The sequence below is a fragment of the Polyodon spathula genome, chromosome 26 (assembly GCF_017654505.1).
Source record: "Polyodon spathula isolate WHYD16114869_AA chromosome 26, ASM1765450v1, whole genome shotgun sequence".
NCBI lineage: Eukaryota > Metazoa > Chordata > Actinopteri > Acipenseriformes > Polyodontidae > Polyodon > Polyodon spathula.
Window position 1 is genome coordinate 2,380,264 of NC_054559.1, and position 62,787 is coordinate 2,443,050.

At 39.7% G+C, this 62,787-nt stretch overlaps 1 protein-coding gene across 4 annotated transcripts; it reads right to left on the reverse strand.

Moving 5' to 3' along the window:
- Positions 1–2,233: 2,233 nt before the first annotated feature.
- On the reverse strand, positions 2,234–33,052 carry LOC121300758 (ELAV-like protein 1). Of its 4 annotated transcripts, none has more exons than XM_041229550.1 (7): positions 32,908–33,052; positions 30,193–30,252; positions 9,704–9,881; positions 7,951–8,054; positions 7,707–7,860; positions 4,668–4,893; positions 2,234–3,508 (listed from the first exon to the last, which is right to left on the reverse strand). In XM_041229550.1, exons 2-7 carry the CDS (start codon positions 30,226–30,228, stop codon positions 3,184–3,186), a joined length of 1,023 nt encoding a protein of 340 aa, XP_041085484.1. In that variant the 5' UTR covers positions 30,229–30,252; positions 32,908–33,052; the 3' UTR covers positions 2,234–3,183. The 4 variants fall into 4 exon arrangements, with proteins under 4 accessions (XP_041085484.1, XP_041085482.1, XP_041085485.1 ...); XM_041229548.1 differs by having other exon boundaries at positions 9,662–9,881; XM_041229551.1 differs by lacking the exon at positions 30,193–30,252 and having other exon boundaries at positions 9,662–9,881.
- Positions 33,053–62,787: the final 29,735 nt, after the last annotated feature.

Sequence of the window (62,787 nt, forward strand, 5' to 3'; positions counted from 1 at the left end):
AGTGTCTGACTCTTTATTTAAAATAATGTTAGACAGTACATTTTGAACAGAAAAAAATTATACCTAAAAATAAATATTTATTCAAAACAAACCAATAAAAGATCAAGAAACACACTGAAACTAAAATTTACAAAATGTATAACCATATACAATATGGGTAAAATAAATAAAGCCTTCTGGTCCATACTCGGCCTGTAACCAACACAGTGCCAAGTCCTTTTGTTTACTTTATAAATTAAGGCTAGAAAAAGAGAAGAGTGATTTACTATACTAAATCCAGTTTCAAAATTGTAAAAAAAAAAAAAAATAAATACATTTTTTTGTAATTTTCCTCACCCTTACCCACAGTTGTGACAATGTGGGAAGGTCTAGAACAATCATCGCTCATCTCAAAGCTTCCAGGAATCTGCAAATACTGCACCTGTTAAAATATATCAATTCAAGATAAGAGCTTAACAATAAAAAAGTGTGTGTTTGGCTGGAAACAAGTTTAATATATAGGGGTGTGAAGAATTTGTATATGGGTGGATTTGACTCGTTACTATATATTGGCAAATCACACATCGGTGTAAAATGTGTTAAATTTAACAAACGTCAAGTTGTGGTCTTGTACCCTTTTGATGTAACCATATCCTCTACCAGTTGATTAATATTTTTATAGCTTAGCTTCAGAACAGACTGGAGGGAAACTTGTATAGGGAACTACTAAACACTTTTTTAAAAAAAGACACACTATTAAAATCTTCTAAGCTGAGCTCCAAATCTCTAATTGCATAATGACCTTGTGATACAAACTATTAAGAATTTCTTGAAGTAAGACTTTGGTTCTGAAGGGGGTTTCAGTGAACTTAACAGCTTCCTCGAACACAACGTTAAACTCACCGATGTTTAATCTGGGCTTTCCACAGATTGAAAAAAATAAATAAATAAATAAGAAAAAGCCAAAACAAGTAAATTCAGTTAATTCTCAACTTTTTATGTAAAGTATGACCAAAGCGTCATTTACCTCCTGCCTCATGAAGCGTTGTGAAGTTTCAGGATGTTAACCGTTGGTTTTGTTAAAATGACTGATCAGAACCAGCCAGAACCAAGCAGTTACTCTACCCTCACCTCTGTACCTCAATGTGTAGACAATCTTACTTCAAAACTGTTTTGCTGTCCATCTCAATGCCCTACTTCTAAATGTATTCACTTTTTATATATTTGACTAAAATCTCTCAACTCCATCCATTAGCTGCTTTATTACAAAGCTTGCCTTTAATATTTATGTAACTACTACAATGCTCTTTAGCCATTATCAAAATTAGTTGTAGACACACCAAATACAAAATGTAAAAACAATTAGAATTAAGCAAGTATGGGTGTAGAGTTAAATAGAACATTGGTTGTCAAGATTATGGTTTATACTACTAAATCTGGCATTTCAAATGTGAGTGTCTGGTTAGCCTATAAAAGTCGATGGCATAATCTATGCCAATACTGGAAACTGGTCAATTATTTTTAATTACTGTGTAAAACATGCTGATGCACTTTTTACTAAAAAGACAGCAACTGGTTGGTGGCTTAGTGCCTTAGACTTTACTTAATTTGCAGTAACGTTACTTTACTAAAAACAAAAAGCAACAATATTTGGTCCCTCTGAAGACAGACTCCTAAATAAAAAAAGAGCTCACACTTAATAAAATAAGCCAGGGTGGAAAAAAAATCAACTAAAATGGCATAAGTATCAGTTTGTTCAAGACATTAGTTGTGAAAATACATGCTTTGGCTAGACTAAACTTTCTGGAGAGTGTTGATCTTTCCTTTAACTGGACTGACCTACTGCCGATGGCAAGACCAATGTTGGTAAAATGACTCAGTTTGAAATGTTGGCCTTTAAGAAGTACCTACCAAAAGTAAAAAAAACAAAACAAATTAAAGAAAAGAAAGAAAAAGGTTAAATAAATGTAAAACAAAACCAAATGAAACAAAAACAAAATTTCAGCAAAACAAAATCAAATTTAATGGTAAATGCAAAAGTAAAACAATAATCAAACAAAACAAAGGAAACACAAAAAAGCAAAAGAAAATTAACATAACAACCAAAATGTCTCAAGGCAGTTTTCCAGAAACTTGGGATTAGTTTTAAATCTATTTTAAAACAAAGATTTTAAATGCTACCAAACTGCATGAAAAAAGCTTAAGTACAGTTCTCAAGAGAGAATAGATTACATATAAAGCCCTATTTAAAACAAAATAAAATGGAACCAGCTACAAGGGATGCAAGAAAACTTGAATGCTCAAATTCTGGTAGCTGAAATTCTGTCATTAGTGATTTCTCTCGTTTTTAAATTCAAGTGATTCTTTCATCATTGTTTGTGAGATAAAACTTCCTTTATCTTGGTTAAAACTCACCCTGCAGTTGTGTTCAGGTTTCATTAACTCAAGTTCCTCTGAACTCTTTGGTCCTTCCCTAAAAGTAGCTGGTCTAACAAGGTCCCTTTCAAAACGGAACTTTAAAACTATTTATTTTGCCTCTTGCTGGCTGTTCAATACATCTCCTGCAATGAATATGCCACATCTTACTAGGTTTGTTGAATATGGTTCCAGCATGCTATGCCTATACAAGAACTCCGATTCACTTATGGGTGGGAAAGTTTACCTTCTTATTAGTCTTTTCATAGATTTGCAATACTCTGCCAAACAAATTTAAGCGATTGACAAAACAAAACAAAACAAAAAAAAAACACAACAAAAAAAAGCTAAGGTATCTTGCATTCTGTATGGTTAATCTTAACTACATAAAACTAAAGCGGACAGCATCTTAAAAGCAATGTGACCTTAGTGTAGAGAACCAGAGACTTATAAAGACAGTGCATGCTGTGATTTTTGTTTTACCATGCATATGGCACATACTTTAGTGACATTACCAAGAAACTTCTGTACTCTTAGCATTGCAGACATACAAATTAATTCAGAAACTCAGAATTGGTCAATAGATTGTGGGATATCTCAAAAAACATTTGAACACGTTAGTTGCATCCCAGAGTATCAATCTTCCTACACTTTCCTATACAGACTAGGACAAAAAAAAACACTTGTGAAAATTGGCGCCGAATGGATATTACACTAACAAAAAGAAAAATTTGCCTTTTCAACTGTGTCAACTTAGTTATTTTATAGAAAACACGTGAGTGCAAGAAATTACTTGTGAGACTTGCTGGTTTTGAATGAGACCTGTAAGATCTTGTCCCCAAGGCGATAGCCATTGAGGCTTGCGATGGCCATAGCAGCCTCTTCGTAGTTTGTCATGGTCACAAAACCGAAACCTTTACATTTATTGGTGTTAAAATCTCGGATCACTTTGACGTTGGTGACTGCGCCAAAGGGGCCAAACATCTGCCAGAGGATTCCTTCATCTGCGTCCTGGCCCAGATTGTAGACGAAGATGCACCAGCCCGACGTGGAGTTTCCGGGAACATTTACTCCAGACAGACCGCTCATGTGATCCACACTCATGGGAGAGAACCTGAAGGAAGAAGCAGCAGCTTAGCCAGGCATACAGTTCTTTTTATTAGTAAGAGTTAATTAGACAACACTGCTAATGGAACTAAAGAATCATAGAAAACAGTACACCAAATGCTTCAATGATACAGCCAGGGAAAGTTGTTTCCTCCAATTAGCCTGACCCGTGGCACTACCACATCAACTGGCCCTTACGTTTGCTTGTTTTGTTCCTGTCTGTCACTGGCCTTTCAAGCAACCTCTCAGCCGCACAACAGCAGCAGAGCAATCTGTGCAATCAAACATTAAAACCCAATTTTTAAATGTACTAACCGTTTAAAACAATTTGAGAAGATAACAAAAACAGAAAAAAAGTTAGAGTTCCTCTTGTCAATTTGATGGCAAGACACATCTATAAACTAGTAGGAACATTAAAAGGGAAAAGGATTAGGTATACAGGCTTGGTATAATGTAATCCAATCCAAAACATGTTTTATTCCATTTAATTAACAACTTCAAATTTCTTCAAAGCAATACAAGTATTGGCAAAACTCTAGTAAATATGTGCGAAATGTGGCAAAATGTTGTTTGTGTCATTTGTTTCCCTCCAAGCTAAATGGGTTAAGTGATTTATTCAATTTATTTTCACACGCACCGTTTAAAATATTTTGTTTAAAGCAATGCTAAGCGACATCAGTACTGCATCTCCAGCCAAGCCCCACCCAGTGTTCGCTGTATTTTTCACATACCTCTCAATAGACGTGCATACTGATAAATCCTCTCCTGATCACTGGTTTTTATCACCAAGCTCCTCAATAATGCGATCCAAGTCATTATTTTATTACTGTAACATCACAAAAAGCTCTGCAAATGTCTGTGATATTCTTTGAGCGCTGGACGGTGAAGCAGCTACCTCCTTTGTTTATGTCTGCTTGTCTGTATGGTACAGCTCTTAGGGCTATTGCTCACACGCCCCCTTTTTATTCAGTTTCATTCGGCTCCTATCTGTCTCATGCAGCCACTGAATGGTTTTCTCTGCTTTTTCCGAAGAAAAAACAACTAGAAACTTGTTCTTTACGTCTTTTCGGTTATGTCGGACCTGGTCCGACATTGGACCCCAAACGGTTAAAAGCAATTGCAAATGTCTGTTGTGTTTGTCATTACTCTCTTGAAATACTACTCACCGAAATCTCTGGGCCTGGTGATGTACTGGCCCTCCAAAGCGTCGTGACTGTGAATGGTAAAGCTGCGAGAGCAATGCTGTGTTCTTGGTCTGGTTGGGGTTCGCAGCGTATTTGACTGTGATGGGCTCTGCGGCACCTGGTGGCTTCTGACCATTCAAGTCTTTGATTGCGTCCTCAGCTTCTGACCTTTTGTCAAAGCGAATAAAGGCAACTCCCCTTGACAAACCTAAGAGAAAAACAAATTTAGGGTTAAGAGTTTCTGGTCTGTATGGTTCTAGGAGCTAGGACACATACCAAGCAGACCCACTTCGATCCATTCCACTGTGTGTCATTATGTTTTCAAAGTCTATTGGCAATAATGGTTTATTTATCCATTTTGTGCAAAATAACATATGTAGCTACGTTCCAGGTAGCCGCACGCCAGTCACCACAAGCAAAATGATTTTCCTGTGTGGCTCAATTTCCACCAAGTTCGCCACGGTCACGAAGGCTTTGAAAAATGTACTTCTGTAAGACTGCCAGCATGATTACTTTGAATGTGTGCTGGTAGATCAATCAATACAGATTGTTTTGTTTCATTTCACCCAATGAAAGCCGCTTCGCTTACTAACATAACGTATGCACCAGCATGGTTTGGTGGGACAGTGGTTCTAATTAGAAACAGAAATATGACCGTGATAGCAAACAGCGACCGTGACTATCTTTAAAATATGCCGAAATATAGTTTTGAAATAACAGAATGGTTCCAATAAGATTCGCAAGAGGAACAATTAAGAGTAAACACATTTTATTATTTTAAAAAGGAGGATTCGTCTCACTAGGATTTACTGAGTTTTAATGTCAGAATTGGTGCAATATTACTGTCAGTAGTCACAGGTGAAAAAAAAACACCACTCATGGCTGTACAATCCTATTTAATATTACAAGCTTGTGTAAACTAGCGCTGCAGCTGGTCAGGGAGGTATTTAAATTAACATACACAGCACTGTCTACTGGCAGTTTCGGTTTACCGTTTTGCAGTGGAAAGAACCACGACACTGTCAAAATAATGTTAATTAAGAAAATCTGCAAGCACTATCATGTGGGACTAAGTTTGGCTAGGATTAAATGGGAATCAGAGTTATAGTGCACTTTAAATATACTGTTGTGTGTAAGTAAAGGGTAGGGTCTGGCATTTAAATTTCTATGTGTTTTCAAATAAAACACACTGTCTTGCTGGAACTATGTTTATAACCAGTTTATACTTAAATAAATTAAATGTCCACAAAAACCATGTAGTAAAATTGAACTTTAGTACTTTATTCAGAACTTTCCTATGGTGTCCCATTTTGTGAAAATTACAAAATGATGCAGACACTTTTTTTTTTAAACTTATTTTAGTCAAAACTTGAATGCTCAAACTTCTAAGGGTAAAATACGTTACAGCAAATGTCAGCACAAACTAAAGAGAAAAAACTGAAATATGTTGATTGCTTAAGTATTCAGACCTGTCAACTCAATATTTGGTGGAAGCACCTTTGGCAGCAATTGCAGCCATAAGTCTTTTTGGGTAAGTATCTACCAACTTTGCACACTGGCTTGGTGCAAATTATGTCCTTTCTTCTGGCAGATTTGCTCAAGCTCTCTCAAGTTGCTTGGGGATCACTTATGGACAGCATTAAGTCTTTCCACAGATTCTCAATATGATTCAAGTCAATCCTAACAAGCTTTCTAGTCCCTGCTGAGGAGAAGCATCCCCAGAGCATGATGTTGCCACCACTATGCTTGACTGTAGGGATGGTGTTGACCGAGAGATGTGCTGTGTTGGGACTGCGCCAAATGTAACGTTTGGCATTTAGACCAAAAAGTTCCAATTTGGTCACGTCTGACCACAACACCTCTGGGCTAGCCCACTCCATGCGGGCTAGTAATGGCTTCCTTCTTGCCACCCTGCCATACAGGCTACTTTTATGAAGTGTTCTGGATATTGTTGACTGATGCACATTTACTCCCACCTCAGCCATTGAACTCTGTAGCTCTTTCAAACTGGTCTCACAGTGGCATTCCTCACCAGTTTCCTCCTTGCCCAGCTGCTCAGTTTGGAGGGACGGCCTGATCTAGGCAGTGTCTGGGTCGTACAATGCACCTTTCATTTCTTGATGATTGAGTTGCTCACAGGGATATTCAGAGACTTTGATATGTACTCTTCCGATCTGTGCTTTTCAAAGTCTTTATCCCTGACTTGCTTTGAAAGCTCCTTGATCTTCATGGTTGAGTCTTTGCTTGAAATTCACTACCTGATCAAGGAACCTCAGAGACAGGTGTTTTAATTCTGAAATCATGAGAACCACTAATATTGCACACAGACTGAGGCCATCAATTAATTGTGTGGCTCGTTAAGGTCATTCTGTGCACCTGAATTTAGGTTTGCCACAGCAAAGGATTTGAATACTTATGCAATCACAACATTTCCATTTTTATTTCATATTAATTATCTATTACTTCTTTCTTTTTGTTCTTGCTTTAAATGTGTGGATTAGGTTGTGTATATAACACACTAATTCCTACTTCAAAGTGTCATGACTGCAAGGTTTAAAGCAACAAAATGTGAAAACTGTGAGAGGGGCTGAATATTTTTGCAAGGCACTGTATATTATGAATTCTACCAGTGACAGTATGTTGTATATGTGTCGTTTAGGCTTGCATTGGAAGCTGAAAATCTCAACCAGAGGTATATTATTTGTGTTTATGGAAACCTGTGGTCAGTGTGGTGTTTTGGGGAGAGGGCTGTTGACAGTCAATATGTTTATTGTATTGTGTACATTAAAACAACAGTTGTATGGTTCTCTAATATTCTTTGGTGTGGTTCTCTAATATTCTTTGGTGTGAAAAAGCCAGGTTACTTGGGCCACAGTGGCTAACTAAATGAAAGTCTTACAGGGAACATAGTGTAGGTGTATTTTTGTATAATCACTTCCACAAAAATACAACTGGTAGGAGTACAAGCAGTGCCACAGGTTTAGACCCTGGAAATGGGACAATTCTTCTGGAAGAGCATACCTGAGGCCTGATCGACAAGGACACGAGAGTTGATTATGCGTCCATATCTCGTGAACATATCTTCTACATCTTTCTGCGTCATTGTCTTCGGCAGCCCGCTAATATAAAGATTTGCATCCTTAATGGTGTCAGAGCTTGGCCGAGCATAAGAAACCTACATTAAAAAAAAAATTAAGTTCCCACTGCTGTAAATTTACACAGATGTGACCAGTGCACAGTATCAACTTATACTACATCTACTTACCTTGATTGTTTTAGACTGTAGTCTCAGCCCATTGAGTGTACTGATTGCCCTTTCTGCATCACTAGGGTTTACATAATTAACAAAACCATACCCTAAACTGTGGCCTACAAAAAGAAAAGAATGTTGGTTATTGTTTCATATTTCTGAAAGTTTGCAGTTAGTAAACTTTATAAAAGCATGCTTCTTTAAGCAGACAAAGTAAATGCATACAAGGTTTTGCTCACAACATGGGACTAATGCCGCAGCTAAACAATGAAGTCACTAAGAACAGAATACTGTACAGACACAGAAGCTCAGTACCATTTACAATAACCTAATTTATAAATGACATCCTTCCAAGACTTGTGGATTAAAAATAAAACAACTTTCAAACCCATATCTAATAACTTTGATTCTTTAGAACATTTGCAAGGAACTTGTTTAGTTACTTCTCTGAAATTATTTCAGAAGTACATGGCATTCAATCCAATACCAACCCATCTCAATATTTACAAAAAACTGCTTAGAAATAACTGACTATACATGGCGCTTAGACAACGTATTGAACATATGGAAATACATATAGGGGATTTAGGGAGGTCACTATAAACAGGCATTCAAAATAAAAAAATCACCACAGTGATTCATGCTTTGATTTACCCCCCCCCCCCCCCAAAAAAAAGCACCACAATTCAAAAACAATCTTGAAGTCACTGCCTGTACTGAAGGGAACACACAGTAGATTAGTCATGCTTTTGATTGAAAGCTATCAGATCAAACAACATTTTTGTATTCACACATCATAAATAAACTAGGGTGTTATTTTTTTTAGCCCAGGAATGTGCGCCAGGAGAACGACTTTTCTTCTAAACATCAGTGTGCTCCTGCTCCCTGCTGCAATACTGGCGCTTTGATTGAAATGAGTGGCATGTTGAGGGAACAGAAAACCAGCATTGCTGCAGGAGGGAGTGCGATCTGGATACACTGTGATCTCTACAAAATATTTTCTACTGGAGAACACTTGAGTAAATTTGGAGAAATGTACTACCTAGTTTATTTATGATCTATGATGTGTGATTGAAGCTGGAAAAAAAGTCAGAAACATGTTTAAAAAAACAGCATATAAAACAGAACATGCAGCAAAGAATGCAATGCATTGCTTGTAAACTTTGCAGTGTGTTTTGTAACTCACGCTACTACCCATCCCACTAAATTGTCCACCATCACCAACTCAATTATCATGGACTTATTTATTGCCAATTTACATGCATTAAGGCTATAAAGATTTAAATGGTTAATTGAAAGTCTCAATCTTAAGCCATAGCATTTCAATAGTATTTAACTGAAAATGTCTGGTACATTGGGCATTTTTTGTGGGTTCACATTTTTTTCAAAAGTTTAATCATTGTAATTGAACACCCCTTGTCAAATGTCGTTTTAAATGCGATTAACAATCAAGATGATTATAAATACCAAATCACTGATTAACACGTAGATTAACATTGATCCTTGTAAAGGATCGAGTACAAAACATATCAATTACACAGGATTTAGCCTCAGATTCACGCCCTTTGTTACATGCCACCATTAAACTCAGAAGAGTACAATTTATCCAAGATGCATTGGTTAGTTCCAGTGTTCCTACAAGTTCAGATGAAAAAGAACATTCATCACATTCCTCACTACAATATTTTCATAATAATAATAAGTCTTAAAAATGTTTTGGACTCACTGTTGTCTCCCTGATAAGGGCCTTGTGTAGAAAGCGCTTTACCTGCCACTTTGTCGCGGATGAGTTTGGCAGACTCCACCTCCCCAATGCTGCTGAACAGGCTGCGCAGCTCATCCTGGGTCATGTTCTGGGGGAGGTAGTTGACAATCAGGTTTGTTTTGGCATCCTTTGCCTCATCAGCCATGTGGTCTTCGTAACCGTTAGACATGTCATAAACTTCCTGAAAACACATGGCAGAGGGAGGGTACCATCAGCGATTTAACTTCACTCTAAAATCAGTAGACCACCAGCATCTATTCTCCCATTCAATATCGTGTAAAGTATGTCAAACTACTTTCACAATTTAGATGCAAACTAAATTAAGACCGACACTTTGATATCCTAACTGAATTTGAAGTGCTCTAGTTATATGTAACGTCACACAAACAGACTCAATATATCATATTTCAACTGGCTAGAGGTGCAGCAATTAATTGGTGCATAGGTTTTTGACAGTTTGTACTTATGTAGTTATTCACTTCTATAAGTACGAATAAGACAGGTAGCCAGGATACATACATCTGGCCTCTCACGTGTCACATCAGTTAATATTTTAATGAATATTTCTGATTTAATTTAAGCTAACAATTATTATTTTTTTTAATTTTTTTTAAAGGAAGAATGACAGATTGGTAATTTTTGGGATAAAGGGCGGACGAAAAAAACGATGGTTTGGCAATTTATTGGATTTCATGCAGGTAGTATAAGTTAACATTAATGTTAATTAAGAAGCCTATTTCAGATCGAAATGACTTTCGTTAAAGAATAGTGAGTGTTACTGTTAAAGTCCTGAAATCTATTTATTTATTTATTTTTTTTTATCAAGTGTTCTCATTTGAACGCATGTTGCACCTTGCTGTTTCACTACTATGCACAGCAGTGTTTTTACTTATTGAGGGATCTTCTGATAAAAATCCTGTTTGTTCTCGATTTTGAAAAATAAAACGTTAATGCATTGACTGTCGATAAATGCACATGTAATGATCGATTAACCACCCAGCTGCTTATTCTGTTATTTCCAATTGGAGCGCAAGCGATTCCAAATGTTTCATTCCCAGAATAGGTGAGAATAGGTGTGCAGGGGGTTATATGTGCCTCTGCAAGTTTCAAATCGTTTCGATGTGCTACACTAAATCAATAGGCAAAATATATGCTACTATAGTCTGCAGTTTTGTTTTTTGCTTACTGCAGTCCCTAGGAAATTCACCGACAGACCAGCCTATCCATAGGTAAGCAGTAAAGAAAGAATGGCCGCATTTGCAGAGCAATAAATGGATGCCTGCTACAGAGAATGAGGTGAGGGTATTTATTTCTTTGTTGATGTTACAACAGGTTGTAAGGAAACCTTGTCAGGATTGGTACTGGTCAAAACAACCGATTTATTCTGCTGATGAAGTACAATACTTCAGACAATACAGCAATACACACCAAAACTGTGGAAGACAGAAAGCAAGTTTACAATATCAACAATATGGTGTGTGATGTGGTAGACTTACTTTCCAATTACCCTGCATATGGTGCGATTGAAAATTTGCGACGCAAGTTTTTTTGATGTATGTATTTGATGGACGTTAGCACTGATGAAGCTTTGTCTTCTTTAGAAAAAAATTCTAAAATGTAATATGTCTGCACATTGACTTTTTGCCACACTTATTAGAATACTGCAAAGTAAAAAAACATTGTACTTATATAATGCTGCCATTGAGGAAAAAATGGTTGTTAGTTATATTGTTACAATGGTAAACAAATTGTTTATACAAGTTCAATGTACAATTGAAAAATTTATTTTCACAATGACATTAAGTGTGTTTTCAAAAATAAAGCAAAATTGTTTTGAAACTGTTCAAATTGCTTATTTAAAAAAAAAGACCAAAAATTAAAAATCTGCACTAAAAAAAAAAAAAGCACAATGACATGAATTTCCAAAATAAATGGCCACCTGGGCGGTTAAGAAATGAGGTTCCAACTGCACAATTCAAAATTGAATAAGCTATTAATAAAAAGGAGTAAAAATGTAAGTGTGATTAACAGACGGGTTGTCGGACAGAGATAGAAAGCCTCCATATACCAGACTATGACACCCTTAATGAGCTAATAAAAGAACCTGGAACAATAATCATTCATTGTCAAAAGACCAATTGTGATGAGTCAAAGGGGTTTCGGTCTGCAATTCAGCCTCCCAACAGTAGAAGGCATCAAACCAACTCGGGATTTCCCTTACCAAGGTCTTGTGACCATGACAAAAGTCATCTTTTTAAGGGGCGGCACCTTGGTGAGGGGCGGAAGTACGAGTATGTAAATTCCAGCCACTGGAGTCAAGTGAAATTAAGGATACCTGTCAGTTTGGGATTGGTGATCCACTGACTACCGGGGCGGGGTTTGCATACTAAAGGGAACGTGCTACTGTGTTCGGGGTTGGTCCTAAGGAATAGAGGCGGGGAGAAAAAGGCTGGAGGAGTACTTGGTTGTTGTGGACTGTGTCACGAACGGGGGCTTTACTAACTGGTTCTTTTCTGTTTTTATTCCTTTTCTTTTATTTTTGGATTAAAGCAGAACGCGACGAGGACTAAGAGGCTCCCGTTCCTTTGTTTTTGATTACTCCCGCACTCCCTCCCTCACATCCTTTTTTATTATTTTTCTTTTTTTTCCTCGTGTAATATTAAATAAAATTTTAATTGTTACACGTAAATCACTGTCTGGAAAATCCATTTGTACTCACACGCCTCACACCAATGTCTATTATGTACAATTACTTGTTGCTGATCAAATACCAATGTCTTCAGTGCAACACTACTTAGCTGGTATAGCTAAGCAAAAACCAAGGAATGGTTACATGCAAGTTCAGATCATTAGGACGTTTAAGTGTCCAAAAGAAGAATGGAAATGCCGAGATGTACAAAAACTGCCAATAATTTACCTCTTCAGCCCATGACACAAAGCAGCTTTCAGGCAACTAGATGTAGGGTCCATTTTACAGCAACTGTCCCCAATGAACTGTGGGCTTAAGAGACTTAATTTAGGATATGTTCTTGTTTGAAATCAACAAGAGGAATCTGATGTTAAGACTTAAGAGAAAATCCTAGCCCAGAATCTAAAAACATGCTGTATAAAATTTACATCCCACCATATAACTGAAACAGAAAATTATATAAGCAATAACACGAGAAGGCCCAAGTGCGATCATCAGTACAAACTGCAGAAACACGAGGGAGCTTCAATGGTGCAGGGAATTACATTTACTGTCACAACAAAAAAAAAAAAAAAAAAAAAAAAAAAAAAAAAAAAAGAGAAATGGGCTTGGTGGCTAGTTAATTGCAAGCCCTGCAACAGGAGACAGCCGAAGTGACACGCTGGTACAATGAAATCACATTGGCAGTCTGAGCAAAGCCGGCAGAAGGTCATACGCACTTATCTGCATGTAGATGGTTCATATTAAACATCCCTTCATTTTAATCTATTAACAAAAACAATTAAATTACAACAAGACTTACCTGCTTGACTCAGACCGCTCTCACTAGGGATACACTGCAGCTTCATGCTTAGTGTGGGTGTCCAGGACAGACAAATTTAGATAGACAAGTGCTTCATGATAAATACATTTTAACGTCTTGTACAATGAAAGCAGACGCTTTCTGTAGGTGTGTGCTGGCATCTACGCAGTGGTACAGCAGGTAAAGATCATAGAGATACTGGAAAACCGCAAAAGCCACTTCTGCAATGTTACATACTGTAGCAACATACCTCAAGTCAACCAATCAACTTACAATTTAACAGTCCACAAATACAGGTTATCACTCAACCTCAAACGTCATTATGAAACAAAAACAATTTTTCATCTGAATAACCTCCTAGATCAGACTGGAGGAGAAACGAGCTAGCCTCTTTTAGAAGCACGGCTCGCAGGTCTGCAGACGCTCCTTTCTGCGTTCAGTAAGAAGCTGATGCAACGACTCAAGCTAGTTTTGAATGGCTGGAATATCGTCAAACGTCCTTATTCACATGAATGAAATTTTTTTATAAAAATTGGAGTGTTGGTGCAGACTAGAGAATGCATGTTTAAATGTTATAGTGCAGGTCTAAAATGTATATTATTTACATATATTACATTTCGTCATGAGCAGGTACTATAATCCCTTTCAAAATATAACGTGCATTTGTCAACCACAAAGCTCAAGTATTTATAAAAACACAGCAGTCAAATGTATTTTATTTTTTTTAAAACTGAGCATTCAGGGGCCCAGAGCAAGCACCTTGCAAATAAACTGGGTTTTATAAAACTTTTGCAGGGCTGCGACATCGGCGATTTTCACCAGAAACCTCCGACTGCCAGACAGCAACCTTAAGTATCAATTTTCATCACAAATCCTGTTTTAGGACATACCATGGCACTCACACTACTAGCTCACGGTGGAACTGTACACTTTTGAAATGATTTCTCAGGTAATTCTGATGACAATATGAAATTGTCTCTATCCCCCCCACCCACCACACCACAGGCTGAAACTGAGGTATAACAGAAACTGAGGCAAGGTCAAGTTGTAAAAACAAACACGTTTTATTTGTTAAATACAATCAATCATATACCAAAAGTACTGCTGTATTCAGTACAATAGCATTACTGGGCAGATTGGCTTCGGTTTAAACTCGTGACAATGCTGTGCAGCAATTGTGGATAACACTTATTAAACAATTAAATGTGTAAAATACATTAAACAACACACAAACAGCGTTCTCTAAGGCTAAAATGCACGCATTTTTCACAGCAACTGACAACAACCATTGCAATCAGTTTACCAACTTTCGCACGTTATCATAAATATCAAATCTAATCAAGACTCCAGCCTCTCTAGGTAAACCTATTTATTTTGAGAGATTTCTTAATCATTAACAATTATATTTGTGTCAGTCTTGCAGCCGATTCTCTGATTTCCCTGCGTAAAAATGCACGTCACATTAGTGCAGAGCTCGCTCAGGCACCAGTGAATCTACTGTTGGTACAGGGTGGGCGAAGCAGGGGTCTGGCGATTCTCCATGCTGCTCATGAACTTTACAGTTTTTAACTTGTCATGCAAATGAATACTAAAATCAGTGAAGCACAAACTTCCTGCATTATTTAGAAGTATAAATACTCCGGTAAACAAACAAAAATTGCAATACTCACACTGACAGTTTTTATTTTTTTTCCCCCTTTTAAAAAACATCCATTTCAGAAATCAAGTGTTTTGAAACTGGTAAAAAATGTAAAAATCGGCACATTAGTCGAAAATACACATTTAACTCTACAGTAATTGAAGATGACATACCATGTCCATTATTTTTTTTTGCAAGTTTATTCATGCGACTTCACTCCATGTCTCTGCTGAAACTCAACATTGCAGCTGCACCATTGGGGGAAAAAAAAAGAGCATTGTTTCAGTAAGACAGAGCTAAAAGAAAATCGGATTATGTATATGACGGGGCAACAGCATTCTTCAAATTTTGCTATAATTCATGTGATCATGTACGAGTCAGTACCATTAAATATCATAATGCCAGTCGTAAACACAAAGACTAAGAAAGCAAATAAGGTAGCAACAATGGCAAAGCACTGCATTCTATGTTGAAAAACTAAGAGCTAAGGTACTGCGCTCAAGCCAGAGCTTTCCCGAAGCAAGCTAAATTAATTGCGTATTTCATTATTGTTTAGTTTATTTCTTTCCACGCTACCTGCCTTTAACCAAGCTAGAATTAGCAATTTTAAAACATGGACATTACTTAATTGAATTATACTTTCTGAAGGCAAAGAAATTAACTCAAAACTATTTTTCTAGCTATACAATCCTTAAAGGAAATTGATCTACTCTGGAAAGGATGTAGTCACTACACTACACACCGTTGGTTTCATAGACATTCATTCTTTCTTTAAATCTTGCAAATAACACTGCAGAATAAGGAAAGGGGATTAAACTGTAAAATAATTGAAATGTCTTGATTAGTTAAGTATTCACCCCGAGTCAATACTTGGTAGAACCACCTTTGGCAGCAATTAGTCTTTTGAGGCAAGTATCTTCCAAGTTTGCACATCTGGATCGTGCAATATTCGCCCATTCTTGGCAAAATTGTTCAAGCTCTGTTAAGTTGGATGGGGATCTTTGGTGGACAGCAATCTTCAAGTTTTGCCACAGATTTACAATCAGATTCAAGTCCAGGCTTTGACTGGGCCACTCTAGGACATTCACTTTCTTGTTTTTAAGCCACTCCAATGTCGCTTTGGCTGTGTGCTTGGGGTCATTGTCCCGCTGAAAGGTGAATCTCTGTTCCAGTCTTAGGTCTTTTGCAGACTGAAGCAGGTTTTCCTAAAGGATTTGCCTGTAGTTAGCTCCATCCATTTTGTCCTCTACCCTAACAAGCTTCCCTGTCCACCACCACGTTTCACAGTAGGGATGGTGTTACCTGGGTGATGTGCTGTGTTGGGTTTGCGCCAGACATAACACTTTGCATTCAGGCCAAATAGTTCAATTTTTTCTTTTTTCAGAAATGGCTTCTTTCTTGCCACTCTTCCATACAGGCCAGACTTGTGGAGTACCTGAGCTATTATTGACACATGAACAGTTTCTCCCATCACAGCCATGGAACGCTGTAGGTCTTTCAGAGTTGTCATTGGCCTCTTGGTGGCTTCTCAGACCAATCAGACCCTCATATCTGGCTGCTCAGTTTGGGAGGACGGCCTGCTCTAAGCAGATTCTGGGTGTTGCCGTATACCTTCCACTTTTTAGTGATCGACTTGACTGTGCTCCAAGGAATATTCAATGCCTTTGAAATCTTTTTATACCCCACCCCTGATCTGAGCCTTTCCACAACTTTATCCCAGAGTTGTTTTGAAAGCTCCTTGGTCTTCATGGTAGTATCTTTGCTTTGAATGCACTACCCAACTGTACAGAGACAGGTGTATTTAATCTGAAATCATGTGAACCACTTTTATTGCACACAAATGGGCTCCATTTAATTCCATCGGTGAATACTTATCCAATGAAGACTTTTCACGCTTTTATTTTTCAATCGATTTGTTTTTTCACCCCCCCCCCCCCAGGTTATAACACAACAAACTGAAAACATCCCAGGGGGGTGAATACTTCCTATAGGCACTGTATACCATCTATTACAGCAACAAGAGTGATTGAAAAAAACAAAAAAAGAATTGTAGTAACATTTATTCAATTTACTTGTTTTAAAAATGACCAACATTTATGTTCACATGCCATATTTAACTATTAATGCGTTGAAATAAAGTGGGAACAAACTGAATTGGTCATTTTTGAAAAACTGAATTTGGTATTCCCAAGAATGTAACAATTAGTAGCCCTACAGATGGTTACAACTGAAGGCAGTGCAGATGCCAGTGTTTTATGCAGTAGTATAAAGCAATTTTACGCAGGGCACCAGTTAAGCATGCAGGCTATTTTTATGATAACAGCCAACAGTGCTGCATAGGATTAGAGGATGATTCAAAATCAGAGGCAGAGCCACAATGTCTTGTTTAAAGTAAATTGTAAAGTTGAGATAATTGTGTTGGAGTATTGTACAATGCAAGAAAAATATATTAAAAAGGGTTAATGTAGGGGTGAAGGTTTTTCACTAATAACGTACCCTTTCTCAGTCAAAACAGCAAATTTCTCAGTATCTAAAAAGCTTAGAGGCAACGCTGCACACAAACGTGATAAATATAATGGACCACTCAAGTGACAAAAATAGTGACATGCGCCACCGTCTCATTTCTAGATAAAACCTGAACGAAACCCACCAGACCCCCAAACCACGGCAACAAAAAACTTCTCATTTTGTCTCAGCTACAGTTCACCACAGCAAGAACAAAGCTTTGCTGCAGTAGCCACCGCCATGTTATTATTACCTGCCCCACATGTTAAAAAAATGAGGTAAATGCAGCCGATTATCAGACATGCCCCCTAATAAACACCAATGAAAGTGTCAAGGTAGCGAGGGTCTTAGCTGGCTACATACATTTTGGCCAAAGCCCTTTTTCAGCTGTGTAGATAGAAAAATAAACAAACACAGATCAGTAAACTTTCTTTAAATACGTTTACTGCAGGTTTTTTCTACGCAGCTGAACTTTCCGTATATACAGTGGCTCTCAAAAGTATTCACCCCCTTGGACTTTTCCCACATTTTTTGTGTTACAACATGGAATCAAAATGGATTTAAATTAGGAGTTTTTGTCACTGATCAACACAAAAAAAAAATTCCATAATGTCAAAGTGAAAAATAAAACCTACAAATTGTTCTAAATTAATTACAAATATAAAACAGAAAATAATTTATAGCAAATACTTACCCCCTTTGCTATGACACACCTAAATAAGCTCGGGTGCAACCAATTGTCTTTAGGAGTCCACCTGTGTGCAATCAAGGTGTTTCACACGATTTCAGATTAAATACATCTGTTTCTGGGAGGTCCCACAGTTGGTTAGTACATTTCCTAACAAAAACTACATCATGAAGACGAAGGGACATTCAAAGCAAATCTGGAATAAGGTTCTTCAAAAGCACCAATCAGGGGTAGGATATAACAACATTTCCAAGGCATTGCATATCCCCTGGAGCACAGTAAAGTCCATTAAGAAATTGAGAGAATGTCAAAACTGTGAATCTGTCTAGAACAGGCTATCATCAAAAACTGCATATCCGGACGAGAAAAGCACTAGTCAGGGAGGCCACCAAGAGGCTTTTGGCAACTATAAAGGAGTTACAGTCTTCCACAGCTAAGCTGGGAGACACTGTGCATACGGCAACAACAGCCTGGGTGTTTCACAAAACTGGCCTTATGGGAGAGTGGCAAAAAGAAAGCCATTGTTGGGGGGGGGGGGGGGGAAATTCACATCAAATCTCGGCTAGTTTACCAGAAGGCATGTGGGAAACTCTAAAACCAAGTGGAAAAAGATTCTATGGTCTGATGAGACCAAAATAGAGCTTTTCGGCCTCAATGCTAAACACTGTTTGGCGCAAGCCTAACACCGCACATCATCCCGAGAATACCCTCCCTATCGTGAAGCGTGGTGGTGGCAGCATCATGCTATGGGGATGCTTCTCTGCATCAGGGCCTGGAAAGCTTGTGAAGATAAGAGAGCAAAATGGATGCAGCAAAGTACAGAGAAATCCTGCTGAAGTCTGCAAAAGACCTGGGACTTTGGGAAAAGATTCATCTTCCAGCAGGACAATGACCCCAAACTTACAGCCAAAGCCACACTGGAGTGGCTTAAAAACAAAAAGGTCAATGTCCTGGAGTGGCCCAGTCAAGCCCAGACCTCAATCCAATTGAGAATATGTGGAAAGAGTTGAAAATTGCTGTTCACCAAAGGTCCCCATCCAACTTGACGGAGCTTGAGCAATTTTGCAAGAAGAATGGGCAAAAATTGCAGTGTCCAGATATGCAAAGCTGGCAGAGACTTATCCATATAGACTCATGACTGCAATTCCTGCCAAAGGTGTCTACCAAATATTGTCTCAAGGGGGTGAATACTTATGCAATCAATTATTTTCTGTTTTGTATTTGTAATTAATTTAGAACAATTTGTGGATTTTATATTTCACTTTGACATTAAAGACTTTGTGTTGATCAGTGGTAAAAACTCCTAATTAAATCCATTATGCTTCCATGTTGTAACACAATAAAATGTGGAAAAGTCCAAGGGGGGGTTAATACTTTTGAGAGCCACTGTACATCTAGATCTTCAAAAGTACAGCCTGTCAAGTCTACGCAGCTCAAGCTCCGTCGACAGTGAGGTATTTTGGTTTTCCTTAATTCATTCTGCTCACTTTCAGCTACTATTCTTTGCTCCTCCACAACATAGAACTAGAACTTCCACAAACTTGCCAAATTGAACAGATTTGTGTTGAACAACCACTTCAATAACTATCAAAAAAAAAAAAAAAAAAAAAAAGAAAGCTTTCCTTTGCAACACTGCCACTGTGTTCTTACCTAATCACTCACTGTGCCTTAACCCATGCAGTCCTATTGTCAGACCAGGTCTGACATTACAATTTTCCCTTTCCGGTCCAATGTCGGACCCCCTCTGACATCAAAGAGTCGTCAAGCACAGGTCTCTAGTCATTCTTTCTCCAGAAAAAGCCGAGAAAACCTTCCAATGGCTGAGTGAGATGACAGAAAAGGGGCGGACCTGAACAATACACAGAGGCCCTGCACCACAGACCTAACAGATGTTATAGTAATTAAATAATGACTTGGATCGCATTAGAGGAGTTTGGTGATAAAACGAGTGATCAGGAGAGGATTTCAGTATGCACTACTATGAAGAGGTATTGGGAGGAATGGTAGTTCCTCATACAAGTTAAAAAAAAACTTGTTGGAAACTACCGTGAGTCTCTATACAGATCCAAGAGTTTTGCCATTTTATTTATGTTTTAAAACCGCACATATCGCACCAAAAACAAAAAAATAAAACGTTGTTTGAACTTGCAACATGACGTCATTGAGCACACAGCCTTAGACCACTGCGCTGTTGTTGAAATGCTTTAATTTTTTAAGCTTACAAGCCTGACCAGCTTTTGCTGAAAACCTGAAGGTTCTGCTCTATTCTAGAAATGCTCTATTTCCTGTTTGAAAATATCTAGGTTTCCTGTTTGGTAGATATCACAGAATGGAATTGTACACAAGAGTGGCATGTAGCTTCCTTGTCCAAATCTCTGATCTATTGTAGTTCCTCTTATTTAAATATGAATAAAGAAATAATTTATTGGGTAGAAATAAATGATTTAAATGCATAGAGGAAAAAATATATTTTTTAATAAATGTAGAAATTAAATGTTCCTTCTGACATCCCACCTATCAATCCACTGGAATACCAAATGGAGGACTACGCACCTAAGTGGAAAGAAGTAGAGCAAGCTGTGAAAAAAGCAAGTGCATCACCATCTCCAGGGCCTAATGGAGTTCCATACAGAGTGTACAAGAGTGCTTCTGGAGTTCTACAAATCCTGTGGAAATTGACTGAAGTGGCATAGGAAAAACAGGTTGTACCAAGAGCATGGCGCCGAGCAGGTGGAGTCTTTATACCAAAAGAAAAGGATTCTACAAGCATCGGTCAGTTTTGTCCTATTTCCCTATTAAAAACGTAGAAGGCAAGATTTTCTTTAGCATTATTGCGCAGAGATTGTCAACCTACCTATAAAAGAACTGCTTCATTGACACTTCAGTACAAAACGCAGGCATTCCAGGTTTCCCAGGATGCTTAGAACACATCAGTGTAATCTGGCAACAAATTCAATCATGAAAAAGGACACCTGACAGAAGGGTATCTTCATCATCAGATGGAAAACAACATAAATGGATGGAGATGAAAATGGATCACATTAGTTTACTGCAAAGCTACGCTTATTTGGTGGTTATCTTGGAGAGAGCCGAGTTCAAATCAGCATGAAGTTCAACAACTACTCTCATGTAATGGAAATCTCATCATCTTATAAATAAATGAATAAATAGCAACCCAGAAAAATGTCACATTAATTGATCTGGCTGAAGTTTTTATCCAGAGCATCTGACATTTGTATTTTTTATTATATATATATATATATATATATATATATATATATATATATATATATATATATATATATATTATAGAATAATATAACTAAATAAATAAATTGTTATACAACAAGACATTAGTGCTTCTTCACTTGTAGCATAAGAACATAAAAAAGTTTACAAACAAGAGGAGGCCATTTGGCCCATCTTGCTCATTTGGTTGTTAGTAGCTTATTGATCCCAGAATCTCATCAAGCAGCTTCTTGAAGGATCCCAGGGTGTCAGCTTCAACAACACAGCATATGTGGAGTAGTGGTTAGAGCACTGTGCTCTTGACTGGAAGGTCGCGAGTTCCATCCCAGGTGGGGGACACGAAATTCTTTTTCAAAAAAAAAAAAAAAAAAAAAAAAAAAAAAAAAAAAAAAAACCCCACTGTATAAAACCCACTGTTATGATTGATACATTTGTTTTATTACAAAACTAATGTCAAATGTAGACCTATTCCCTGGATACGGGGTTTGATAAGAAATTTAATAATAAAGTCCGGGCAACAATGTTATAGGATGGGACGGACCTGCCTGGTCAATGACCAAAAACCCTCAAAATGAGTTACCACATCAGCTCCCATACGCGGGTCCATGCGTGCCGCAAATGGGGTGAAACTTAGACCCGTTATATATCAAATGTGGGTGAAGAGTAGATTCCCTATGTATACAAATGAGTGAAGATGAGGACACTACACGTTTAGGACAATATTTCTGTTATAGCATTGCCGTTCGTAGACACAACACAAGTTTCTTACACTCGCTCGTTTCGCGACTGTTAAGGCGAGTTGCGAGTATTTATAGGAGGTGAGACGAGGTGGCTCCGAACGCGAAAGTAAGACTCCACTCTTTGTGAGGAACACTAAGGGTGCGAGGTCTGTTAATATAATTTTTTCTTAATAAATAAGCTAGCTGTTTTCGATTGTTTTTTCCCCCATTGTGTTGCCGATTGCAGATGAAAAGATGCAATGTACATTCAGAAAGGAATACCATTTAATTGTCCTTACTAAAACGCATATCTTGACCCAAGTAAAGAAGTAATAAATAAATCCACAGCTATGCAAAAAAGCCAACAAAGTCCTCAAAGAAGTTATCTAATTTAATTTGAAGACGCTTTCTCATTATTATTGTTTGGTTCTGAAAACAAGCATACATTTCAAACTTTGCATACGATTTGTATCAAATTAGCTTCATAAAGGGCTTATTTGTATCCGAATATCTCATAGGGAGCTCAAAGCAACACGAGTGAGTAGACAGGTTGCCGGACCACCCTGGCTGTACTAGTGTATGAACTATCCTTAGTTTTTAGATGCAAAACGCGACACATTATTTGCACCAAAACTGAGCTAAAAGCAGGGTCATTCATCTCAGTGCCTACTTTCTGATGTTCAGTGTCCATTGTCCTCAAAACACTATATACACCACATTAAATACAACTCAAATGATCGTTTCTTTCCATAACTTGCTATACGCCAGGCTTCTAATTTAGCAAAATCCGACATCCACTGAGCAAATCAGCGTGTTGTGTCACAGTCATGTGACCCTATTATGGCAGTGCCCAGGAGGAGTATAGTGTGGTATTTAAGCTGGTAAATTGTGAAATGCAGGGAAGTCAATTTTCCAGGGTGTAGCAATTGTGAATAAGCATTCACAAACAATGTTTAGAAAACAGTCACTTAATGTGGAGATTTATTGGCAACGACCCAGACTGAAGATGTCATTAGCAAAGGGGGCCAGTTTTACTAATGACGTCAAACTATGGTCATGTTTTACTACACATTTTCAAAATAAACAATTACCATAATTAACACTATTGTAGTATGTTGCTTAAAACATAACACAATATTCATAATAAAGTTGAGTTCTTGTTTAGAAACAGTAACACATTTAAAGCTAATATACGTGTACAAGCGACGATTCCGCGAGTGCTGCGGGGCTCAAGCACCAATAGGTGAAAATAAGGTCCTGTACAGTGCAAATAAATTATCTGTTCTGTCAAATTAGTGTGGATGTTTCACAAGCAGAACTGTTATTGCAGCATTTAAAAATATTAAATCCATTTATACAAAGACTCCCAGCTTTCTTGAAAAGATCTGCATTTCCCTTGTTTTTCTTTATTTGTTTGTTTTACTCTCATTAGTATCTATAGTATATACAGTGTCCGTCAGTTCTGGCAGATTCTACTGTACTTGAAGTGATTTTCTCCCACTGCTAATTAAAAAAAAAATAGCCACCTAGCTATTTCATCCCGAGGGCTCAACCTGCGTCATGCCTACTTTAGATGCCTGACTGTAGACTGCCGTGCCCAATAATCGTGACTGGGAGTTCCTAGTTGGTGGCACGCAATTGGCCGAGCGCTGCCTGGGAAGAGAGGGCTTAGGTCGGCAGGGGAATCCACGGCTCACCGAGCATCAGCAACCCGGTGGCCAATAGGGCGCCTGTGGTTCTGCAGTGGAGCCACCAGATCTGTGTTGTCCTCCGGCACTATAATGAATCGAGGATACAATAATAATTGGGCACACTAAACTGGGGAGAAAACCGGGGTAAAAAAATTGGACTAAATAAAAAAATTTAAGAACTGGCTCAACAGTAAGTACAAAACTGGGCGCACTGTTTTATTCACAGCTGCAAATGTATTGGTGAGCCGGAAGTACATCCACCAGTGACTGGATTAAAACAAGTTTGGTAACATTAAATATGGCAACTAGCACTAGAATTGTTAAAAAATTAAGATGGCTAGGGTGTCCTTGGCTCACCACGCACCTCTGTAGTGTGGCCGGGCACCTGTGGGCTTGCCTGTAAGCTGCCTCTGACACTGTAACCGAGGTGGCTGCATGGTGGGCCTGCAGTGTGAAAAGAAGCGGTCAGTGCGGGGGTGGTAGCAGTGAGCAGAGCCTAAAAATAACTGGCTATTCCAAATTAGGAGAAAAAAAATGATGAAAACCAATTGCAACCACTACATTAAAAAAACATAATAAAAAAATGCTTTATAATTTGAATACTTAATTTAAACGGTGAAAAGTTCCTAAAATTAATGGGCTTTGGTAGGACTTATTACTTCGCAATTTACAGTAATCTTGTCCACTATATTTAATTTCGTCTGCCCAGTCCACACTGAGATTCCATGGGGGGGCGTCTATGTTGTCTATACACTGTTTACAGTGAATCTCACCTGCTTTATTTCTTGGCGAGTCGTGTCTGACTAACAGACTAAATGGTAATAGCTGATCTACTTTTTGCAATCTGGCTTTTTGTATATTTAACATGCTTTGACTAGATAACAATATGAAATAAAATAATTAGTTAGCATCTGCAATAAATTCACCAGATGTTTAATTTTTAAAAACTATTATTGTTTTATTTTATATACTGTTATTTTTGGCTTCAGAGTTGCTATGGGGTCAGTAAATTAAAGAAGAAAAAACTCCCCGTTTATTCACTGTGGAAATCTGGTAATCCTAAACTACAAGGACAGTGTGAAAAACTGAAGCTCTGGTAGAAACTTTGGTCAGAGACCAAAATCTTGCCGAACTCGACAAAACTCACAAAATAGTAAAACATATTCAGTATTTTCTCAAATTACTGTGCTTCATGTCGACATTAGGAGAACCGTGCATAATTGTGTAAACTGCATTATCCTACTGTAGGCATTCAAGAAATGTATTCATTAAATTAGCGAAGTGCTCCCCAGTGCTTTCTTCTACAGCAATGTGTAAGAATCCAAAACATGCTGTATTAAAAACTGGAACAATACATCAATAGCTGCCAACTTTCAATATGCCTTGCAGGACATTGTAAACATCCATTTCACACACCATTTAAATGAGCAGAGTGCACTTGCAAACTGCATTGTGAATAATACCTTCTGAAAAAAAAAAAGAGGAAGAAAAAAAAAACTTTAGCTCATATGCATATTCTTTCATGATGGTTTAATTTCTCCATGTTCAAAAATGTGTACGGTAACCAAAGAAAGCCCACGTCTCAAAGTAGCTAAGCGAAGCCTTTCAATATATGCTATTGTAGTTATTTCAGCCATATAACATGCACATATTTGTCTGCTTCTCAGAAAATGAAAATACTGTATTCAAGATTTGAAAACGTATGTGTACAAATGACACTCTCTACAAGCAAATTCTTAACCAAGCTGTTAGCAACACTAAAAGGTTAACTGATTTATACTAATCATAAATAGTAAACACTATTCAAACAATAATCATAATACAAAATAATCGTTCTCACCTGTAGCCTCTCCCAAGTCCATATCAATCTTACTGCCGATATGAACAAATCCTGTAAAGACCGAATGGCATTTCTGACCTGAACACATTGTATCCCAAATCAAAACGTTTTGATAAGGTGGACAATTCATGTCCACCTTATCAACTTTTGGACCCCACTTGCATTAAGGCAACTCAAACTGCAGTTGAAGAGTACAATAGGCTCAGAGGGATTTATTGCCACATGTTGATAAGCTTGAAGGAGACCAACACGCACAAGGGACACAAGGTAAGAGTATTTCATTCACCGAACACCAAAAGCCTCAAAGAGAACACTTGTAATGCAGTTAAACATCCACTCAGAGACTTGAAACGTGAATTTCACCTCATGCTATGCAAATGCAACATTGCAGTGTCTTCTTCACTTGCAGCCTCTGAAGGATTCATTAAAAGTCAACAAGAGGCTATCATGCCATCCACTGCATCTAACTACTGTAGATATTCCCATCAATAGAGGTGAGCAGCAAGATGTTGCAGACTTTCTCACCAAATTGTCTGAAATTTGTCCTGAAGTATCTCGCATGGTTTCAGTCACAATAAGTCATGACATTCTATGTAGTAGATGTAACTGCTCATCAAACCAACAGGTGTTGCATGTTTACCCTCTACATGTACCTGCTGGTACAGATTCCATGTGTTTGGAAGAACCCATTTATAGAAATGACAAATGGCAACAATTCTTGGTAGCAAATGTAGGCAATGCAAAACTTCTCCAATCATGAAATATCAACTTATTCAGTCAGCAGGAAGAAGGATTGCTGTCCAAACCAGACAGGAACGTTACAAAGCAACACAATGGCAGGTTTACTGCTGTGCAGAAGAGCAAATTACTTTGGACAACAGTAATGACCAATTATCTTCATACACCAAGAACAGGGTGTTACTCCAGGACACCATGTCTCTTCTTGCTATGGGTGTTACTGGAACATGGGTGCATGCAAATGATGCACTCAAAGTCAAACCATGGCCAAGAAATGCAAAGGATATGGCCTTTTATGAAATGATCTAATGCTTTACAAATGCCTTACACTTGTCTAAGTTCATAACACCTCTATAACAAGGAGAATGTTTTTATTCAGCACTAAAACGTGTTAGTATACTACCCTTTATCACTGACATGCGTATGTACCCCTTTTTAACCACTTAACATTGTTGTTTTGTACCTACGTATATCAATACCTACCAAAATAGACATTTTCACCACTCGTGGATATACATTTACAACTAAAACACAATGTTTACACATTCAATACTGCCAATCTGTTCTACCATTATTTTACTTTAAAATATTCTCATTTCTGTTATTACTCTATTATTATTCAAACAACTGTGTAAATGTTGGTCCCCAGCACCTTTCCAATTGTGCCGATTTGTTTGATGCTTGACAAGATTGCCTCAATTACTTCTCTTAACTTGGGCTTTTGTGTTTGCTATCACCACTTTATAAACGGCTGTTGCGTTTTTCTAACTTGTTTTTTTTTACATTGACATTTGTTATAGGTGTGATAAATTCAACGAACAAAGGGTGGGATGGATGGAGATGCAGTACTGAGTGTCCTGTTGATATGCAGTGCCTTTTAAATCTGTTTTACTATGAAAAAATACACAAACAGCGTGTGTGAAAATAAGTTGGACCCGACGGGCTGAATAAATGGACCGCTAAGGGTTCAAACTGTTTATCGAGTTAGTAATTTCACCCAAATCAGATCACAAAAGAGTGAGCGCAAGCGATGGCACTTGTGAAGTTGTTAAGTGCTTTGAAACGCACACAGCACAGACCTCTCAACCTCATCACAAACTGCAGAACTTTTGTGAAACGGGCCCCAGGAAAGCGCGTTTCAAAGATTCCTTACAAAAACGACATGTCTATGGCCGCCTTATCTCATGTGAACGCTCGAAGAATGAAGAGACAACCCTGGGCCGGGTGAAATTTAAACCAGCTTTTTGATGATGCCTAAAGTAAGCAATGTCACCTCAGGGCTGGTCTATCTGTATGTGTGAACCCAATGCAGGCCCTGGGCCGGCCTTATCACATCAATACAATGACATAGCTCAAACAACTCCCCTAGTACATCGAGCGTGAACAGAGCTATAGTTGCTAATCATAACTGTAGTAGATCAAACAGTCGGTTTTAAGAGATAGCAACTGGGACAATGCAGAAATTAACCCTTAGCGGTCCATTTATGCAATGCTTGTCGGGGGCGTCAGATCGAATTTATTTTCACATGCGTTGTTTATTTTACACACACTGTTTTAAAATACCCCCCCCCCCCCCCCCCCAAGAGTAAAACAGGTTTAAAAGGCAGCAAATCATAAGAACATAAGAAAGTTTACAAACGAGAGGAGGCCATTCGGCCCATCTTGCTCATTTGGTTGTTAGTAGCTTATTGATCCTAAAAATCTGATCAAGCAGCTTCTTGAAGGATCCCAGGGTGTCAGCTTCAACAACATTACTGGGGAGTTGATTCCAGACCCTCACAATTCTCTGTGTAAAAAAGTGCCTCCTATTTTCTGTTTTGAATGCCCCTTTGTCTAAACTCCATTTGTGACCCCTGGTCCTTGTTTCTTTTTTCAGGCTGAAAAAGTCCCTTGGGTTGACACTGTCAATACCTTTTAGAATTTTGAATGCTTGAATTAGGTCGCCACGTAGTCTTCTTTGTTCAAGACTGAACAGATTCAATTCTTTTACCCTGTCTGCATATGACATGCCTTTTAAGCCCGGAATAATTCTGGTCGCTCTTCTTTGCACTCTTTCTAGAGCAGCAGTATCTTTTTTATAGCGAGGTGACCAGAACTGCACACAATATTCAAGATGAGGTCTTACTAGTGCATTGTACAGTTTTAACATTACTTCCCTTGATTTAAAGTCAACACTTTTCACAATGTATCCAAGCATCTTGTTAGCCTTTTTTATAGCTTCCCCACATTGTCTAGATGAAGACATTTCTGAGTCAACAAAAACTTCTAGGTCTTTTTCATAAGTCTTTCTCCAATTCAAGTATCTCCCATATGATATTTATAATGTACATTTTTATTTCCTGCGTGCAGTACCTTACACTTCTCTATTAAATGTAATCTGCCATGTGTCTGCCCAGTTCTGAATCTTGTCTAGATCATTTTGAATGACCTTTGCTGCAGCAACAGCGTTTGCCACTCCTCCTATTTTTGTGTCATCTGCAAATTTAACAAGTTTGCTTACTATACCAGAATCTAAATCATTAATGTAGATTAGGAATAGCAGAGGACCTAATACTGATCCCTGTGGTACACCACTGGTTACCACACTCCATTCTGAGGTTTTTCCTCTAATCAGTACTTTCTGTTTTCTACATGTTAACCACTCCCTAATCCATGTACACGTGTTTCCTTGAATCCCTACTGCATTCAGTTGAGAATTAATCTTTTGTGCAGGACTTTGTCAAAAGCTTTCTGGAAATCTAAATAAACCATGTCATATGCTTTGCAATTATCCATTATTGATGTTGCATCCTCAAAAAACTCAAGCAAGTTAGTTAGACACAATCTCCCTTTCCTAAAACCATGTTGACTGTCTCCCAGGACCCTGTTACCATATAGGTAATTTTCCATTTTGGATCTTATTATAGTTTCCATAAGTTTGCATATAATAGAAGTCAGGCTTACTGGTCTGTAGTTACCTGGTTCAGTTTTGTTTCCCTTTTTGTAAAAGAACACACAGTACTCTATCTCCAGCCAAGCCCCACCCCTTGTTCGCTGTATTTTTCATCACCAAACTACTCAATAATGCGATCCAAGTCATTATTTTATAACTACAAATCTGACAATGTCTGATATTCTTTGAGCGCTGGATGCGGAAGCAGCTACCTTCTTTGTTTGTGTCCATCTTATCTCAGTGGTGCAGCTGCTAGCTCTATTGCTTATATGGCTGGAAATGCAGTACTGAGTGTGCTATTGATATGCAGCCTATTAAACCTGTTTTACTGTGAAAAAAACACTTTTAAACAGTGCATGTGAAAATAAATTGGACCTGACGCGCCTGACAGGCACTGAATAAATGGACCGCTAAGGGTTAAGTTGAAACTGGGACATAGCACTTACAAAGCTTTAGGTCAGTTAATGTTACAAAACAGCAGTGAAAACATCCTTGGATTATCTGTTATTTAGTTTACAACATTTACTATAAAAAATATAAAATTTAAATGAGTGGTGTAAACTTCAAACTCGTTATGAAGCGTAACAAATAACGCAGTCTCCTAATTATGGACCCAGACAACCGCATTACAAAAGGGGGAGCACTGTGTATTCATTGTTACCACATCAAAACAAAACGAGGCCTCACGCATGCACGCAAAAATACTGTATTAACTTAGACCATAAGATTGAACAAAATCAAAACTATAAATAAATTGAATTACTTCAGGCAAATGTTTTTACTTTTTGTTCCATTTGTTAGTTAATATTTTGGTAAATAAAATACAAGCATTGTTAGTAGACAACTAAATATTGATTAAACAAAAACAAACAAATCTACCTTGGGTTGACAGATCTTGCATCTTTCTAGTAATTCAATCTCATCTTGAGACAAGTTTGGACAAATTGGACGGACAATTTGTCCTGAAAAAAAATATTAGACATACAAATCTGCTACTCACTTTCAAGTATCTAATGTGGCCCCTTCTGACTGCCATGTAGACACTTCACAGTTCCCGAATCTGAAGGTATCAAAAACAAAATAAGGTAATAAAAATACACGCTGAAAAAAAGGGGGTAGGGAGAGAAAAGGTAAAAATAAATTTGAAAAAATAAATTAAAATTATTAAAAAAAAAAAAAAAAAAAAAAAAAAAAAAAAAAGATGCTCTGCTTCTTCGGGAAATACCTGTGGAGAGAACATAAAAAACCATCAGCCACAAGGACTGTTCCCTTTTCAGCGTGTATTTTTAACACCTCACTTTGGTTCTGCTTTGGTTCAAATCTATTATACAGAATGCTCTGCCTGAGTATTAACCTTGCTAAGGTGTCAGAAAATCTTTCACAGTCCCCTCACAGCCAGACTGACTTTACATTTTATTAGCATATTCAAAGCAGTCTAGGAATGAGGGGAGTAGTATCAATTTCTCTGGTTCGCAATTTTTTTTTTTTGGGACAGTTTATGTCGTCAAAAATAACAGTTTTTGGAAAGCATGCACATTACAAATATATATATATATATATATATATATATATATATATATATATATATATATATATATATACAGTAACAAATTGCTTTTACTATAAAGGTAATCCTAAATAAAGCACTTATTTTAAGTGCTAGAGACTACGGTACTCCCTCCATTTCACTATCTGACTTGCACATCAAAAACCTGACTATAAAACAGTGAATTTAGCTAAGGGCTCTTACACTAACAGTACAATTTACTATTGCCATGGCCAAACTGAATGAACAGTATTTACGAATTACTCAACTAAGGAGGGAGCACTGTTCTACAATTATGTACAAAGTGTCACATAGCAAACTGGTTATATTTACTACAATGTATCTGAAACAGACTACAACCTTCCTGATTAGTTGTTAACACATTAAGTGAAAACTCAAAGTGAAATAGTTTTCCTTTTTAGAGGACCACAACACTGTAGGGGTAGCCTCTATACTTAAGTAGCCATGTTAAAATTCTATTGTCACTTTGACAAAAGTCAGTACCAGACCCCATGCTGTCTTGTCACTTAAGGTTTGAAATAAACCCTCCTTTTAATTTGACTACTTAATGCCAAGCGCTGGGTCACACAAAGCATCTGATAGACTCAAATACAAAATAAATGTATATATTGAAAAGGGAGGGGACACAACTTGAAGTCGCATGTAGATTTGTTCATAGTTACACAAGTCTTGTTAAGCTTTAAAAAAAAAAAAAAAATTAAGGGCAGTTTTAATGGAACATGAATTATAATTAACCACTGTTCGGAAAGTTTTAAACTGGCAATTCACTGGAGAACCCAGCGTTGTGTAAAGGGTTAACAAGGACATTGACTTAAACAAAACACTTAGAGCATGATCTGTGTAAAAAAAGACCAGGAAAATCAACACTACCACTTGAGAAGATGGCAAAATGGTTTGCTACCACTAAAGCAGTAAATGCATGAGGCTTAAACAAGTGTATATTTTTGTAACAATGGAAAGTTTAAGCAAGCTAGCTTTAAAACCAAAAAAAAAAAAAACCTTAGGCCTATTTCAGAAATGTCCGAAATCAAATGTACACTACAAGCAATGTTGCCAGACTTTGAGGCAGCTTCTGTAGACTTGCTACAACAATGCCGCCGCCCCGCTCCACAGTCACCAAAAGTGCTTTGTGAAATACAGCCAGATAGCTTCCTTTGTCAGGTAAAACGTTATTAATAAAAGTAAATACGATTCTCTAGAAACGCACACCATTGGACATCAAATGACCGTTAATTGCTGTACTTTGTCCCAGCGAGTTCGGGCAGTAAACAGCAACACAAACTTTTCAACATTTCTTCCAAGAGATCACTAGTACATTTTCGACGCATAAAATATCGAGTACATTAAATACTGCACTGAGATGCCAGACTCAACTTCAATCTAAAAACAAAACAAAAACTTATTCCCGGTAAATGCCACCCTGATTTAACAGCCATCAACTGCATTTAAAAAAAACCGCCCATCTGGGCAGCCTAACAAAATAAAGCTAAGCCCCTCATAGGTTAAGCATTTTAAAAACATAGTTACTAAAATATAGGCCTATCCCAAGAAACGCATGCACTCTTTATTAAAACTGTGCGAGTATTTTATTATGTAAAGAATGTTTTTTTCTTCAGTAACCCAGTGTGGCACAGTTGATCATATGCAAATAAGATTGCCAAGAAAAAAACAAAACACGTACGATGTAATGGGTTTTGCTTTACTGTTCTCGCAACAAATAAATAAAAACACTGCATACTGATGCGCATTTAGCAACAAAAACAACAACATAATCGTCACACGGGGATATTCTATATTAATGGATATTTTGTTGCATACCGCTTGTTAGCGAATTTTTATTTTACTCTCCAAAATGGAATAAGGTAAAAAATAAATACATAATTAAAACATGTACACTATACGACAATAATAAATTAGAACAGAAAACAGTATCCTCCCCAACAGGCCATAAAGCCTCGCTGTATATTTAGCTCCGAGTCTGATCTGCGTTGTTCTCCTTCTCGGCCTGCCCACCCCGCGAACTCGGCGGCCCACTTACCGAGGCCTACCGAGGCCTCTCCTCTCGTTTCCACCGCATGGCGGTCGCCACGTCGTTTTCATGGAATCTGTCTAAGAAAAGTCCTTCTTGATGCACCGATTGCTCCATACCTGTATCTCCGTAATTCCGGTGCTCTTTTAGGTCGAATGGTGTAACCCTTTCCCCAGACTCGAGTACCGATTACTTCTGACCTGCAACTCTACAGACACAATGAACGAGACTAAGACCCACTGCTACTGCCGACGCGATGGAGGACTGCCGAAAGGCCCGCCTACTCCGATCCCTTATTGGATAGTTTCGCTGTCAGGCAGGCAGTTTGATACCTGTAATTGGTTCTTGTTTTTGCAACCGCCCCCACGGAATCCGTACACTCCCTCCTCCTCTACAAGACAACTGGAGAAATGATGTGTTTGTCTGAAATTATAAGATCTCATTGCATGGTAGACCATCAATCACTTTAGATTTTTTTTCTTGGCATATTCTTTATTTTCAACCAAAGCAGTTCCACAGCGGCACGGCCATGCTATGTGGATATGCGTGATCAAGCGCTCATATTTAATATTACATTTCTATTTATCTTCGGTAAGCGATACACCATAGCCCCAATAATAGCACTACTAATACTGAGGAAGGAAATATCTCTGTAAAAATAATGTAATACTTTTCAGTATTTTAATTAATAATATAAATTACTCGGCGTGCTCGTTTTCACAGTAATGTCATCACTTCAGTGAAATGGCTGATTTAAGACAGTAACTAAAAATAAATATTAGTTTTACTATATCATGTATTTTAGTGTTTTTTTTTTTTTTTTTTTTTCAATTTTCAAACTCTAAAATTAATTTGTTAAACACATTTAAATTACTTTAGAAATAAAAACAAAGCGCAAATACAGTTATATAAAACAGTGGCAATGTGTTTGGATTATTGGAACAACCTGCAGAGTAACTGCAAACCAGAAAGGTACTTATGTACTGTGGTATGTTTTTATGCTACTGATATAACGCCGTGTAACAATTTTTTTTTTTTTGTTCCTGGGTAGTGAGTTTATTTCCTAATTGCTTATGCCTCAAAAGTATAGAAAATGGCTATTATTCCCCACAAACTTTGCTTTTGTGACCAGGACAGTGATATTTCAAAATATCACTATTTCCAATGGGAAAACGGGCAAATGTGTGGCTTTTCGTTCACATAAAGTCCGAAAAAAAACAACATATGAATCCAAATTAACATGTATTATACTAAAGTAATACAAAAATGACTACAAAAGATTTAGAAGTGAGTAGTTACGATGTAAATCTCGAAAAACTACTCACTTCTAAATCTTTTGTAGCCAATTTTGTATTACTTTAGTATAAATACATGTTAATTTGGATTCATATGTTGTTTTTTTCTGACTTTATGTGAACGAAAAGCCACACATTTGCCCGTTTTCCCATTGGAAATAGTGATATTTTGAAATATCACTGTCCTGGTCACAAAAGCAAAGTTTGTGGGGAATAATATCCATTTTCTATACTTTTGAGGCATAAGCAATTAGGAAATAACACTTACTACCCAGGAACAAAAATTGTGTTACATAGTGTAATTTCTTAGGGGCTGTATTTTTTCATAGTGAAACTTTCTTGTACTGGACAGAGCAATCTACCAGAAATATTTTTGATTTGATGCAACTGGTGTCTTTTTCATTAAAGACATTTTAAACAAACTGTGCGGCTCTATGCGGTGTGTTTTACTGGACGCAAACTAAACTGGCTGCCAGGTTCCTGACGCAGTGTTAGACATTGTCTGTCAATAAGACAAACCTTTGTTTACCTTTAAGTGATAAAAATAGAGCCTACTGATAGTTAGCATGCAAGTAAACATATTAAACAAATAAGAAACAACATCATTACAAGCCCCTTAATTAAAAACGAGTTGTTTATGTCACATAACAATGGCTATAAACGTGGTACACACCATGCCGAACAACATTGTAACACCAAGCCGAAAAACGTCGTACACAACGTGCCAAAAAACGAGGTCCACACCACGGCGAAAAATGTTGTACATACCACGGTTAAAAACGTGATACGCACCAAGCCGAAAAATGTGGCACACACCACGGATATAAACGTTGTACACTGGTTGTAGTCATGGCAATAACCATGACACGCATCACAAATAAAAATATCGTACACACATGGCTATAAACTTGATAACACCGCTGTGATAATCATGACTATAACCGTGGTACATACCACTCTGAAAAACAAGGTACACACCACGCCGAAAAACGGGATACACACCATGGCTATAAACAGACACCGTGCTGAAAAACGGGATACAGACTTCGGCTATAAAAATGGTACACACCACGGCAAAAACGTGATGTACATCAAGCCTAAAAACGTGGTACACATCACAGATTTAAACGTTGTACACACACACCGAATGTGGTACACCGCGGTTGTAATTTGGTTTAAACGTGGTAAACAACATTGTTAATCATGGCTATAACCATGATACGTACCTAAAATAAAAACATCGTATGCACACGGCTATAAACTTGATAACGTTGCTGTGATGAACATAGTTATAACTGGGACATACCACGGCTATAAACGCACACCAAACCGAAAAACGTGGTGCACCCAGCGTCATAAACAGGGTAAACATCATGCCAAAAAACGAGCTACACCATAGTGAAAAATGTTGTTAACCCCACGGTTAAAAACGCGATACGCAGATATAAAGGTTGTACACACCACGCTGAACAACGTGGTACTCACCGCGCCAAAAAACAGGGAAACACCATGGTTTTAATTTGGTTTAAACATAGTAAACCCCGCAATAACCGTGATATCGCAATAATATAATATATAATATATATATATATATATTATATATATATCGTACTCAACAACGTTGTTTGATATATATAATATATATATATATATATAATAATATAATACCTAGTTATAACATGGCTATACACTTGATAACACAGCTGTGATGATCATAGTTATAACCGTCGGATATACTGCTCTGAAAAACGAGGTACACACCAGGCTATAAATGCTGTGCACAATGCCGAAAAATGTGATACACACTTCGGCTATAACAATGGTACACACCACACTGAAAAACATGGAAACACCACGCAGACAAACGTGGTATTCAGCGCGCAAAAAACGAGGTAACACCATGTTTTTAATTTGGTTTAAACGTAGTAAACACTGCATTGATAATCACGGCAATAATCGTTATAGGCACCACAAATAAAAATATCTAACGCACATGGCTATAAACATTATAACAGAGCTGTAGTAATCATGGCTATTACCACGGTACACACCATGGCGAAAAAAGGGAAACACACTATGGCTATAAACATGGTACACACCACGCGGAAAACGTGCTAACACCGTGGTGGTAATCATGGTATATCCACCGTTAAATATGTGATACACACCAAGCCGAAAAACATGGTACACACCACAGATATAAATGTGGTGCACACACAGAGAAAAATGTTGTACACCGCGGTTGTAATTTGGTTTAAACATGGTAAGCACAGCGTTGGTAATCATGGCTAGAACCGTGATATGCACCACAAATAAAAATATCGTAAGCACATGGCTATAAACGTGATAACACCGCTGTGGCATAACCACGGTATACAGCGATCTGAAAAACGAGATAACATCGCAGTGGTAATTACGGCTAAAAACATTGGTACACATCACTGCTGTAGACGTGGTACACACCACGGCAAAAAATGTTGTACCCACCACTGTTAAAAATATGGTACGCACCAAGCCGAAAAACATGGTACACACCACGGCTATAAATGTTGTACACACATGCCGAAAAATGTGGTAAAACCATGATTATAATCAAGGCTATAACAGTAATATGCATCACAGATAAAAATATTGTAAGCACACAGCTTAAACCTGATAACACCACTGTGGTAATCATGGCTATAACCATGGTACACACGCTCTGAAAAACGAGGTACACACCATGGCTATAAAAGCACACCATGCTGAAAAACAAGATACAGACCACAGCTATAAACGTGGTACACATTGCACCAAAAAAACGAGGTGCACACACACACACCACTGTGAAAAATGTTCTACACACCGGTTAAAAACGTGATACGCAACGAGGCTATAAACGCATACCATGCTGAAAAACGGATACATGCTACGGCTAAAAACGTGGTACAAACCACTCTGAACAACATGGTAACGCCAATCCGATAAACACCACGCCGAAAAAAGTGGTAACACCACGGTGGTAGTCACGGCTCTAACCACGGATATAACCATGGTACACACCAAACCAAAAAACGTGGTACACACCGTGCTAAAAACATGATACACATCAACCCGAAAAACATGGTACACATCTCTGATATAAATGTTGTACATACCACTCTCAACAACATCTTAACATCACACCGAAAAACGTGGTGTTCACCGCGCCAAAAAAATGAGGTACACACCACGTCGAAAAATGAGATACACACTAAGGCTATAAAAATGGTACACAACACACTGAACAACATGGTAACACCAAGCAGAAAAACGTGGTAACACCGTGGTTGCAGTTTTGTTTAAATGTAGTAAACACTGCGTTGATAATCATGTACACACATGTATGTATCATACGCACATGGTTATGAACGTGATAACACCGCTGTACCGAAATAAATGACAATGGATTTTACATCAAAACTAAACAAGCCATTCAGTCTAAATGCCCTACAGTCACAAAAGATCTTGGAGGGCAATGTTTACTTTTTGAGATGTCCCATATTTTGTTATATTTTGTAATCTGTAACACATTTCTACAGAAATAAATGACAATGCATTTTCCCCAAAAACTAAGCCACCTATTCCGTCTATATGCCTTACAATCACTAGTGTTCTCCCCTAACTGAGAAATCCCAAAAGAACTTAGATGGCAAAGTTTACTTCCCCACTGTGTCTTGTATTTCAAATCTGTAACACGTTCCTACCGAAATACATGAAAATAGATTTTGCCCCAAAACTAAACAAGCCATTCAAAGTCTAAATGCACTACCATCACTATAGTTCTCCCCTAACTGAGAAATCATAAAATAACTCGTTGGCACTGTTTACTTTTGGATATGTCACACTCTGTGTCATATTTCAACTCTATAACATGTTTCTACCAAAATAAATGACAATGTGTTTTCCCCAAAAACTAAACAGAACATTCAACGATTAAATGCCCTACCATTAGAGGCCTCCCCTAACTGGTAAGTCCCAAAGGAACTTGCACGCAAATGTTTACTTTTGGAGATGTCCCAGTGTGTCTTGTACTTCAAATCTGTATCATGGTTCTACCTACATAAATCCCAAAACTAAATAAGCCATTCAATGACTAAATTCCCCACAGTGCTCCGCTATCTGGGACGTCCCAAAAGAGCTGGACGGCAATGTTTACTTTTGGAGATGATGGGTGTTGTATTTCAAATCAGTAAAACATTTCTACCAAAATAAATGACAAGCGGTTTTCCTCAAATCTAAGCCCTAAATTCAAGGTCTAATTCACTAGTTTTCCCTAACTGGGAAATCCCAAAATAATTTTGGTGGAAATGTTTACTTTTTGAGGTGTCCCACTGTATCTTATATTTCAAATCTAATACCTTTCTACCGAAATCAATCCCAAAGGGTTTTCCACCAAAACAAAAATAAGACACTCAGTTAGTAAATACCCTACAATCACTAGGGTACTCCCCTAATTGGGAAATCCCAAAAGAATATTGGCGGCAATGTTTACTTTTGGAGATGTCCCACTGTGTCTTGTATTCCAAATCTCTAACGTGTTTTTAAAACAAATAAAATCCTTTTGTTTGTTTTAAAAATAAAATTATTTTTTGGAAAAATAAATAAATAAAAACCTTTTCTTTTTTCCTGTTTGTATTGCGCACCCCTGCACTATTGGAGTGCAGGGGTGAGTGAGTCTATTTGGTTTATTTTATTTTTGTTTTATAAATAAATAGTGCTAAAACTAAAAAAATAAAAAATGAGTGGGCATACCCCAGAAGCTCCTAAAAAGTGGGCAAAGGTGGCTGCAGGGGAGGATGCAGCCCCCTTTAAAAATTTGACAAGGAGGCATGGGGTCAGGTACCTCCTGAGGGACACCCTCTCGATAGAGGCCATGGATAAAGCCATGGCTAAGGTGGTCGGTGAAGTAACTTACAAAAAAAATGATGGTGATTAAGTAGATTCAAGAAAATGCACAGAGTCCTTTTCTTCAATCAGTTGCCAGGTTTATTGAAATATGCAGGGAGTCTGGTCCCAGGTACAGGACAAACAGAATACTCAACATTACAATGTTTGCATGACATTAAATACCCTTCTGTATAGATGGTCCACCTCCCCTTTCTCTGACACTTAACCAATGGTCAAGGTACAACACATTATTCTGTTATTTTAGTGTGTGTGTCTGTGTGTGTGTGTAGTCTAGTGTGACAACCTCTGAACTCAGTGCATTCTTCACACTCCTGGAGAAAAAAGGTCCATAAATCTGCCCCTTTGATCCCAGCGGCATTATCTCTTTCGATCTCTCTGAGAACCTCTGGGTCCAGTGCCAGTTCCTGGGAGCCTTTTAGCCCCTTTATGCTTTGCATTCCAAAGTCTTACAGCCTGGCCCCTTCTGGTCCACAGTATTGTTATCTTTTTAGCTTGCAGTCAATGCTGGGCAAGAAACTTGTAGACGCAATGTCTCTATCAATTGTAAGCAGTACATGCAATTTGAACCAAACAGTCTGCTATCTGCAATATTAGTCTCTTTTCAGAAAAAAAAACACCAGTATAGCTCTACCAATCCACATGTGTAGCAAACTGCTAATCAATTCTCAATCCATGTTTTCCAACAGTCGGCTCGGACACCATCGTGGCGGCCTCTAAGATGTACGGTAAAGCCGTCTTCTTTTTAAAATCAGAGGCCGCCACGCACACGGCTATCGAGAGGGGTCTCTCAATCGGGGGGATCTATACCCCCGTTGAACCCTTGGAGGGGTTGGACAGCAGGGTCATTCTGTCAAACGTGCCACAGTTTATACAGGATGCCCTGCTTAAGCCCCACTTGCAGGCCCTGGGGGAACTGAAAACAGCTATCTACCCCATCCCCCTGGGCTGCCAGGACCAGCCCCTCCGCCACGTGCTGTTCTTCTACCGCCAGGTTACCATCCAGCTGGCGGGGAGGGACACCATGGAGGGGAGTTTTGTGGTCCCCTTCCAGGGGACCAATTATGTCATTTTTTACTCCTCGGAGGAGGTGCGGTGCTTCCACTGCAAGGAGCTGGGGCACCAGAAAAAGAGGTGCTCCAAGCTCCAGCAGGGCGCAAAGCCACCCGCACCTGCATTGCTCCCCTCCGAGTCAACCTCGCCCCCGGGGCCCTCAAAGAGGCCCGCAGAGGAGGGCAAGACAACACCCGCCCCCTCTCCTGGTAACATCAAAGGGGGGGAAGGGGAAGGAGGTCCCCGAGGCGGCCGGACCCTCCGCGCCTACTGTAAGCAAAGCCGCCCGTAAAACCAAACACCTCCTCCCCGAGCGGGAGGTGAAAAGTGCTGCCGGAAGCGAGCTCCCCGTTGCCATGACAGGGCAGGGGACCGCCTCCGGCGGCATAAGAGGGAAGAGAAAGGCGCAAGCCCTCTTCCCCACGTGTGCACCCAAAACCTAAATGGCCGCCTCAGCGTTCCCCCTCTACCGGCAACGGGGGCCTCGGAGGCCCATGGAGGCGGCCCCTGCCGAGGGGCCAGAGGGGGGGGGAGAACCACCCCTCCCGGAAAAAGATCCGCCCCAGGTACCCGTCTCCGGCGGGGAGGCGGTCGGCCCCTGTGGCCGAGGCGACCCCCGCCGAGGGGCCGGAGGGGGGTGAAGAACCGCCCCCCCAAGAACAAAAACTGCCTTGGGTTCCCATCTCCGGGGAGGAGATGGACTCGGCCTCCGAGGCAGAAATGGGCTCCGAGGAGCCCATGCAAGAGACCCCTGCCGAGGGGCCGGAGGGGGGCGAAGAGCCCCTCTCCCAAGAACAAAAGCTGCCTCGGGCGTCCCTCTCTTGCGGTGACGAGAGTTCCGGCTCTCATGCTGCCGCAGAGGGGGATAGTGAAACACCTGCCGAGGCAGAAGCAGGCTTCGAGGAGCCCGCGCTCGTATTGGCTGCCGGAGCGCAGAAGGGAGGGGAAGAACCAGAGAGGGCAGAAGGTGATGCCCTCGAGGTTGATCCCCTCCCGGAAGCGCAAAGGAGCCGCGAGACCGGTCCCCGACCCACCACGAGGGGCCAGTCTTCGTTGCGGTCACCGAGGGGGCGCAGGAGGAGCCCCCGAAAAAGCTGCCACCTCGGGCTTCCCTTTCTGTCAGCGACGAGGGGGAAACGACACCCGAGGCGGTCCCGGTAACCACGACCGAGGGAGGGGAAGAACCCGAGAGGGTAGATCCCCTCCCTCCGAGGGCCAAGGACGAGCCTGAGACCATGCCTGGGCCCTCGAAAGAGGGACCCAACCGTCACGCTTGGCGGCGCATGCCGAGCGCCTGTCTGCGCCCCCTAAATCTAGGGTACAGACGGTGCCCGTGAGGGTCCCTCCGCCGATGTCTCCCGTCGCGTCCCCTGGGTGTGGGGCGCCGGGAGACTCGGTGAAGTTCAAAATAAGACGCAGCGCGCTCACCCACCAACGTGAGTGCGTTGTGCTTTTCCATCGCGAGTTGAGCGGTGGAGAACCGGAGGAGGGGGAGGAGGAGGAGGAGGCTACGTGCAGCGTGGGCTCGGACGGTCTGTCTGCCTGTTCTCCGGACATCCCTGCGGCGGAGCTCTTGGACTTCCTGGAGGCCACCATCCACCGCAGGGACAAAGTACAGCTTCATGACCAGTTGATGAACTTCAGGAGATCTCAGGATCTCCCGTGAGTGTCGGCAACTACTCCTGACAGAGGACCATGTATTCCATTGGTATCGTCAACGTCAATGGGTGTAAAGACCATTTCCGCAGGGCCCAGGTAATCTCCTACCTGAAAAAGGGAGGTTACTCTGTGTGCTTTCTGCAGGAAACCCACTTGACTCCGCAGGCCGAGGCCAACTGGCTGCTGGAGTGGGGGGGGGGGGGGGGGGGTCGTTCAGCCACCTCACCGAGTCATCTTGTGGGGTGGCGACGCTCTTCTCCGGGTCCTTTGTTCCCACGGTACTCGATGTGGTCAACGTCGTGCTGGGCCGTCTCTTACACCACCGGATCCGGGACGGGGACGCTACCGTTCACCTCTTGAACGTGTACGCTCCGTCCATGGGTCCGGCGAGGGTCCACTTTTTCCTCCAGATGTCCACCCACCTGAACACCATCGGCGCCAACGAGCTCATGGTCCTCGGCGGGGATTTCAACTGCACCCTCGAGGCAGCGAACCGGGTGGGGCAAGAATCCTACCTGCTCTCGTCGGCAGCCCTGAGAGAGCTGATCGCTCGGCTCTCTCTGGTGGACGTCTGGCGGTGGCAACACCCAGACGCCTCGGCCTTCACCTACACCCGGGTGAGGGAGGGGCGGGTGTCTCAGTCCCGGATCAACAGGTTCTACGTCTTGCGGAACCACGCTCACTGCGTTCGCTCCTCCGACATCAGGCCGGCGCCGTTCACGAACCACAACCTGGTGGCCGTAACGGTGGCCGTGGTGCTGGCTAGGCACGCCGCTGCCTACTGGCACTTTAACAACAGCCTGTTGGAGGACGAGCGCTTTGAGAGGTCTATCCGGGACTTTTGGACTGTCTGACACGGCAGACGATTTCGCTTCCCCACTTGGCGTCAGTGGTGGGATGTGGGGAAAGCGCAGATCAAGATCCTCTGTCAGGAGTACACGAGGGGCGCGAGCAGGCAGAGGGACTCACGGATCGAACGGCTAGAAAGGGAGCTGCTCGATCTGGAGAGCCGCCTGGCTCGCGGGGGCCAACTCGAGCAGAGCGCGTACGAGGAGAAGAAGACGACCCTGCGGGACCTGCAGCTCCAGCAGTCCCGGGGGGCGTTTGTGCACTCGCAGGTCCAGTTCCTTCGGGAGATGGACCGCAGCACACACTTCTTCTACGCGTTGGAGAAAAAGAAGGGAGACCCTTCTGACGGATCCGGAGAACGTGAACGAGAGGGTCAGGGCCTTCTACTCTGCCCTCTTCTCTCCGGATCCCATCGACTCCGACTCGTGCAGAGTTCTGTGGGACGGGCTTCCCACGGTCGGCGAGGGCGTGCGGGACGAGTTCGAGGGCCACCTGACCCTGGCCGAGCTCACCGACGCCCTCAGTCAGATGCCCTACAACAAATCACCAGGCATCGACGGGCTGACCGTGGAGTTCTACAAATAGTTTTGGGACTTGCTGGGGCCCGCCTTTGCGCGGGTCCTGGCGGAAGCCTACGAGACCGGGGACATGCCCCTTTCGATGAGGCGGGCCGTTATCACGCTCCTGCAAAAGAAGGGGTATCTGCGCTGCCTCAAGAACTGGCGCCCAGTCTCGCTGCTATGCACGGACTACAAAATCGTGGCCAAGGCCGCCTCCTTGAGGCTCAAGTCCGTGCTGGCAGACGTGATCCACCCCGACCAGTCCTACACAGTCCCGAACCGGACGGTTTTTGGACAACATCTTCCTGGTTCGGGACCTCCTGCACTACTGCAGGAGGACCGGTCGGTCGGTCGCCTTCCTCTCCCTGGATCAGGAGAAGGCATTCGACCGGGTGGATCACGAGTATCTCTTCGGAACCCTGCGAGCATTCGGATTCGTGGGCCTGTTCCGGATGCTGTACGCCTCTGCCGAGTTGATTAAAGTCAACTGGTCCCTGACCGCGTCCCTCGCCTTCAGGAGAGGAGTATGTCAGGGCTGCCCTCTGTCCGGACAACTGTACGCGCTGTGCATCGAGCCCTTCCTCTGCCTCCTTCGCGGGAGGCTCACGGGGTTGGCGCTCGGCACGCCGGACACGAGGGTGGTCCTGTCGGCTTACGCTGCCGACGTGCTCCTGGTGGCCTCGGATCCGGCTCATCTGGAGAGGATGCGGAGCTGCCAGAGCGTCTACTCTGCCGCGTCCTCTGCCAGGATCAACTGGACCAAATGCTCCGGGTTATTGGTAGGTCCCTGGCGGGTGGACTCCCTCCCTGCCGCGCTCCAGCAGTTCCAGTGGAGCGCGGACAGCTTCAAATACCTGGGAGTCCACCTGAGCCCCGCGGAGGCCTCGGTCGCCGGCAACTGGACGGAGTTGGAGGACAAGGTGGATGCACGACTGAGGTCGTGGTCAGGTCTGCTTAAACTGCTTTCCTCAGGGGAAGGGCTCTGGTCATTAACCAACTGGTGGCGTCGATACTTTGGCATCGACTCACCGTCCTGAGCCCGCCCCCTGAGTTTGTGGCCAGGGTCTAGAGGAAGCTGACGGACTTCTTCTGGGCCGGAAAGCACTGGGTCTCTGCGGCGGTTCTGAGCCTCCCTCTCGCCGAGGGGGGGCAGGGGTTGGTGTGCATCAGGAGCCAGGTGCACACCTTCTGCCTCCAGACCCTGCAGAGATACCTGTACGCAGACCCGGCCCCGCAGTGGTGCACGCTGGTGTCCCTCCACTTACGCCAGCTGCACGACCTGGGCTACGACCTCTTCTACCAGGACCTGCTCAGGACCCGGAGCTTGTTTTCCACTGGCCGAGACGCCGTTCCGACAGAGGGCCAAGGACTCCTGCTGGAGCCCCTGCTGCACAACCCCCACTTAGGTGCGCAGGCGTTGGAGTCCCCCTCAGTGCAGCGCGCGTTATCTCGGCCAAGGTGACCAGAGTCTGGGATCTCCTGGATCGCGAACGCTCGGCGTGGCTGACGCCCGAGGCGCTCGCCTCCAGGGCGGCTCGGGTGTCCGTCCGTCCGGACGGCCGGCTGAGCGATCCGGGAGTGCAAAGCAGCGTTGCACGCAGACTCTGTCAGGTATCTAGGGGGAGTTCTCAGGACAGGCGAGCCATCTACCCCTACCCCCGGGTCTCCGGTCCTGCTGATCGAACCCAAGGCCCGACCCCCCCTCAGCCTCCCCTCGAGAACAACCTGAGCAGGATCTCGCAGTTCTCCTCGACCACCTTGCCATCGGCGTCCAGGAGGACCCTGTGCGCGATGACGCTCCACACCCTCCACTTCCCCGCCCTCGTCTCCCGCCGAGACATCGCTTGGCGGGAGACCCTCCGACCACCGGAGTGATGGAGGGTCCTGCATGGAGCGCTTGCGTCGGGAGAGAGCCTACGTCACTTTACCGACTCGGACGCCGCATGAACTTTCTGCGGACAGTCCGAGTCGGTGGCTCACATTTATTTTCTTTGCGCCAGGCTGCAGCCGTTCTTTTTGCTTTTGAAGAACCTTCTGCTGCAGTTCTGGCTGCATTTCTCCCCCACCCTCCTCATCTTTGGGCACCCTGTTCGTGGCTCCAACAAAAAGAGAGACCTTCTTGTCAGTCTGCTCCTGGCTCTTGCTAAACTGGCCATTTACAAGACGAGGAAGCGTAAGATGAGCGGGGAAGGTCTCTTTGACTGCGACGCCATGTTCAGGGCCCTCCTCCGATCAAGGGTTAATTTAAAGCACGCCCACGCAGAGTCTGCTGGCGACATGGCATCGTTTGTCGACCGGTGGACTCTAGGGGGCGTGCTCTGTACCACCTCTCCGTTTTCTTTAAATATTTAATTTACAGTCCTTTTACCGGTTTTTGTTGAATTAGTTTAAGGCCCATCCTTTTTTAGCACCCCTAAGGGTGCTAATTTGAATTTTTTCCAGCTGTCTTTGGACAGCTGGTGTAGTCCCATTAAAATGGGCCTTACAATAGGACTATGCCCTACCTGGGATATCCGAAAAGAATATGGGCTGCAATATTTACTTTGTGAGATGTCATACTGTGGCTTGTATTCCAAATCTGTAGCACGTTTGTACCGAAATAAAAGACAATGGGTTTTCTCCCAAAACTAAATAAGCTATTGAAAGTCTATATGCCCTACATACAGTACAGTCTTTCCACTAACTGAAAATCTCAATCGAACTTGCTTGGAAATGTTTACTTTTGGAAATGTTCCACTGTTTCTTGTATTTCAAATCTGTAAAACGTTTCTACCGAAATAAAAGACAATGTGTTTTCTCCCAAAACTAAAGAAGCTATTGAAACCCTTATACCCTACAAACCTACAGTGCTCCCCTAACTGGGAATTCCCAAAAGAATATCTGTGGCTATGTTTACTTTTTGAGCTGTCACCCTGTGTCTTGTATTCGAAATCTATAACAGCTTTCTACCGAAATAAAAGACAATGGGTTTTCTACCCCAAAACTAAAGAAGCTATTGAAATCCTATATATCCTGCAAACCAACAGTTCTCCCTTAACAAGGAATTCCAAAAAGAATATGGGCGGCTATGTTTACTTTTTGCGATGTCACCCTGTATCTTGTATTCGAAATCTGTTACATGATTCTACCGATATAAAAGACAATGGGTTTTCTACCAAAACTAAAGATGTATTTGAAATCCTATATGTTCTCTAAACACTACGGTACTGCCCTACCTGGGAAATCCCAAAAGAATATTGGCAGCAATCTTAATTTTGGGAGATGTCATACTGTGACTTGTATTCCAAATCTGTGGCACGTTTCTACCAAAATAAAAGTCAATGGGTTTTCTTCAAAAAACAAAGAAGCTATTAAACCAAACCTACAATTCTCCCTTAAGGAATTCCCAAAAGAATATGGGCGGCTATGTTTACTTTTTGAGATGTTACCCTGTATCTTGTATTCGAAATCTGTAACATGTTTCTACCGAAATAATGACAATGGGTTTTCTACCAAAACTAAACTACATTTGAAATCCGATATGCTCTCTAAACACTACGGCGCTGCCCTACCTGGGAATTGCCAAAAGAATATGGGCGGCAATCTTAATTTTGGGAGATGTCATACTGTGACTTGTATTCCAAATCTGTGACACGTTTCTACCAAAATAAAAGACAATGGGTTTTCTTCCAAAACTAAAGAAGCTATTGAAAGCCTATATGGCGTACAAAAGCTAAAGTGCTCCCATACCTGGGAATACCCAAAATAATATGGGCTGCAATGTCTACTTTTTGAGATGTCACCTCTTATCTTGTATTCGAAATATAACATGTTTCTATCGAAATAAAAGAGAATGGGTTTTCTACCAAAACTAAAGATGCATTTGAAATCCGATATGCTCTCTAAACACTACGGTAGTGCCATACCTGGGAATTTCCAAAAGAATATGGGCGGCAATCTTAATTTTGGGAAATGTCATACTGTGACTTGTATTCCAAATCTGTAAAACGTTTCTACCGAAATAAAAGACAATGGGTTTTCTTCCAATACTAAAGAAGCTATTGAAAGCCTATATGGCGTACAAACCCTACAGTGCTTCCGTACCTGGGAATACCCAAAATAATATGGGTTGCAATGTTAACATTTTTAGATGACACCCTATATCTTGTATTCGAAATCTGTAACATGTTTCTACCGAAATAAAAGAGAATAGGTTTTCAACCAAAACTAAAGATGCATTTGAAATCCGATATGCTCTATAAACACTACGTTACTGCCCTACCTGGGAATTTCCAAAAGAATATGGGCGGAAATCTTAATTTTGGGAGATGACATACTGTGACTTGTATTCCAAATCTGTGGCACGTTTCTACCAAAATAAAAGACAATGGATTTTCTTCAAAAACTAAAGAAGCTATTGAAAGCCTATATGGCGTACAAACGCTACAGTGCTCCTGTAACTGGGAATACCCAAAATAATATGGGCTACATTGTTTACTTTTTGAGATGTCACCCTATATCTTGTATTCGAAATCTGTAACATGTTTCTACCGAAATAATGACAATGGGATTTCTCCCAAAACTAAAGAAGCTATTGAAAGCCTATATGTCCTGCACACCTACAGTTCTCCCTTAACTGGGAATTGCCAAAAGAATATGGGCTGCAATGTTTACTTTTTGAGATGTCACCCTGTATCTTGTATTCCAAATCTGTAAAACGTTTCTACCGAAATAAAAGACAATGGGTTTTCTTCCAAAACTAAAGAAGCTATTGAAAGCCTATATGCCCTACAAACCTACAGTGCTCCGCTAACTGGGAATTCCCAAAAGAATATCGTTGGCTATGTTTACTTTTTCAGATGTCACCCTCTATCTTGTATTCGAAATCTGTAACATGTTTCTACCGAAATAAATGACATTGGGTTTTTTACCAAAACTAAAGATGCTTTTGAAATCCTATATGCCCTACAAACACTACAGTGCTCCCCTACCTGGGAATTCCCAAAAGGATATGATCGGCAATGTTTACTTTTGGAAATGTTCTACTGTTTCTTGTATTTCAAATCTGTAAAACGTTTCTACCGAAATAAAGACAATGGGTTTTCTTCCAAAACTAAAGAAGCTATTGAAAGCCTATATGCCCTACAAACGCTACAGTGTTCACCTACCTGGCAATTCCCAAAGGAATATGGGCGGCTATGTTTACTTTTTGAGCTGTCACCCTGTGTCTTGTATTCGAAATCTATAACAGCTTTCTACTGAAATAAAAGACAATGGGTTTTCTTCCAAAACTAAAGAAGCTATTGAAAGCCTATATGCTCTCTAAACACTACAGTGCTCCCCTACCTGGGAATTCCCAAAAGAATATGGGCGGCAATGTTTACTTTTTGGAATGTCACCCTGTATCTTGTATTCGAAATCTGTAAAATGTTTCTACCGAAATAAAAGACAATGGGTTTTCTTCCAAAACTAAAGAAGCTATTGAAAGCCTATATGGCGAATAAACGCTACAGTGCTCCCCTACCTGGGAATACCCAAAATAATATGGGCTGCAATGTTTACTTTTTGAGATGTCACCCTGTATCTTGTATTCGAAATCTGTAACATGTTTCTACCGAAATAAATGACATCGGGTTTTCTACCAAAGCTAAAGATGCCTTTGAAATCCTATATGCCCTACAAACTCTACGGTACTGCCCTACCTGAGAATTCCCAAAAGAATATGGGCGGCTGTCTTAACTTTGGGAGATGTCATACTGTGACTTTTATTCCAAACATGTAACACGTTTCTACCGAAATATAAGACAATGGGTTTGCTCCCAAAACTAAAGAAGCTATTGAAAGCCTATATGCTCTACAAACGCTACAGTGCTCCCATACCTGGGAATACCCAAAATAATATGGGCTGGCAATGTTTACTTTTTGAGATGTCACCTCTGTATCTTGTATTCGAAATCTGTAAAATGTTTCTACCGAAATAAAAGACAATGGGTTTTCTACCAAAACTAAAGAAGCTTTGAAATCCTATATGCCGAAAACACTAACGGGAATCAAAAAGAATATGTAAAAGACAATGGGTTTTCTTCCAAAACTAAAGAAGCTATTGAAAGCCTATATGCCCTACAAACTATACAGTCCTTTCTACCTGAAATGAATATTGATTGCTATGTTTACTTTTGGAGATGTTACCCTGTATCTTGTATTCGAAATCTGTAACATGTTTCTACCGAAATAAATGACAATAGGGTTTTCTACAAAAACTAAAGATTTTTTTGAAATCCGATATGCCGTACAAACACTACTATCCTGACCTACCAGGGAAATCCCAAAAGAATATGGGCAGCAATCTTAACTTTGGGAGATCTCATACTGTGACTTGTATTCCAAATCTGTACCATGTCTCTACCGAAATAAAAGACAATGAGTTTTCTCTCAAAACTAAAGAAGCTATTGAAAGCCTATATGCCCTACAAACACTACAGTCTCTCCCCTAACTGGAATTCCCAAAAGAATATGGGCGGCTATGTTTACTTTTTGAGATGTCACACTGTTTCTTGTATTCCAAATCTGTAAAACGTTTCTACCGAAATAAAAGACAATGGGTTTTCTTCCAAAACTAAAGAAGCTATTGAAAGCCTATATGCCGTACAAACACTACAGTGCTCCCCTACCTGGGAATACCCAAAATAATATGGGCTGCAATGTTTACTTTTGGAAATGATACCCTGTAACTTGTATTTCAAATCTGTAATATGTTTCTACCGAAATAAAAGACAATGGATTTTCTTCCAAAACTAAAGAAGCTATTGAAAGCCTATATGCCGTACAAACGCTACAGTGCTCCCGTAACTGGGAATTCCCAAAATAATATGGGCGGCAATGTTTACTTTTTGAGATGTCACCCTGTATCTTGTATTCGAAATCTGTAACATGTTTCTACCGAAATAAAAGACAATGGGTTTTCTTCCAAAACAAAGACTATTGAAAGCCTATATTGAAAACCTATATGCTGTCTAAACTGGGAATACCAAAAAGAATATGGGCGGCAATGTTTACAGAGATGTCACTGTACCTTGTATTCCAAATATGTGGCACGTTTCTACCAAAATAAAAGACAATGGATTTTCTTCCAAAACTAAAGAAGCTATTGAAAGCCTATATGGCGTACAAACGCTACAGTGCTCCCGTAACTGGTAATACCCAAAATAATATGGGCTGCATTGTTTACTTTTTGAGATGTCACCCTGTATCTTGTATTCGAAATCTGTAACATGTTTCTACCGAAATAAAAGAGAAAGGGTTTTCTACCAAAACTAAAGATGCATTTGAAATCCGATATGCTCTATAAACACTACGGTAGTGCCCTACCTGGGAATTTCCAAAAGAATATGGGCGGAAATCTTAATTTTGGGAGATGACATAATGTGACTTGTATTCCAAATATGTGGCACGTTTCTACCAAAATAAAAGACAATGGATTTTCTTCCAAAAATAAAGAAGCTATTGAAAGCCTATATCGCGTACAAACGCTACAGTGCTCCCGTAACTGGGAATACCCAAAATAATATGGGCTGCAATGTTTACTTTTTGAGATGTCACCCTATATCTTGTATTCGAAATCTGTAACATGTTTCTACCGAAATAAAAGAGAAAGGGTTTTCTACCAAAACTAAAGATGCATTTGAAATCCGATGCTCCCGTATGCTCCATTAGCACTACGGTACTGCCCTACCTGGAATTTCCAAAAGAAAATGGGAAGAAATCTTAATTTTGGGAGATGACATAATGTAACTTGTATTCCAAATATGTGGCACGTTTCTACCAAAATAAAAGACAATCGATTTTCTTCCAAAAATAAAGAAGCTATTGAAAGCCTATATGGCGTACAAACGCTACAGTGCTCCCGTAACTGGGAATACCCAAAATAATATGGGCTGCAATGTTTACTTTTGGAAATGTTACCCAGTAACTTGTATTTCAAATCTGTAATTTGTTTCTAACAAAATAAAAGACAATGGATTTTCTTCCAAAACTAAAGAAGCTATTGAAAGCCTATATGGCGTCTCTAAACGCTACAGTGCTCCCGTAACTGGTAATACCCAAAATAATATGGGCTGCATTGTTTACTTTTTGAGATGTCACCCTATATCTTGTATTCGAAATCTGTAACATGTTTCTACCGAAATAAAAGAGAAAGGGTTTTCTACCAAAACTAAAGATGCATTTGAAATCCGATATGCTCTCTAGGAATTTCCACAACGGTACAGCCCTACCTTGTATTCCAAATATGTGGCACGTTTCTACCAAAATAAAAGACAATGGATTTTCTTCCAAAACTAAAGAAGCTATTGAAAGCCTATATGGCGTAAAACGCTACAGTGCTCCCATACCTGGGAATACCCAAAATAATATGGGCTGCAATGTTTACTTTTTGAGATGTCACCTCTTATCTTGTATTCGAAATCTATAAAATGTTTCTACCGAAATAAAAGACAATGGATTTTCTTCCAAAACTAAAGAAGCTATTGAAAGCCTATATGCCGTACAAACACTACAGTGCTCCCGTACTGGGAATACCCAAAAAATATGGGCAATCGATGTCTTGCTTGTATTCAAATCTGTGTAAAAAGACAATTTTGGAAAAACTAAAGAAGCTATTGAAAGCCTATATCAAATAAAACGCTACCGAGGGAACTAAAGAAGCTTATGAAATAAACTTAAATTGATTTTAGACAAAAACAAAAAATGATTTTAGTTTGGGATGTACATATGCATCTTGTAAACCGAAATTGATTTTCCGGTACCTCCATATACCGACACTGGATGTTTCTCCAAAACTAGGGAGACTATTGAAGCCTTTACCGGACCTGACACGTTTATACCATGCTCCGTAACAAGTGAAAAACCTCAAAATAACATGGGAACATGGGTTTACACATTTGCCAAAGATTGGTTTTATTTCTGTTACTTCAAAAAAGTGAAGATTTCTACGATAACTTCGGATAACGCGGCAGGTGTTTTCTAGTCCAGACCTGGATTTTAACCACCCTTATGGGTTTCATTTTTTCGTTAGAATTAAAAACCTTTACTGCGGTATACCTGAACTAAAGTTGCTACCCGTAAGAAGATGGACGCATTTTTTGTTACCTTTTGAGAAGATGGTTTGATATCTTGTTTTCCAAATGATATACCCGTCCAATAACTGGGACCCTGATGGTTTCTACCCAAAATAAAATAGATGGCTACATGTGCATATTTCTTCGGATATCTTTTAGTAAGCTTGACCCAAAGGGTTTATTTCTACTGTAACAGTGTTGCTAAACTAAAATCTAGGATGGGTTTAATACCTTCAATTTTCTATATGCACGCAAGTGATAAACCCTTTCACTTGGTTTCAAACTGTAAAGAATTTTGGATCCTGTATGCTCCCGTTACTTCTATAATTTTGGAATCTGTAAAACGTTTTGTATTTCAAATCCGTTTCTACCGAAATAAAAGACAATGGGTGTTCTTCCAATACTAAAGAAGCTAATGAAAGCATATATGGCGTTCAAACTCTACAGTGCTCCCGTAACTGGGAATACCCAAAATAATATGGGCGTCTATGTTTACTTTTTGCGATGGTATCCTGCATCTTGTATTCGAAATCTGTAACATGTTTCTACCGCAATAATGACAATGGGTTTTCAACCAAAACTAAAGATGCATTTTCAATCAGATATGCTCTCTAGACACTACGGCACTGCCCTAACTGGGAAATTGCAAAAAGAAATATGGGCGGCCTATATCTTAAAACACTTTGGGAAATGTCAAAATAACTGTGCAAAGTTTAATTTTGGATTCCAAATTTCTGTAAAACGTTTCTACCGAAATAAAAGACAATGGGTTTTCTTCCAATACTAAAGAAGCTATTGAAAGCCTATATGGCGTACAAACGCTAAAACAGTGCTCCCGTACCTGGGAATACCCAAAATAATATGGGCTGCAATGTTTACTTTTTGAGATGTCACCCTGTATCTTGTATTCAAAATCTGTAAAATGTTTCTACCGAAATAAAAGAGAATGGGTTTTCTACCAATACTAAAGAAGCTAATGAAATCCGATATGCCGTCTAGAAACACTACAGTGCTACCTGTATTCCACGTACCCAAAATAAAATGGGCCGGAATTTTCCAAAACGAAAGAAGCTATTGTGCTCCCGTACCTGGGAATACCCAAAATAATATGGGCTGCAATGTTTACTTTTTGAGATGTCACCCTATATCTTGTATTCGAAATCTGTAACATGTTTCTACCGAAATAAAAGACAATGGGTTTTCTTCCAAAACTAAAGAAGCTATTGAAATCCTATATGCTCTCTAACACTACAACTGGGAATTTCAGAATATGGGCCTATATCTTAATTTTGGATATTAAAGGGAAATGTTTTCTACTGTATTCCAAATATGTGGCACGTTTCTACCAAAATAAAAGACAATGGGTGTTCTTCCAAAACTAAAGAAGCTATTGAAAGCCTATATGGCGTACAAACGCTACAGTGCTCCCGTAACTGGGAATACCGAAAATAATATGGGTTGCAATGTTTACTTTTAGAGATGTCACCCTATATCTTGTATTCGAAATCTGTAACATGTTTCTACCGATATTAAAGGGAAAGTGTTTTCTACCAAAACTAAAGATGCATTTGAAATCCGATATGCTCTTACGACAGATTCACTTCGGATGCACCATGTGAGGTTATACAGACTAAACGCTACCTGATCCCATAATGGCTTATTCAAATAATATAGGGCTGCATGTACTTTTGCGATGGTTACCCTGCATATCGTATATTCGAATGATGTAAACTGTTTCTATCGCATATAAAAGAGAATGGTTTTCAACCAAAAACTAACTATGCATGTTCATAACATTATGCTATCTGAACACTAGGAACTGCCATAACTGGGAATTGCAAAAAGAGAATAGGCCGTGGCAATCTTAATTTTGGGAAATGGTTCATACTGTGACCTATCTCCAACTTGGTATAAACCGGTTTCTACCGAATAAAAGCCATGGGTTGTTCATCAAAACTAAAGAAGCGTAATAAAGTAGCTATATATGCCCTACAACCACTCAGTGCTGCAGTACCAGGAATTACCGACAATTCAATGGGTTGCTTGCTTACTTGTAAGTTACCTAATTTTGGGAAATGTCATACTGTGACTTGTTTTCCAAATCTGTACATCGTTTCTACCGATATAAAGGACAATGGGTTTTCTTCCAAAACTAAAGAAGCTATTGAAAGCCTATAAGGCATAGAAACGCTACCATGCTCCCGTAACTGGGAATAACCAAAATAATATTGGCTGCATTGTTTACTTTTTGAGATGTCACCCTATATCTTGTATTCGAATGATGTAACATGTTTCTATCGAAATAAAAGAGAATGGGTTTTCAACCAAAACTAACTATGCATTTTCAATCACATATGCTCTCTAGACACTATGGCACTGCCCTAACTGGGAATTGCAAAAAGAGTATGGGCGGCAATCTTAATTTTGGGAAATGCCATACTGTGACTTCTCTTCCAAATCTGTAAAACGTTTCTACCGAAATAAAAGACAATGGGTTTTCATCCAAAACTAAAGAAGCGTTTAAAAGCCTATATGCCCTACAAACACTACAGTCTGTCCACTTCCAGAAAATTTCAATGGATCTTGCTTGGCAAAGTTTAATTTTGGAAAAATTACCCTGTATCTGCTATTTCAAATCTGTAAAACGTGTCTACCGAAATAAAAGACAATGTGTGTTCTTCCAAAACTAAAGAAGCTATTGAAAGCCTATATGGCGAAACAACGCCGAAGTGCTCCCATACCTGAGAATACCCAGAATAATATGGGCTGCAATGTTTACATTTTGAGATGTCAACCTATATCTTGTTCTCAAAATCTGTAACATGTTTCTACCGAAATAAAAGAGAATGGGTTTTCTACAAAAACTAAAGATGCATTTGAAATCCGATATGCTCTCTAAACACTACGGTAGTGCCCTACCTGGGAATTTCCAAAAGAAAATTGGCCGAAATCTTAATTTTGGGCGATGACATACTGTGACTTGTATTCCAAATATGTGGCACGTTTCTACCAAAATAAAAGAAAATGGGTTTTCTTCCAAAACAAAAGAAGCTATTGAAAGCCTATATGGCGTATAAACGCTACAGTGCTCCCGTAACTGGGAATACCCAAAATAATATGGGCTGCAATGTTTACTTTTTGAGATGTCACCCTATATCTTGTATTCGAAATCTGTAATTTGTTTCTACCAAAATAAAAGACAATGGATTTTCTTCCAAAACTAAAGAAGCTATTGAAAGCCTATATGGCGTACAAACGCTACAGTGCTCCCGTAACTGGGAATACCCAAAATAATTTGGGCTGCATTGTTTACTTTTTGAGATGTCACCCTATATCTTGTATTCGAAATCTGTAACATGTTTCTACCGAAATAAAAGAGAAAGGGTTTTCTACCAAAACTAAAGATGCATTTGAAATCCGATATGCTCTACAAACACTACAGTGCTGCCCTACCTGGGAATATGGGCCAAAATTTTGGGAATGTCATGGGCTTGTATTCAAATCTGTAAAACGTTTCTACCAAAATAAAAGACAATGGGTTTTCTTCCAAAACTAAAGAAGCTATTGAAAGATATGATGTCACCCTATATCTTGTATTCGAAATCTGTAACATGTTTCTACCGAAATAAAAGAGAATGGGTTTTCTACCAAAACTAAAGATTCATTTGAAATCCGATATGCTCTCTAAACACTACAGTAGTGCCATACCTGGGAATTTCCAAAAGAATATGGGCGGCAATCTTAATTTTGGGACATGTATACTGTATCTTGTATTTCCAAATCTGTAAAACGTTTCTACCAAAATAAAAGACAATGGATTTTCTTCCAAAACTAAAGAAGCTATTGAAAGCCTATATGGCGTACAAACGCTACAGTGCTCCCGTAACTGGGAATACCCAAAATAATATGGGCTGCAATGTTTACTTTTTGAGATGTCACCTCTATATCTTGTATTCGAAATCTGTAAAATGTTTCTACCGAAATAAAAGACAATGGGTTTTCTTCCAAAAACTAAAGAAGCTATTGAAAGCCTAAATCCTCTATAAAACTTCGGTACTGCCCTACCTGGCAATAAAAGAAAGAATATGGGCGGCTATCAATGTTTACTTTTTGAGATGTCACCCTATATCTTGTATTCCAAATCTGTAACATGTTTCTACCGAAATAAAAGACAATGGGTTTTCTTCCTAAACTAAAGAAGCATTTGAAATCCGATATGCTCTCTAAAAACGCTACAGTGCTCCCATACCTGGGAATACCCAAAAGAATATGGGCGGCAATCTTTACTTTTTGAGATGTCACCTACTGTGACTTGTATTCCAAATCTGTAAAATGTTTCTACCGAAATAAAAGACAATGGGTTTTCTTCCAAAACTAAAGAAGCATTTGAAATCCGATATGCTCTCTAAACACTACAGTGCTCCCATACCTGGGAATTTCCAAAAGAATATGGGCTGCAATGTTAATTTTTTGAGATGTCACCTGTGATCTTGTATTCCAAATCTGTAAAACGTTTCTACCGAAATAAAAGACAATGGGTTTTCTTCCTAAACTAAAGAAGCTATTGAAAGCCTATATGGCGAACAAACGCTACAGTGCTCCCGTAACTGGGAATACCCAAAATAATATGGGCTGGCAATGTTTACTTTTGGAAATGTTGCACCAATGTAACTTGTATTTCAAATCTGTAAAACGTTTCTACCGAAATAAAAGACAATGGGTGTTCTTCCTATACTAAAGAAGCTATTGAAAGCCTATATGGCGAAAAACGCTACAGTGCTCCCATACCTGGGAATACCCAAAATAATATGGGCTGCAATGTTTACTTTTTGAGATGTCACCTCTTATCTTGTATTCGAAATCTATAAAATGTTTCTACCGAAATAAAGAGAATGGGTTTTCTATCAAAACTAAAGAAGCATTTGAAATCCTAAATCCTCTATAGAAACTTCGGTACTGCCCTACCTGGCAATTTCCAAAAGAATATGGGCGGCTATCTTTTTCTTCCTATTTTGGGAAATGTCACCTGGGAATACTGTGACTTGTTTTCCAAATCTGTAACATGTTTCTACCGCAAGTATGACAATGGGTTTTCGACAAAACTAAAGATTCATTTGAAATCCGATATGCTCTCTAAACACTACGGTAGTGCCATACCTGGGAATTTACAAAAGAATATGGGCGGCCCTCTTAATTTCGGGACATGTCTTACTGTGACTTGTTTTCCAAATCTGTAAAACCTTTCTACCGAAATAAAAGACAATGGGTTTTCTTCCTATACTAAAGAAGCTATTGAAAGCCTATATGGCGAAAAACGCCACAGTGCTCCCATACCTGGGAATACCCAAAATAATATTGGCTGCAATGTTTACTTTTTGAGATGTCACCTCTTATCTTGCATTCGAAATCTATAAAATGTTTCTACCGAAATAAAAGATAATGGATTGTTCTCTAAAAACTAAAGAAGCTATTGAAAGCCTATATGCCCTACAAACACTACAGTCTGTCCACTAAAAGAAAATTTCAATCGATCTTGCTTGGCAAAGTTTAATTTTGGAAATGTTGCCCTGTATCTTCTATTTCAAATCTGTAAAACGTTTCTACCGAAATAAAAGACAATGGGTGTTCTTCCTATACTAAAGAAGCTATTGAAAGCCTATATGGCGAAAAACGCTACAGTGCTCCCATACCTGGGAATACCCAAAATAATATGGGCTGCAATGTTTACTTTTTGAGATGTCACCTCTTATCTTGTATTCGAAATCTATAAAATGTTTCTACCGAAATAAAGAGAATGGGTTTTCTATCAAAACTAAAGAAGCATTTGAAATCCGAAATCCTCTATAGAAACTTCGGTACTGCCCTACCTGGCAATTTCCAAAAGAATATGGGCGGCTATCTTAATTTTGGGAAATGTCACACTGTGACTTGTTTCCCAAATCTGTAACATGTTTCTACCGCAAGTATGACAATGGGTTTTCGACAAAACTAAAGATTCATTTGAAATCCGATATGCTCTCTAAACACGGGTAGTGCCATACCTGGGAATTTACAAAAGAATATGGGCGGCCCTCTTAATTTCGGGACATGTCTTACTGTGACTTGTTTTCCAAATCTGTAAAACCTTACTACCGAAATAAAAGACAATGGGTTTTCTTCCTATACTAAAGAAGCTATTGAAAGCCTATATGGCGAAAAACGCCACAGTGCTCCCATACCTGGGAATACCCAAAATAATATTGGCTGCAATGTTTACTTTTTGAGATGTCACCTCTTATCTTGCATTCGAAATCTATAAAATGTTTCTACCGAAATAAAAGATAATGGATTGTTCTCCAAAAACTAAAGAAGCTATTGAAAGCCTATATGCCCTACAAACACTACAGTCTGTCCACTAAAAGAAAATTTCAATCGATCTTGCTTGGCAAAGTTTAATTTTGGAAATGTTGCCCTGTATCTTCTATTTCAAATCTGTAAAACGTTTCTACCGAAATAAAAGACAATGGGTGTTCTTCCTATACTAAAGAAGCTATTGAAAGCCTATATGGCGAAAAACGCTACAGTGCTCCCATACCTGGGAATACCCAAAATAATATGGGCTGCAATGTTTACTTTTTGAGATGTCACCTCTTATCTTGTATTCGAAATCTATAAAATGTTTCTACCGAAATAAAGAGAATGGGTTTTCTATCAAAACTAAAGAAGCATTTGAAATCCGAAATCCTCTATAGAAACTTCGGTACTGCCCTACCTGGCAATTTCCAAAAGAATATGGGCGGCTATCTTAATTTTGGGAAATGTCATACTGTGACTTGTTTTCCAAATCTGTAACATGTTTCTACCGCAAGTATGACAATGGGTTTTCGACAAAACTAAAGATTCATTTGAAATCCGATATGCTCTCTAAACACGGGTAGTGCCATACCTGGGAATTTACAAAAGAATATGGGCGGCCCTCTTAATTTCGGGACATGTCTTACTGTGACTTGTTTTCCAAATCTGTAAAACCTTTCTACCGAAATAAAAGACAATGGGTTTTCTTCCTATACTAAAGAAGCTATTGAAAGCCTATATGGCGAAAAACGCTACAGTGCTCCCATACCTGGGAATACCCAAAATAATATTGGCTGCAATGTTTACTTTTTGAGATGTCACCTCTTATCTTGTATTCTAAATCTATAAAATGTTTCTACCGAAATAAAAGATCAATGGATTGTTCTCCAAAAACTAAAGAAGCTATTGAAAGCCTATATGCCCTACAAACACTGCAGTCTGTCCACTAAAAGAAAATTTCAATCGATCTTGCTTGGCAAAGTTTAATTTTGGAAATGTTGCCCTGTATCTTCTATTTCAAATCTGTAAAACGTTTCTACCGAAATAAAAGACAATGGGTGTTCTTCCTATACTAAAGAAGCTATTGAAAGCCTATATGGCGAAAAACGCTACAGTGCTCCCATACCTGGGAATACCCAAAATAATATGGGCTGCAATGTTTACTTTTTGAGATGTCACCTCTTATCTTGTATTCGAAATCTATAAAATGTTTCTACCGAAATAAAGAGAATGGGTTTTCTATCAAAACTAAAGAAGCATTTGAAATCCGAAATCCTCTATAGAAACTTCGGTACTGCCCTACCTGGCAATTTCCAAAAGAATATGGGCGGCTATCTTAATTTTGGGAAATGTCATACTGTGACTTGTTTTCCAAATCTGTAACATGTTTCTACCGCAAGTATGACAATGGGTTTTCGACAAAACTAAAGATTCATTTGAAATCCGATATGCTCTCTAAACACGGGTAGTGCCATACCTGGGAATTTACAAAAGAATATGGGCGGCCCTCTTAATTTCGGGACATGTCTTACTGTGACTTGTTTTCCAAATCTGTAAAACCTTACTACCGAAATAAAAGACAATGGGTTTTCTTCCTATACTAAAGAAGCTATTGAAAGCCTATATGGCGAAAAACGCCACAGTGCTCCCATACCTGGGAATACCCAAAATAATATTGGCTGCAATGTTTACTTTTTGAGATGTCACCTCTTATCTTGCATTCGAAATCTATAAAATGTTTCTACCGAAATAAAAGATCATGGATTGTTCTCTAAAAACTAAAGAAGCTATTGAAAGCCTATATGCCCTACAAACACTGCAGTCTGTCCACTAAAAGAAAATTTCAATCGATCTTGCTTGGCAAAGTTTAATTTTGGAAATGTTGCCCTGTATCTTCTATTTCAAATCTGTAAAACGTTTCTACCGAAATAAAAGACAATGGGTGTTCTTCCTATACTAAAGAAGCTATTGAAAGCCTATATGGCGAAAAACGCTACAGTGCTCCCATACCTGGGAATACCCAAAATAATATGGGCTGCAATGTTTACTTTTTGAGATGTCACCTCTTATCTTGTATTCGAAATCTATAAAATGTTTCTACCGAAATAAAGAGAATGGGTTTTCTATCAAAACTAAAGAAGCATTTGAAATCCTAAATCCTCTATAGAAACTTCCGTACTGCCCTACCTGGCAATTTCCAAAAGAATATGGGCGGCTATCTTAATTTTGGGAAATGTCACACTGTGACTTGTTTCCCAAATCTGTAACATGTTTCTACCGCAAGTATGACAATGGGTTTTCGACAAAACTAAAGATTCATTTGAAATCCGATATGCTCTCTAAACACGGGTAGTGCCATACCTGGGAATTTACAAAAGAATATGGGCGGCCCTCTTAATTTCGGGACATGTCTTACTGTGACTTGTTTTCCAAATCTGTAAAACCTTTCTACCGAAATAAAAGACAATGGGTTTTCTTCCTATACTAAAGAAGTTATTGAAAGCCTATATGGCGAAAAACGCTACAGTGCTCCCATACCTGGGAATACCCAAAATAATATTGGCTGCAATGTTTACTTTTTGAGATGTCACCTCTTATCTTGCATTCGAAATCTATAAAATGTTTCTACCGAAATAAAAGATAATGGATTGTTCTCTCCAAAACTAAAGAAGCTATTGAAAGCCTATATGCCCTACAAACACTGCAGTCTGTCCACTAAAAGAAAATTTCAATCGATCTTGCTTGGCAAAGTTTAATTTTGGAAATGTTGCCCTGTATCTTCTATTTCAAATCTGTAAAACGTTTCTACCGAAATAAAAGACAATGGGTGTTCTTCCTATACTAAAGAAGCTATTGAAAGCCTATATGGCGAAAAACGCTACAGTGCTCCCATACCTGGGAATACCCAAAATAATATGGGCTGCAATGTTTACTTTTTGAGATGTCACCTCTTATCTTGTATTCGAAATCTATAAAATGTTTCTACCGAAATAAAGAGAATGGGTTTTCTATCAAAACTAAAGAAGCATTTGAAATCCGAAATCCTCTATAGAAACTTCGGTACTGCCCTACCTGGCAATTTCCAAAAGAATATGGGCGGCTATCTTAATTTTGGGAAATGTCACACTGTGACTTGTTTCCCAAATCTGTAACATGTTTCTACCGCAAGTATGACAATGGGTTTTCGACAAAACTAAAGATTCATTTGAAATCCGATATGCTCTCTAAACACGGGTAGTGCCATACCTGGGAATTTACAAAAGAATATGGGCGGCCCTCTTAATTTCGGGACATGTCTTACTGTGACTTGTTTTCCAAATCTGTAAAACCTTACTACCGAAATAAAAGACAATGGGTTTTCTTCCTATACTAAAGAAGCTATTGAAAGCCTATATGGCGAAAAACGCTACAGTGCTCCCATACCTGGGAATACCCAAAATAATATTGGCTGCAATGTTTACTTTTTGAGATGTCACCTCTTATCTTGCATTCGAAATCTATAAAATGTTTCTACCGAAATAAAAGATAATGGATTGTTCTCTAAAAACTAAAGAAGCTATTGAAAGCCTATATGCCCTACAAACACTGCAGTCTGTCCACTAAAAGAAAATTTCAATCGATCTTGCTTGGCAAAGTTTAATTTTGGAAATGTTGCCCTGTATCTTCTATTTCAAATCTGTAAAACGTTTCTACCGAAATAAAAGACAATGGGTGTTCTTCCTATACTAAAGAAGCTATTGAAAGCCTATATGGCGAAAAACGCTACAGTGCTCCCATACCTGGGAATACCCAAAATAATATTGGCTGCAATGTTTACTTTTTGAGATGTCACCTCTTATCTTGTATTCGAAATCTATAAAATGTTTCTACCGAAATAAAGAGAATGGGTTTTCTATCAAAACTAAAGAAGCATTTGAAATCCGAAATCCTCTATAGAAACTTCGGTACTGCCCTACCTGGCAATTTCCAAAAGAATATGGGCGGCTATCTTAATTTTGGGAAATGTCACACTGTGACTTGTTTTCCAAATCTGTAACATGTTTCTACCGCAAGTATGACAATGGGTTTTCGACAAAACTAAAGATTCATTTGAAATCCGATATGCTCTCTAAACACGGGTAGTGCCATACCTGGGAATTTACAAAAGAATATGGGCGGCCCTCTTAATTTCGGGACATGTCTTACTGTGACTTGTTTTCCAAATCTGTAAAACCTTACTACCGAAATAA

Bases quoted from the DNA above. Each gene is read 5' to 3' on its own strand.
- LOC121300758 (XM_041229548.1), bottom strand. From the start codon at position 30,228: ATGGCAGTCAGAAGGGGCCACATTAGATACTTGAAA. The intron at 4,894-7,706 runs GTATGCTCTTCC...TTTTTCTCTTAG, and splicing joins CCTTGTCGATCAGGCCTCAG to GTTTGTCAAGGGGAGTTGCC. The intron at 3,509-4,667 runs GTGAGTAGTATT...TTCTTCCTTCAG, and splicing joins CACCAGGCCCAGAGATTTCG to GTTCTCTCCCATGAGTGTGG.